At 34.3% G+C, this 71,696-nt stretch overlaps 7 protein-coding genes across 10 annotated transcripts in view; 2 read left to right on the plus strand and 5 right to left on the minus strand.

Annotated features, from left to right (window-relative positions):
* Positions 1–7,042: 7,042 nt before the first annotated feature.
* Positions 7,043–17,617, minus strand: LOC123884075. The gene is made up of 7 exons (XM_045933076.1): positions 17,394–17,617; positions 17,205–17,260; positions 13,526–13,992; positions 9,204–9,683; positions 8,645–8,803; positions 8,127–8,545; positions 7,043–7,770 (listed from the first exon to the last, which is right to left on the minus strand). The coding sequence occupies exons 3-7, from the start codon at positions 13,971–13,973 to the stop codon at positions 7,138–7,140; spliced, it is 2,139 nt and encodes a 712-aa protein (XP_045789032.1). The 5' UTR covers positions 13,974–13,992; positions 17,205–17,260; positions 17,394–17,617; the 3' UTR covers positions 7,043–7,137.
* Positions 17,618–25,894: 8,277 nt separating this feature from the next.
* On the minus strand, positions 25,895–39,645 carry LOC123884164. Of its 3 annotated transcripts, none has more exons than XM_045933188.1 (7): positions 39,484–39,645; positions 38,588–38,672; positions 36,279–36,376; positions 35,544–36,020; positions 34,645–34,794; positions 27,279–27,691; positions 25,895–26,588 (listed from the first exon to the last, which is right to left on the minus strand). In XM_045933188.1, the coding sequence occupies exons 2-7, from the start codon at positions 38,596–38,598 to the stop codon at positions 25,974–25,976; spliced, it is 1,764 nt and encodes a 587-aa protein (XP_045789144.1). In that variant the 5' UTR covers positions 38,599–38,672; positions 39,484–39,645; the 3' UTR covers positions 25,895–25,973. The 3 variants fall into 3 exon arrangements, with proteins under 3 accessions (XP_045789144.1, XP_045789145.1, XP_045789146.1); XM_045933189.1 differs by having other exon boundaries at positions 38,594–38,672; positions 39,484–39,611; XM_045933190.1 differs by lacking the exon at positions 38,588–38,672 and having other exon boundaries at positions 39,484–39,586.
* A 2,171-nt stretch (positions 39,646–41,816) lies between these two features.
* Positions 41,817–46,786, minus strand: LOC123885516 (mediator of RNA polymerase II transcription subunit 18). 2 transcript variants are annotated; one of them, XM_045934798.1, is made up of 6 exons: positions 46,532–46,786; positions 45,654–45,703; positions 44,022–44,121; positions 42,817–42,874; positions 42,372–42,728; positions 41,817–42,197 (listed from the first exon to the last, which is right to left on the minus strand). In XM_045934798.1, the coding sequence occupies exons 2-6, from the start codon at positions 45,687–45,689 to the stop codon at positions 42,095–42,097; spliced, it is 654 nt and encodes a 217-aa protein (XP_045790754.1). In that variant the 5' UTR covers positions 45,690–45,703; positions 46,532–46,786; the 3' UTR covers positions 41,817–42,094. The 2 variants fall into 2 exon arrangements, with proteins under 2 accessions (XP_045790754.1, XP_045790753.1); XM_045934797.1 differs by having other exon boundaries at positions 44,022–44,193; positions 46,532–46,779.
* Positions 46,787–47,244: 458 nt separating this feature from the next.
* Positions 47,245–49,924, minus strand: LOC123886023. The gene is made up of 5 exons (XM_045935359.1): positions 49,915–49,924; positions 49,776–49,850; positions 48,956–48,985; positions 47,542–47,960; positions 47,245–47,262 (listed from the first exon to the last, which is right to left on the minus strand). Exons 1-5 carry the CDS (start codon positions 49,922–49,924, stop codon positions 47,245–47,247), a joined length of 552 nt encoding a protein of 183 aa, XP_045791315.1.
* Positions 49,925–51,513: 1,589 nt separating this feature from the next.
* Positions 51,514–52,727, plus strand: LOC123885074 (chitinase 1-like). The gene has a single exon (XM_045934296.1). It carries the CDS (start codon positions 51,578–51,580, stop codon positions 52,454–52,456), a length of 879 nt encoding a protein of 292 aa, XP_045790252.1. The 5' UTR covers positions 51,514–51,577; the 3' UTR covers positions 52,457–52,727.
* Positions 52,728–55,277: 2,550 nt separating this feature from the next.
* Positions 55,278–58,267, minus strand: LOC123884832 (ankyrin repeat-containing protein At2g01680-like). The gene is made up of 3 exons (XM_045934065.1): positions 58,144–58,267; positions 56,756–57,174; positions 55,278–56,008 (listed from the first exon to the last, which is right to left on the minus strand). Exons 1-3 carry the CDS (start codon positions 58,232–58,234, stop codon positions 55,394–55,396), a joined length of 1,125 nt encoding a protein of 374 aa, XP_045790021.1. The 5' UTR covers positions 58,235–58,267; the 3' UTR covers positions 55,278–55,393.
* An 11,591-nt stretch (positions 58,268–69,858) lies between these two features.
* The window catches only part of LOC123884949 (chitinase 1-like), a 7,669-nt gene continuing 5,831 nt past the window's right edge, over positions 69,859–71,696 (plus strand). The window contains exon 1 of the mRNA XM_045934179.1: positions 69,859–70,625. Within this exon, the coding sequence (XP_045790135.1) occupies positions 69,923–70,625 (703 nt within the window). The 5' untranslated portion in view covers positions 69,859–69,922. The remainder of the gene's footprint in view (positions 70,626–71,696) is intronic.

Raw genomic sequence — 71,696 nt, forward strand, 5'->3', positions numbered from 1 at the left:
AGATTATGGCACACTAAGCATCAAGATTGGGAGTTGGAGGTGAAGACTAAGGATCAAGCTCTCGCGCGAATTCGTACTCAATTGTAATCGGTTTAGTGTATTCAATTCAGAACTTCTTATGTTTTTAATGCTTTTGTGTCTTGTAGCTGATTACACAAATGATTTGATCAATTGAAAGCATGTGAGAATATGGTTTAATTGTAGAATTGAGAATTCTGAGTAATCAATGTATGTTTAAGAGATTGAATGTTCTTGATTATGTTAATTGAATCCTGTATTTCAAATCATCAATGAATCACAATTCACTTAAGAGATTAAGGAATTGTGATTGATTGAGAGAAGTGGATTGCAAGAGATTGAATCCACTTACATTCGATTTATCATTGAATAGATTAACCGATTCTATTGTGTGTGATTCCGCGTATAGCTTGTGAATTAGTTCGATCCGAAAACTCTCAATCGTTCCAAAAACCTTGAAACTAAGAAATAGTAAATCCTTCTAAAAATTCACCCCCAATTATGTTTAAAAATTGTTTGTTCAAATACGATATCCATGCGAATTTAATGCAATCCCTGTGGATCGACAACTCTTTATATTACTAAGGGACGCATTCGTACACTTGCGAATAGGTCATCATTTACCTAAGGAGAAAGGTGGTTTAGGGGTAAAAAATCTCGAACTCTTTAATTTGGCTTTGCTTAGCAAGTGGAAGTGGCGTTTTTTGAATCACGATAATGCAATTTAGGCTGACTTGCTTCGTTACCGTTATGGTCACCTACCTTCTCTATTGTTGAGTGCAGAGGCGGAGGTACAGGGGAGGCAAAGGGTGGCTGTGGTCCCCCCCAGCTTTTTCAATTTTTTTTACTAGTACTAGTATTATATATACATATCTAATTATTGCTTCAAAAAAAAAAATCACTATTGGGCCTTGCCTCTTATGGTAAATTAAGCCTTTTAACAATATAAACCCTTATTTTGTCTTCTCTCCAATTGCAAAACCTAATTGTTCTCCACTTCTCCCAAACTCTCGCAAAACCAAAATCGTGTCTCTTCTTCTTGAAGCTTGGACCACTTATTTTGTTTTCTTCTCCAATTTCATTCATCTCCAATTTCTTGGTAAATGATAGATTTAAATTTAATACTATTTATAGCTCTCTTTTCTTTGATGAATATTGTAGTGTTGTCTTGGTTTTGAGATTAAATTGTTACTTTATTTTTCTATCTACATCTTTTATTTTAAGAATTGACTTTATTTTTCCATAAGATTGTGTTAGTCTTTGTTATGTTGGGACTTGTTTCTTTAAGTGTTTGAGTTTGTCTTATGCTTGTTTCTTTAAGGTTAGTTTTTATTTTATATTTGTATGACTATATTGGCTTTGAAGAATACTTATATGTTCTTAAATTTCTTATATATGTAGTAGTGCATTAGAAAATTTACTTTTTCTATATACTAAATTATACTTTTGAGACTCGGTCCCCCCTATGTTTAAATCCTGGCTCCGCCCCTGGTTGAGTGGTCTTGATATTACGCCTAGTGCGCACTCCTCTTTGTGATGGCATGATATTATTAGTCTGGGGCGCGAGATGAGTGATAGTTGGTTTAAATCCAATATTAGTTGTTGCGTTGGTAACGGTAATAACATTGAGTTTTGGCAATTTAAATGGTACGGAAACCAGGTTTTTTTTTATCTTTTTCCTGATTTGTATGCTAAAGAAGCGATCAAGAATGTTAAGGTTTCTGAACGTCTGCGAGGAAATGTTTTAGTGCCATTACGAAGCACAACAGCTTACTGAATTACAAGGTCTGTTCGATGGTTTTTCCCTTCACAATAATAATCACGATCAGTGGCGCTGGATTCCGGATTCGAATGGATTGATCACAATTAAATCCTGTTACACGTATTTATTAGACCTGCGGCAGGTAGAGCTTCAAGATGCTCATGTGCTCGAGGCCATTAGTGCCTTTGGAAGTCGGATGTTCCTTCGAAAGTAAATGTTTTCGGTTGGAGGTTATTATTAAACAGATTACCAACAAGAGCAGCTCTTCATCACCGTGGTATTTTGACTAATCATCATGAATTATCATGCGTCTTTTGTTTTCAACAAGCTGGGGACGAAAAACATCTTTTCTTTTCATGTCCTTTTAGTAAGGGAGTATGGAACAAAGTTTTATCTTGGTTAGGGACATCGTTACAAACCGGAGTCGAAGGTAGAGATCATTTTCTTTTATTTGGTGATTTGTTCAAAATGAAAGACAAAGGTCGTGTCCGTTACTTGGTATGGTTGGCAACCACTTGGAATATTTGGAATCTTCGCAATAAAGTAATTTATAAGGGCAATATACCGGATGTTTCGTCGTTATTGGAGACAATCAAACTTCATTCTTGGTTGTGGTTCACTAGTCGGTATGGGTTGTGGCGGATCCAGGACCCTGGGTCGGGGAGTGCAAATTTTTTGTACATAGACAAAATGACAAAACCATCATAAACTTACACACAAGTGCGAGAGATGGGGTTCTAACAATTTAGGGTTCTAACTAAACTTATGGATACTAATATTAAAGTATATGTGTGCGCGTGTTTTTTTTTTTTTTTTTTTTTTTTTTTGCTTGAGCTCTGATAAAATTTTAAAAGTATATATATTTGTATAAAAATAAAATTTAATCATAATTACTTGAAAATTGAAGGAAGAACATTATCAATATTATTAATCATCATAGTGATAATATCAAGCAGAGTATGTATATTTTCAAGCTTTACTAAGTGGCCTAGAGTTTTAGTCTTACAATTAACTCAGTGGATTTTGATTTAAAGCCCAACGAAAAGCGGATTGTTGGTATTAGTATTTAATGAAGCAAGTGAAAAGTTTTTGGGCCAGTGGTGCAAATTAAAGTATTCAGGGTGTGCAAAACAGCAATAACATAGAATAATTGGTGTAAATTTGAAAAGTTCAGGGTGGTCATTGTTATGAACAACTTTTTGGTTATTCATAACTTCAAGAGATAATTGCTAAAATTTACTAACAAACTACACTAAGCTACAATAACTAACTTCTTCATTCATTTTGCTTGATTATTACATGCACCCAATGTCAATATATATTACTAACAAACTAATCAATGACTCATCATTATTCTAGATCATTCTAAAACATGAATAATCACATACAATTGACTAATGCATTTTGGGCCTATTTAATCACTAAGCCCCATATCCATTCATTACATTCCATTGGTCTTCCAGAACCACCTTGTCCTCAAGGTGTAATCTAACAAAATCCACAATTTAGTGCAACCTAGAATTTAATCTAAACCTAAAGAAAATTCAAAATGTGTTGAGTGAACTTATTCCCAAATTCTTTCTCAAAACTCTAATTCTTCTTAGCTTCACTTGACCCCATTATGAAATGCAAGTAGTCCAATATGAAATGCAAGTAGTCCAACGTGTGTGCAGGCCCATTGCAAACATTCGTGAGTCCAAATTCATCTCCAAGGCCCAATCCTTTCTCCCTCTATCCCACGGCAACCACAACAGAGAAAGTAAGATGGCGTATGATTTCCATGGCGAAGACATTAAACGGTGGTCGTCATATAAACTCGAGCTCCATGGCACCCATGGCCAACCAGAAGTGGCTCCCCTCACCGGAAACGAAACAACTGTCGGTGTGAACGAAAATAAACAATTAAGGAAGACGTGTTTGACGGAGGAGAGGGATTTAGACACACCCAATTTTCCTCTATCCCATGGCGCTTGCAGAGGAGATTGTATACCATGATTGTTGATCAAATTCAACGCCGGAGAACCACAATTGCGCTCATTGCCGCCGGGGTCGAAAACACAAATGCCATTACCAAAAATCGCCAGAGAACGAACTCGTCGCTCATCATCGCCGGAATCAAAGATGAAGAGGTGTTGTGGGAGCGGTGCCGTCACGTCAAAAACACGTCGTTTCTGCTGCTTAACGGAATCAGACACAGGATTGAAATTTGCGATGAGATCTGGTGCAAACTTATTTTCTTCCTCAACGGCGTGAGAAATGGCGGCGGGGGTGAAATTATCTTCTGTTACCTCTTCACAGATCTCTAATTTCTCGTCATTTTCTGAGACGGTGAAAATGCTATCGCCGACGACATCGTCGAAATGTGTTGGTTCTGTGACGATGTCGTTATTGACGAGCTTCTTTTCTTCCATGGTGACGTGAGAGTTTGAATCCGCTGATGGGTAGAAAGTATTGCCATCAACAACAAGTTCAAGTTCGGTGTGACTCGATGGATGATTTGTGTGATGCAACGGATCCTGAGGTTTGGATGGATGAGTGGAGATTTTGAGTGGTGGTGGTGGTGGCGTGAATATGGTGGGTATGACTGTGTATGTGGAATTGTTGAGGGGTGGTTGGTGGTTGTTGAAAGAATTCTGCAAAACAGAGGTATTTTGTTGCGTGGGATGAATGTTATTATAGGTGAGGTCCTGAGGTGTGGAGGATGATGGAATGGTGGGAAAATAGTTGTAAGATGTTAGATCTGCATTGAGGGCAGAAAATGCATCGATACAATTGGACATGGTTTGAAGGCAAATTTGTTGAGAGTGTTTGAGTTGCTGGAGAATGGATTGAAGATTGTTATTGCGGTTTGGAGGGTTGATATGGGTAAGGTTAGGAGGTGTGAGTGATGATGTGAAGGTGGAGGGTGGATTGGAAATCCCGTATGGTTGTTGTTGGTAGAAGGGTGGGCATGATGCAAATGGTGAGGATCGAGTGTGAATGCAAGATGGTTGTTGATATTGTTGTGGTTTCAACAAGGTGTGAACATTGATGATGGTAGGATCGTGGTAGAGAAACGGGTTATGGTAGAGAGAAGTCATGGCAATGAAAAACTCTCAATGAGAGCACCAATTGTTATGAACAACTTTTTGGTTATTCATAACTTCAAGAGATAATTGCTAAAATTTACTAACAAACTACACTAAGCTACAATAACTAACTTCTTCATTCATTTTGCTTGATTATTACATGCACCCAATGTCAATATATATTACTAACAAACTAATCAATGACTCATCATTATTCTAGATCATTCTAAAACATGAATAATCACATACAATTGACTAATGCATTTTGGGCCTATTTAATCACTAAGGCCCATATCCATTCATTACAGTCATCTGCACTCCCTCACTGCTGAATAGATCCGCCCCTGGGTATGGGCGTAGGACTTGTATTCCTTTTCCTTTTTGGTGTTTAAATCCTATATATTCTGAGCACTTAGTTTAGTGCTCTTTGTTGTAAGAGTTTGAGTACTCCTTTGTACTCCCTTATAAATTGCTTGCTTGGTAATTTTTGCTACTCTTTTTGCTTTAAGTTGCTTGCTTGGTAATTTTTGCCATCATAAAAAAGGAGGAGAATGTAAATGCATGTGTTCACCTTGTGTTTTGAATGATGTCAAAAATAGGATCAAAGCATATTGATTTGAAGTAGGCAAAGTTAGCTAAAATGTTTTTGTAAAAAAGTTTTTTTGCAAAAGGCTCATCTATCTTGTTTTCAAAAAACTGGTTGTTGTACCGGTGCATGCAAGCAGGATGAACCAGTGCATGATTTGCAGAAATCATGAATCAGTGCATACAGGGCATGCATGAACCGGTGCATAAGAAATCTGGAATCTCCAAAGAGTATTTTGTACCGATACATAACCTGTTGAGCCGGTACAAGATTCCCTTGTGAAACTTGAACCGGTGCAAGCACTTGCATGAACAGGTGCATAAACCGAGCTCAGAAATCAGAGGGATTTTCCTACCGGTACATAACAACTTTGTACCGATATAAAACTGAGATCTGGGGTTCTGTGAACCGCAGGAAATTTTTGTTCTCTTTTTTGTTGCATGAAGCCATGAACCAATGCAGTATGCACTCTTTAAGTGTGAACCGGTTCGTACACGTTTTTCCTGATTCTTTTCCTACGTGTCACTTCATTATGACTTTGCCTATAAGCAGCACTTAGTAAAATTTTAGAGATTAACTTTTTAGAATCGTAAACTTTGTGAAAGTGTATTCTAAAGAGCTTAGTGTATCTTCTAAGAGTACGTTCTTGATTGTAATCTTGTGTGTTATTGAGGGAAGCACAACAAACCAAGGATCAATCACTTTTTTCAATGTTCATCAACATAAGGTTGATTAAAAGAGTTCAGGATAACGTCCAAGAGATCAAGAGTTCTTGATAATTGGGTTTGATCAAGGGTTTGAGGAATTCGTCAAGGGAGATATAAGCACGGAACTTCAATTGCGATTAAAGTATTTGATTCAATCAAGGTTCGAGGGAATGCTCCAAAATCAAGGGTTGGCGATAGATTCTTGGTGAAGAATTGGAACTCACAAATAGAGGATTGTTGGAGATTGAAGAACATGTCACGAATATCGAGGTCTAACTCATCCTTACAAAACCGACTTGTAAGATGAGGATTGCCTCCTCTTTATAAACTCTTCTCAAGAGTCCTATCTATCCGATGTGGGACTAAATCCCACCGAGTGTTGGCCGCTAACACACCCCCTCACGCTTCAGCCCGGCCCAATGGGCCTGAAGCGTGAACGATGTTGGAAGCCCAACGATAGACCCGATAGGCTCTGATACCATGTCACGAATATCGAGGTCTAACTCATCCTTACAAAACCGGCTTGTAAGGTGAGGATTGCCTCCTCTTTATAAAATCTTCTCAAGAGTCCTATCTATCCGATGTGGGACTAAATACCACCGAGTGTTGGCCGCTAACAGAACAAGGATTGAAGGCTTGATCTTGGTTAAGATCAATGGTGAAGTACCGGCTTATCACCCCCTCTAAGTCGTGGCCATATATAACGTCTAGTAGTGTGGTACGAAATTTTAGGTGGCTAGGAATTGTTGTTATGCTGCCAAATTTGTTTATTCTTTAACTTTAACAGAACTATTTTTAATTTTGTAATATCTGCTCTTTCATTTTAGATTGTATCATAGAACAACAGGATGAGTAGATTAAAGGTAAAAATAGATTAAACCACCCTTATAAGGAAGAACAATTATAAATAAAAGCTATATTATTCCATAATATTATCTAATTAACATCAATACCTTCTAGAATATGATTCTATATATATATTACAATAACAATTCTCTACTCTTCCTCTACTACATAAATCATATTTTTACCAGGCTTAGATAGAGTCCTCCAGTAGAAGGCTGAGGAGGAAATGATATCTGAAAATAATGAAAATTGCAAACCTATGTACAAAAGTATTGGGAGGAAGCAAAGTATTGAAATGCAAATAGGAACCCACTTCGAACCATGATAGTATATTATGAAGAAGGAACTACTAAATGCTACCATCATGCTTGTTATGGAGATGAATAGTGTGATCAATCCAAATATTAGCTTTAAAGGTAGTGATTTATAAAAGTCATACTCTCCATAACGCGAGACAAGTATAGCGAAGAAAATCAATATTGCGGTTGAAGATGAGATGAAGGCAAGTGCATCTGATATTGCAAACACCAGGAATGATGTTTTGTTCAAGTAGTTTGGTTTTCCGGTGTCATCGTTGGTACCTCCGGGTAAGCTAGCTGCAGCAGCAAACACTCCTGTAGCTATGACGGTTGAAATTAGCATACAAGACTCGGCAGTTTTTTTCATCCATGATTCTGCATTTTCCCTTAGTTTTTCGTGCTCATTTGAGAATAGTTCTTGTGCAGTCAAGCCCTTTGAGTTTCTCATCTTTATTTGTGCTGGCATCATTATCTTCTTTACTTTCTATCATATGAAAATGTATATATGTTAAGTAAAATATATTACTTAATGACCAATTGTGACTATCTGCTTCCCCACTGGGACTAGAATAGAGCGCATCGGTTCGAGCCAGGCTTGGTTAGGCGCCCAAATTTTAACAGATAATAACTATTTTAGTTTTCAAAAATTGCTTAAGAAATTCATTCTGGCCTAATAGACCAACCAGACTGAACCAAAATCGTCCGATTGTTTTTCGACCTAAAAGTATTAGAGCCGAACTCAGTCTAAAATACGGGCCCACTAATCCGAGTCAAAATTTCACTGCTCTATTACCTTATGAAAATCATAAAATGCAAAGTGATGAGATAAAACAGTTGTACCTCAAACCATAATAACTCAACAGACATTTGAAAAGCTGCTCCAGAAACCAAATCAAGTTGACTCCGTGGTGCTAAATTTGCAACCATGTGCAATATAGTGTTTTTTTCATCATCTTCATATGTCACCAAGATATCTTGTATATTCCCTATTTGATGTACGAGATTGAAGATACTAGCATGCCGATGCAAAACAGCTATGTGTAATATAGTTCGATTTTTGCTATCGATATCCCATATCAAGCTAGGATCAACACTAATAAGCTCTGATAAAAATCCAAAATTTCCAACTTTTGCAGCATCAAATATTAGTTGAGAAGGATGATTTTTTATTTCATTTAACTCATTTTTTCCATAATATTTCTTAAAAATTGTGGTCCAAAGAAATTTAACCAATTGAAAAGCCATGTGATTTTTCATTCCTGCAATTAATACAGACTTTGTTACTTAACATAAATGAAACAAATGTGGAAGAATAGTTATAGTAGTTAATAAAAAAAAAGGATAGTTTACTTATTTACCAGGATTGATCATGATGTGATTATGATCAAGGTCTGGACACTGACAACCAGAATCTAAAGGAGTTTGATTTTGAGCCAATACATGCAAAGCTGTCTCTTCATTCTCATCGCGTGCAAACGCTAGTACATTATTGTCCCCTACCATTTTCAAGGCTAAGTCTGCAATTGAAACAAATATTATGATCAATATTTTTCCAGTTGATATGGTGGGGATTGTTCTACGTGATCTATTACTGCTGAATTAGTCTCCGCCTTTTAATCGAAGTCTAGAATCCGTTTTCTTACTGCTGAAATTGTGTTCTGACTCCCGATTGGTGTTGATTCAACAAAACCGTTAGAAAATTAATACAAGTTGAATTTTAAGACATTAGTATTTGTTTAAGACACCAATTTGGTTACTGTCACATGTGCAATGACAATTAATATTGGTTGTTTTAGGAGTTTCAACCCATTTTTGAACATTGGTCCACCATATATCATATGAACTACAAATTTGCCAATTTAGTGACTGATTTTAAAACAACAAAAAAAATTTAGATGCAAGTGTAGTAATACTTACCATAGATGCCAGTTCTGATACAAGCAAAGAATAATAAATTCCGGTCTTCATCTGTAAAACAATGTTCGGTGTCGTCATATAGATGCCAAGTCATTTTGGATCTACCTTGCAATGCAGCAAACTGAATAGGAGTATATCCATTTCCACCTCTTTTTGTATGTAAATGTTCGATTCTTTTCCACATTAAGTCAACAATTTCCATGTTTCCAGCTGCAGCAGCAAAACAGAAAGCAGTGTTGCCCTTGATATCTTGCAATTCAATTTCATTGTCATCAAGTATTTTAAATAGCTCCTTCACAAAGTGAATGTGATTTGCACCTGCTGCTATATGTAACACTGTAGGCCACCCTCTTGCTATGGCTGCATGTTTTAGTCTTTCTTCTTTGTCTAAGATGAGTTTTGCTCCTGGCCAATTTCCTTTTAGAGCTAGCTTGTGGAGGGGAACACAAAGTTTGAGAAACCTTTTATTTGGATCATCACCTAAAAAAAGAGTAATTTTATTGTCCCAAAGGATTGGTATGAATTACTATAAATGCAAAGTGAAATATGTTGAATTTAGGAGTGATGAAAGTGGTATTAATTAAACGGTAGAACTAGATGGAAGAAGCCTATTTCCCGAGAGATCACTTGGTTGAGAATTTATTCTCCAACCTAGAGGAACTCGGTTCGAGACCTGGCACTGAGAGAATTAGATAGAAGAAAAAATTAAGGTGGTATTAAAAAGGTAAATTATTTGAGGACAATGATTTTCAAAAAGGTCAATTAATTATTTTGGAACTGGTAGTGTAATATCAACATAATATCCAGATTTAAGTATAAGTTCAGTTTGATAACTCAATTCATATTCTTTTACCAGAGAACCAGGGTGGATTAGGAGTAACAAATTTTGAATTTTTCAATACGACATTGCTTAGCAAATGAAAATGGAGATTAATTAATGAAAGACCGGGGGTATGGGCTGATTTGTTGCAGTTTAGATATGGGCATCTACCTATTAAAAGTTTGACTGGAACAGCACCTCGGGTTGGGGCTAACGACTCTATTTGGTGGAGGGATATTTTGAGCATCGGCAGGACGGCTGATGAGGAATGGTTCAAATCGAATGTGGGTTGTTGCGTTGGTGATGGTAATGATATCGGCTTTTGGAAATTCAAGTGGTTTGGAAATAACAGTTTTGGTGACTTATATCCTAATCTGTATGCAAAAGAAGCTTTTAAGGATGTTTTGATCTCAGATAAGTTGAGTCGTAATGGAACAGATACCGAGTGGCATTGGTAGTGGTGTGAAGAACTTTCTGACAATGACGCACATCATCTTCGAGCTCTTAAGCAACTTTTACTTGATTGTCCTTTTGATCAAGCGAGGTCGGATAGATGGCGGTGGGTGCCGGATTCGGTTGGCCTCTTTACGGTTAAATCGTGTTATAGTTTGTTGTTTTGGAGTCAAATGTTTTGGATGCTATCCAAAATTAAAGCTTTGAAAAAACGATGTTCCATGTAAAGTTAATATTTTTGGTTGGAGATTGCTTCTAGAGAAGCTACCTACGCGGGCAGCCTTCACCATAGAGGTATATTGAATAATCCGCATGATATTTCTTGTATTTTTTGTTATATGCATATGGAAGACTGTTCCCATCTATTCTTCAATTGCTCTTTTGTTAAAGGTGTGTGGGAAACTATATATAGATGGTTAGGACAGAGTTTACCGGCAGACTTGGAAGGTTGGAATCACTTTTTATCCTTTGATTCTTTGGTTAAATCAAAAAAAGGTAATCGGATTCGTCATTTGATTTGGCTGGCCACTACATGGTGCTTATGGAAGCTTAGAAATAATGTTGTTTTTAATGGAGCCTTACCGGATGCTTCCAAACTTGTAGATGATATTAAAACTTTTTCTTGGTTTTGGTTTAGGGGTCGTTTTGGCCGTAAGTCCTCTTTCTCTTTTTCTGAATGGTGTTTAGATCTTATTGTATGTCTTCAAAGCATACTATAATTTGCTTTATATTGTGAGGGATTGAGTACCCCTTTGTACTCCTTTATAATATATTGTTTGCTTATGAAAATAAAAAAAAAAAGTATATATTAAGATTTTGTCCAAAAAAAATAACTAAGTATTAAGATGGATCGTAAACCAAAATAACTATTAAGATAGATTAATAATGAATTGGTCCAAGCAATAAGAGTTTTAGATGTCTTTGTTAGCAAATGTTCAGTAGTTCGATCTCTAATAAGAGTTTTAGAAAATCAATCTTTGTACCAATAATATGGTAATTCAAAAAAAAAAAACTTTATACCAATAATATGTCATATATATATATATATATATATATATATATATATATTCGGTTTTGGTCCAATAAAATTTTAAATATCTTTTGTAATTTCTATAAAACTTTTCTTCGACTTTTGATCCCATAAATATTTTTCATCAACACTTTGGATTCTAAAATTTCTCAAATTTCATAGTAGTATGGTTGGATCATTTCCAAAAATTATCATATAAAGTTTTAAAAGAGTATCTCAAAAAAGGTGGGGATGGGTCTGATACCTTGTTCTAGATTGATCCTTGGTTGGGCGGGAGTCCGTTGTGTGAGAGGTTTAGGCGTTTGTTTGACTTGTCGGAGAACAAATCAGGGTCGGTAGTTGAGATGGCTTCTTTAGGGTGGGAGACAGGAGGGGGCGTGGGTGTGGCGGAGGCAGTTTTGGGTTGGGAGGAGGAGATGTTGGGGGAGTGTCGGGCCTTACTTCTTGATGTCTCTTTGTAGGCCCAGCTTCCAGATAGGTGGCTTTGGTTGCATGATCCTTACGACAATTACTGTGTTAGCGGCGCTTATCAGCTTTTGACTTCTCAGGACTCGGTTATTTTGGATGCTAGTTATGATTTTATTTGGCACAAACAGGTACCCATGAAGGTTTCTATTTTAGCATGGCGTTTACTGCGGGATCAGCTGCACACTAAAGTCAACCTGGTTACCCGAGGCATCTTATCGTCTACAGCTATCTCTTGTGTTTCTGGATGTGGAGGGGTTGAGTCGGCTTATCACCAGTTCCTCTCTTGTAGTACTTCTGGTTCTCTTTAGGCATTGGTTCGATCGTGGATTGACGTTCATATGGTGGACTACATTAGTTTGTGTGATCATTTTGTCCAGTTCATTTCTTCAGCCGGCGGTTCTTGCGCACGACGGTCTTTTATGCAGCTTATTTGGCTTGTTTGTGTTTGGGTTATTTGGACGGAAAGAAATCATAGATTATTCAGCGGTTCAACAAGTATTTCTCATCAATTGTTGGATAAGATCAAGTTGTTGTCCTATAGGTGGTTGAAGACGACGAGTGTGACTTTAGTCTCAAACTACCATTGTTGGTGGTCTGATCTTTTACTTTGTTCGGGCTTTCTATGATTTGTTTTATGGTTTTTTTCCTAGACTCCTTGTAAATATTTTTAGTCGTTCTCAGTACACCTTGTACTGGGGAGACTGTTTATTACTCTCTCCGTCCCAAATCTTTAGGCTTTTTAATTTTTTAATTTTATCCCAAAACTTTAGTCTTTTTAAGAAATCAATGCACATTTAGTGATACTTTACCATTTGGACTCTTACAAAAGTTAAAGCATTAATTTAATAGATTTTCTCTTTCTTAATAAAGTAAGTGTAAAAATGATTTTACTTATGATTTCTTAATCTCCGTGCAAAACTCCAAAAAGACTAAAGTTTTGTGACGGATGAAGTAATATATATCTCATTTTGGGGGCCACTTCTATCATGAACAAGTTCATCAAGTGGTGCATGGTACACCACTTCTCAATAACTCTACGACGAATATAAATTTTATAAAATTCACTGTTAGATTGAAAGTTTATATCACATAGATCATCCATAAAAAATTTTAGAAAAATTGAGAATAATTTGATATGTTATTGAGACCCGTCAAAATTAACGGTATTTAATAAAAACTCATGAGCCGTTAATTTTGATGGGTCTCAATAACATATATATCAAATGATTTTCAATTTTTCTAAAAATTTATATGGATGATCTATGTGATATAAACTTTCAATCCAACGGTGGATTTTGTAAAATTTGTATTCGTCGTAAAATTATTGGCAAGTGGTGCTCCATACACCACTTGATCAACTTGTTCATATTAGCCTAAGCCCATTTTGGGTTGTTAAAAAAAAATTTAAAGAGATTTGTACTTGGGTGTACAAATTTAAATAGAGAAACCGTTGCAGGAACCGCGATTCGAACTTCGAACACTCCATTTATTTATCTTTAAAGTGAATTTTCTAACCACTGGTTGACAAAATAAATAATAGAGAAATCGTACCTGTTTCCTCTAAAAAGTCAGTGGTAGGGCATCTGTAGTTGGACGTCTGTCCTCGTGATGCTTGAGGTGTAGAATTGATATCCGATGTTCTCACTACACTGTCAAAGTCGATACATAGCTTCTCCCACATTTCTTTGGCCGTCTGGCAACTTGAAATTCTTTTAAGAGCATCTGGATTTAAGGCACAACATAAAATATTTTGAGCTTTTGCTTCTAGTACCATGATCTTCGTATCTTCTTCATTGAATTCATCTTCAGATTTCTCCAACTCTACACCATTTATTATTTTTGTTGGAATTTTTGATCCATTCTTAGTCACAAGCCAAATTTTGAAGTCAACGGATTTCATGAATATCTTCATACGTTCCTTCCATTCATCAAAATTTGTTTTACCATCCCAATATGGTGGCTTTGAAATGGATCTTCCTTCAATGATTGTTGTGTCCATACCTTTTTAATTGTATTATCTGCAAAGGAATGTTTACTCATTAGGCTCATAATTTTGTTATTTTTTCTCATTATATTATATATTTTTACCTTAAAAATTATTTCTCGTTGACCCATAAATATGATTTTTAATGAGGTAAATTCCCTCACCCTTACATGGGACTCATCATTTCAATTCCAATTTTCCAAATAGCAAAAGTAGTGATAAAAGTTTCCTCCAAAAACTACTAATAAATTCTCTAATATATCCTAGACCAAAAATGTAAATGAGTTTCCTCAAAAAAAAAAAAATTTAAAAAAAAAATTGTGAATGAATTTGAATTGACAATTTAACTTTGGCAAAATTACTCAGGAGTGAGGACCACATACATATGATTACTTATGAGTGGATATCCCACATTAACTTGTCTTAATACTTTCATCATGTCTTTCTCCCGTACAAAGATAAAATGTCGGCCAATATTTGTACGACTATTATTATATTTTACTGGAGGCCGACACGATTGGAAATTATATTTATTTGTTGAAAATGTCTCAATGAAGGCTGGATCAAGTTTAGTTACGATGGAGCTCATAAAAAATTTGTGGATCTTGCTTAGGGACGGAATCAGAAAAAAGTGGGGTGTAAAATTATTGGTTGATAGTGTAAAATTATTTTACATTGTCAGTGCATATCAATTAAATCCTTTTCCTAATGTTTGCATTTTTACTTAATAGTTTTTTACATTTAATTTAATGTTGTGACTTAATTTTTTGTTTTCCATAAGTCAATTATTCATTAAAAAAACGATAATATTAAAAATTTAGAATAATCTTCAACATAAATTTATATAGTAGAAAGTATGGATCATACAGACAGGCGCGGAACGCATCCTGTCTGACCGCTAGTATATAATAATATAAATAAAGAAAAACATAACTAAGAAGTTTTATGCTTCATTAATGCTGATAATAGTATAATAGTATACTTTCTAGTTAAGGTGAACTAGCCCAATTGATCTATAAATAAACATTAGGGAGTAATTTATTGTTTGTAGTGATAAAACTTGTGATTGTGATCAACTTTCTCTTTTAATTAACAGGGGCGAACATATTTTAATTGACAAAGGCGAGCATAGAAATGTAACATTACTTTAATCTACTTAAGTGTGGCGACCGCCTCCTTTTATTAGTGCCTAGTTTCGTCCCTGATCTTGCTGGATGTGGTGGCTTACTGCGGGATTCTGATGGTCGGTGGATACATGGATACACTCAGAAGATTGGTACTTGTGACTCTTTACATGCCGAAATGTGGGGCATGTATACAGGAATGGAGTTTGCTAGACAAAAAGGGGTTACTCACCTCATTGTGGAAAGTGACTCAAAACTACTAATTGATATGGTTACAAGGAGATGCAATCTTAATGGGATCACCCTCATTCTGATTTGGCGCATTCAAGAGCTTATCAACATGGATTGGCTAGTTAATCATATTCATAAGTGATTTATTGTGAAACAATATTTAAAATTTTTTAAATTTTATTGATGATATTTCCAGTAGTTTAAAAGTATAAGTTAATAGTTATATTCAATTTTATGAATTGAATAATAATTTAATTGATATAAGTTCGATTAAAACAACGAAAAATAAATATTTTACTATATTGAATTGAGTGGAATCAATCATATCATTGTATGCATGGGCGGAGCCAAGTCTAAGCAAACATTGATAGTTGTTCGAGTTCTGATTAAAATTTTTTGATATTTTTAAGGTTAGTTTTGGACAAAATTAAAATTTTTAGAGGTTAATTTAGGATAAAATTGAATTTTTTATTAGATTATTTATACATTAAATAGTAGATGACGAAAACATGAATTTTCTTCTAATTTTCTCGTTTGAACTTCATGATCACTTATAAATCTTAGAGCTAGACGACAATTTTTTTAGTCAACTTTCAAATATACTAGTATTTCTTTTAATCAAAAGATTCAACTTTTTAAAAAGTGTAAAAGTATTTCCAGGAACTCTTGAAAAGAAAGCTAAGGACATGTTTGCGTTTAACTTGTTTTTTACTGTTTTAATTAATAATAACATCAACTTATTTTCATTTTTTTCTAATTTTTTTTTTTTTAAATTCTATAGAAGATTTGTTTTTGTAAGTAAAATTCTATAGAAGATATGCCAACATATTTATTTTGACTAAAAAAATATGCCATTAAAAAAATGAGGAAGAAATAAAATTCCAAAAGTAAAACAATTTCAAGGTTAAAAAGTAAAAAAATATGACATAGAAATTATTTCTTCTTTAAGGTTTAGGGTGAGAAAATGATACCTAATCTAAACCAGAAAAAATTTTAGAGTTCAAACTCTTTGAGCATCTTCAACAAGTGTTTTATTATTGAGTTTCACACACTATGCAATGCAACCGTGATTTTAGTTTCCATTGGAATATATCTAATCTATGGGTCCAATAATATGAGTTTCATAAAAAGTTGTAGAGTATAGTATTTAAGATATTGTTTCATACGAATAAATAATTAACTATGCTTGTAATCAACTTACAATTAAAAGAATTAATTATGCTATAAGATCTTATAAGTTGTTTAAATATACACTATTGGAGTATAAATTCTGTGGCCGAATTATATAAATGTGATGTAACACACTGGAGTCCACTAAATAAAAACTATCCAAAATAAATTACATTAATTATATTTACTAGAGATGCTTTTACAAATCGGATGAACGTGTTTTAAAGTTTGTCCTTATTTTCTTAATTTTAAATTTGCGTTTTAAAGTTTTACTTAATTGTTAAAAAAAATGATATCCTGTTATTGATAATAAGTTAAAATAAAAGTAAAAAAATATCTTCAAACAATTTTTATTTAGGAATATTTATTGATCCAAATATAAAAGGTACTCAAAATCCATTACAATATTTTGAAATCATACACTTTATAAGCACAATAATAAGCCATTCCACCAAGCTAAGGACAATCACCTTAATTATATCTTCAAAAATTAAAATATATTAAATTTTGGTTAGTAAAAAAGTCTCATTTTATAATTTTTAAACTAAAATTATAAAAAAACTTATGTAAAATTAATATTATTTCAACACATATTAAATCAATTTGTTTTACACTAAATTATACATTTGGTTCTTTAAGTTTATTTTAAATTTCACTTTGATTCCTTAAATTTACGGCTGAGAATTCAACCCGACAAAGAAAATGTTAAGGTAAACCATACCTGGGAATACGTAAAGAATATTTTAATTTTTCTTCTACTACACTTGCCTCAGTTGCCTGCAGAAATATGACAAATAATATATTCAGCATGTAGTTTTGATTGAATTTTGAGAAATATTATAAAAATAGGAAAATATAATAATAAATAAATGTACAGAGCAATCACTCATATTTTTATAGTAATTAATACTTAGTATAATGGTCGGATTCTTGTTCAAATTGAAATCATAAATGAAAGGGATATTAAGGGAAGAGTGAGGAGAAAATATTGAGCTTGAAGAAATATATATTGTTCCTGGTTGAAATTATATAGACAACAAAAGGGAATAAATATGAAGGTACATAGAGAAAAAGCAAAAGAAAATAGTGACAAATGAAGGAGAGAGGAAGGAGACATGTGGAAAAAAATAGTTCATTGCCATGTAGGCTCGGCCCCACATATATATAGTATGCGCCCAACGCGCAACGAAATCAAACTTAAATTTGATGTCTAACAATAGTTATCGATCTTTATAAGATAAGATATGACATGCATATCAATATATTAGCGGTAAAAAGAAAAAGGCTTAATTAATTAGTAAAATGGTTGCTTAAAGATATTTTTGATTTCACATTGTTCCGTTAAAAAAAAAAAGTCTGAATAGGTCCTTAAAGAAAAAAATGTCTGAATAGGTCCCTTAAAGACATATCCGTTAATCAGTTTGGTCTTATTCGGACCTTGTTTTAAGGACCAAACTGATTAACATATCCGTTAATCAGTTTGGTCTTATTCGGACCTTGTTTTAAGGAACAAACTGATTAACAGATGTGTCTTTAAGGGAACTATTCAGACTTTTTTTTTAAGGGACTTATTTGTACTTTTTTTCTTTAAGGGACCAATCTAAAACCAAAAATATCTTTAAGGGACCATTTTAATAATTAAGCCAAAGAAAAACAAAGTCAAGTAATATAGTCAATTACAGACCATTATTATTATATATATATATATAGTGTCTTGTTAACAAATGCCTAAAATTAGAAATATTTTTTAAAATTTTGTATAATTAGTTTGTGATCAAGTTTAAAAAATAAATTAGATAGATGAATTATGAAAGAAAAAAAAAATTTAATCACTAACATATCTTCTTAGGACACATTTTACCTTTTTCCTTTTAGTTATTTAGAGTTTTTTTTTTGTTAAATAGTTAGTTACTAAATTTTTATCTTTAAAGTGAATAAATCACTTTAAAGTCGCACTATTTTATTATGGATTATATATATAGTATAGTTGTAAGAGTATCTCTAATAGTGATATCACTTTGGGTATTATATATTACTAATAAGTGGTCCCTACGATGTTATGTAATACTTACGCAACTCATACATATTTTGCTTTAATGGTGATACCACTTTGGGTATCATATATTATTAACAAGTGGTTTCTTCTATATTTATTTTTATAACTTAAAATTGATGATACGATACCTTATTTTTATTTTTTCCACCCATTGATTTCTAGGGGAAGAAGGCCCTAGTAGTCCAGAGTTCGGGAAAGTTATTTTAAAAAAAATGCTGAAATACCAAAGATAAAGATTCCTGGTGCTATTTTGCCTAAACAAAATTTCTTGTCATAAGTTAGTGCAAGCATAAGCATGTGCTATCGTTCCAAATTGTTCTTTATGTCATATCGTCATTGTCGTATCACATGCTCTTTATTTCATTTCATAACGTGAAAGGTTGTATGTTCAATCCTTCCAAGCTATAGTAACTTTTAGCATTTTGTTCTGTTTTATTTTTATAAAAAATCATAAAATGCAAAGTATAGATACAAGCAAAGAATAATAAATTCCAGTCTTCATCTTTAAAACAATGTTTGATTTTGTCATATAGATGCCAAGTCATTTTTGGATCTACCTTGCAATGCAGCAAACTGAATAGGAGTGTATATCCATTAAGTCAACAATTTCCATGTTTCCAGCTACAGCAGCAAAACAGAAAGCAGTGTTGCCCTTGATATCTTGCAATTCAATTGCATTTTCATCAAGTATTTTCAATAGCTCCTTCACAAAGTGAATGTGATTTGCACCTGCTGCTATATGCAACACTGTGGGCCACCCTATTGTTATGGCTGCATATTTTAGTCTTTCTTCTTTGTCTAAGATGCGTTTTGCTCTTGGCCAATTTCCTTTTATTTGAGAAACCTTTTATTTGGATCATCACCTAAAAAAAGAGTAATTTTATTGTCTCAATAATTAAAAGATAGTAAAAAAATACTCCTTTTGTCCAAAAGGATTGGTATATTTAGAATTTACTATAAATGCAAAGTGAAATATGTTGAATTTAGGAGTGATGAAAGTGATATTAATTAAATGGTAGAATTAGATGGAAGAAGCCTATTTTCCGAGAGATCACTTGGTTAAGAATTTATTCTCCAACCTAGAGCAACTCGGTTCGAGACCTGCCACCGAGAGAATTAGATGGAAGAAAAAATTAGGTTTTTTTTAATTAACCCTCACATAAATTTGTTGGCGCAGCAGAAGCAAGGATTGTTTGGTTCAGAGGATGCAAAGTTCAGAGGTTATGTTGCCTCTGACTCTGAAGTGCTTCAGAGGACGGATTGCAGGCACAGGCACGCAGGCAAGCTCATAGGCGCGCAGGCTTGAGCTTGAGCACACACAGTTTTGCAAAAACTGTGTTATACAAAATGAAAACCTTTCTTGATGATTTTGATTAAGAACTGAATATGAAACTTAGGGAAAATATAGAATTTTATTCTTCCTTATTGGGCCACAAAAGATTTTATTACAAATGAATGCACTAATTGCATTTATAGGGAAGCTTGTGTAACAAGCAAGCTTAACCCAAGGCATAACCAATTCCCTAACTAACCTAGTTAGTTACTAACAAACTTTTAACTAATAAGTTGGTTGTAACTAACTCTTATTCAAACATCTAACAAACTAATATTCAAGATGAATTATCAAATCTTAACACTCCTCCTTAATTCATGCTTGAATTACACACAACCAGACCTAAGCTCCTCCTTAAGAACTCAAATCTGTCAAGTTTCACAGCTTTTGTAAAACCATCTGCAAGTTGTACCTCAGTTGGACAGTACTGCACTTCAATCATTCCATTTGTCACTTGTTCTCTAATGAAATGAAATCTGGTAGCAATGTGCTTGCTCCTTCCATGTGAGATTGGATTTTTAGCAAGGCTTATAGCAGACTTGTTATCAATCCTTAGGATTAGAGGCTTCACTGGTTCACACTTGATTTCTATCATCACTGAATTCAACCAAATTGCTTGACATGCTGCAAATGTGCCTGCTATATATTCAGCTTCACAAGATGAGAGAGCAGTCACAGCTTGTTTCTTTGTACACCAAGAGATTGCAGCATTATTGAACTTGAAAACATACCCTGATGTGCTCCTCCTATCAGTTATGTCTCCACACCAATCACTATCAGAATACCCTATCAAAGTACTCCCTGCACTGTTTGTACCAATAGGGAATAGCAAGCCAACTTCCAAAGTACCTTTAAGATATCTGAGGATTCTCTTAGCAGCTATCATGTGTGACTTCCTTGGATCATGCATAAACCTGCTGATAACACTCACAGCATAGCATATATCAGGCCTACTGTTGCACACATACCTCAATGAGCCAACTATTTGTCTAAACACAGTTGGATCAACCTTCTCTTCATCTGAGCACTCATCAATTTTTGTGTTTGTCTCTGATGGATTTGACAATGGATTGCAGCTTTTCATTTCAAATTTTTCAAGTAATTCACCAATGTACTTCTGCTGGTGCATCACTATACCATCTTCTCTTCTCATAAATTCCATTCCTAGAAAGAATGAAAGTTCACCAAGATCAGACATTTCAAATTCACTTTTGAGCTTATCTTTCACTTTTGCAATTTCTGCAATTCTACTTCCAGTTATGAGCAAATCATCAACATACAAGCAGATTATGACAATATCTTCATCTTTAGGGCAATGTACATATACACCAAACTCAGCAACACATTTTTTAAACCCTATATGAATCAGAAAGTCATCAATCCTTTTGTTCCATGCTCTAGGAGCCTGTTTCAAGCCATATAGTGCCTTATACAGCTTATACACCATTGATTCCTTCCCTTTTATTTCAAAACCTGGAGGCTGTGACACATACACCTCCTCATCAAGTGGACCATTCAGAAATGCTGATTTCACATCCAGATGGTACAGGCTCCATTTGTTCTTACAGGCCAATGCTACAACCAACCTCACAGTTTCAATTCTAGCAACTGGCGCAAACACTTCATTGTAGTCAATTCCATGTTTCTGTAAGAATCCTCTAGCAACTAACCTTACTTTATGCTTTGAAATTGTGCCATCAGGGTTCAATTTCACTTTAAACACCCATTTCACATCAATTTTCTTTTTCTTGTCTGGCAAGTCAACTAGCTTCCAAGTCTGATTTTTCTCAATTGACTTCAGCTCTTCTTCCATTGCCTTCTTCCACACATTACTTTTCAAAGCATCTCTGTAATTCAATGGTTCAGCTAGTAATGCAAAGTGAATGAGATCACCCTCATCATTCAATGCATTGTCTTGAGTAACTTCACAGTCATTCAATCTAGCTGGTACACGTTTGGTTCTCTGAGTTCTTGCAATCATATGAATTCTATCATCATCATCACTTGATAAATTCATATTACCATCACTATCTGTACCTTGATTCTGAATATTTTCAGCAGCTGGCTCACCTTCATCACCTCCATCAGATTCATCACTTGAACTTGGATAGATGAAGGTTGACTGCAATTCACTGTTGTACACTGGTTCTTTCTCCCATTTCCACTTCTCTTCTTCATTCACAATTACATCTCTGCTAATGTGAACCTTCTGAGTAACTGGATTGTATAGCTTGTAGGCACCAGTTGGATGATATCCTATGAGTATCATTATTTCACTTTTATCTTCAAGTTTGGTTCTTCCAGCATCTGGTACATGCTTATAGCATAATGAACCAAAAATCTTGAGGTGCTTCACACTTGGCTTCCTCCCACACCAAGCTTCCTCTGGCACAACTTTCAGCTTCTTTGTAGGACATTTGTTCAGAATGTAGGCTGCAGTAAGTACTGCTTCACCCCAGAACTTGTGTGGCAAATTCTTCTGCTTAATCATGCTCCTTGCCATATCTAACAATGTTCTATTTCTTCTTTCAGCTAGTCCATTGTGTTGTGGTGTGTATGGAGCAGTAACTTCATGTGTAATGCCTTGATTAGTACAGAAGTTCTCAAATTCTCTTGAGGTATACTCTCCACCACCATCTGTTCTTAAGATCTTAATTGATTTCTCACTTTCTTTTTCAATTAAGACTTTAAACTTCTTGAACACTTCTAAAGCTTCACTCTTTAACTTCAAAGTGTATAACCAGATCATTCTGCTATATTCATCAACAAATGTAATGAAATACTTGCTTCCCCCTAATGAAGCAACTTCAAATGGACCACAGATGTCACTATGAATAACTTGCAATACAGCACTAGCTCTCTTAGGCATTTCAGCTACAAAGGGCTTTCTACTATGCTTACTCTTCACACATATTTCACATATGGACTTCTTTGTCTTGAACTTAGGCAAACCATACACCAATTCCTTAGAATTTAAATCACTGAGACTTCTATAGTTCAAGTGTCCATACCTTTTGTGCCAAAGTGCTTCAATCTCATCAATCACTGTGGTAGACATGCACATCATATCTACACTTGAGATTTTACACCTGTAGGTTCTATTGTTTGACAAGCTGCACATCAAAACCAAGTTCTTCATTTTGTCAAACAGCTTCAGTGCATTGTCCTCCATGCTCATAGAGAACCCTCTTTGCACCATTTGACCTAAATTGAGTATATTGCAATTCATACCAGGGACATATAACACTTCAGAGATGATCACTTTGCCTCCCTTCTTGCTTTTGATCACTATGTTACCAATACCTTCAGCAGCAAGTTTTCTACAATCTGCTAGCTTTATACTAGACCTTTTGCTTGCATCAAAATTGGTTAACCATTTTCTATGTGGTGTCATGATTTGAACACCCTGAATCAAGAAACCATTCTTCATTCTTCTCACATTCATCTCCTATAGTAGCCATCATCAAGACTGACTTGACATCACTTTCTTCTGCTACATTAGCCTCTTGTTGATCTTTCTTGTACCAACACTCATCTGCAAAGTGGCCAAGCTTCTCACAATTGTAGCATTTCACCTTGCTTTTATCAAAGTTCTTCTTTTTGTTTTTACCTTTGGCAAAACCTCCTCCTTTAGAGGATTCAGCTTTGTCATCAGTTTTTGAACTCTGATCTTTAAGCCACTTTGGTTTATCTTTGCCTTTCTTTTTGTAATTCTTGCCATTATCTTCTTTCTTGTTGGTTTGAGCTTGCAAGGCTTGTTGATCTTCTTTTCTGAACCTCTGCTGAGGACTTTAATCTCATGTGCTTCCAAAGCACTTTGTAATTCCTCAATTTTCATAGTAGCTGTATCTTTCACATACTCTATAGCTATTACTACATTATCAAAGTTTGGAGTTAAGGATCTGAGCACTTTCTCTACTACCATTTCATCAGTGACAGTCTCTCCACAATTTTGCATTTGATGAACAAGTACAAGAAGTTTTGAGAAGAAATCACTTACTTTTTGATCCTCTTCCATCACCATAGACTCATATTGCCTCCTAAAGGCCTGCAATTTCACCTTCATGACCTTGGTTCCACCATCATGGTAACCTTCAAGTATATCCCAAGCTTCTTTGGACTTAGTTGATTTTGAAGTCTTTTCAAAATGCTGTGCATCACAATTCTGCTGGATATAGAATAAAGCCTTGCAGTCTTTTTTCTTGTTTTCTTTGTATGTGTTTCTCTGATCATTAGTTGGATTTGCTCCCAACTCATCGTATCCATTCACCACTACCTCAAGACACTCTTGTGCTCCAAATAAGGACTTCATCACTGCACTCCATCTATCCCAATTCTTTCCATCAAGAATCAGAATGTTTGTACCAAAACCTTGGGTGTTCATCTTGAATCTTCAAGAAATCAATCTACACAGCTCACTTTGTGTTTCTCCACTTGATTCCTTCACAATTCACTCTTGTTCCTGTGATTGAACCAGGCTCTTGATGCCAATTGTTGGCGCAGCAGAAGCAAGGATTGCTTGGTTCAGAGGATGCAAATTTCAGAGGTTATGTTGCCTCTTACTCTGAAGTGCTTCAGAGGACGGATTGCAGGCACAGGCACGCAGGCAAGCTCATAGGCGCGCAGGCTTGAGCTTGAGCACACACACAGTTTTGCAAAAACTGTGTTATACAAGATGAAAACCTTTCTTGATGATTTTGATTAAGAACTGAATATGAAACTTAGGGAAAATAGAGAATTTTATTCTTTCTTATTGGGCCACAAAAGATTTTATTACAAATGAATGCACTAATTGCATTTATAGGGAAGCTTGTGTAACAAGCAAGCTTAACCCAAGGCCTAACCAATTCCCTAACTAATCTAGTTTTTTTTTTTTTGAAAACCAATTCCCTAACTAATCTAGTTAGTTACTAACAAACTTTTAACTAACAAGTTGGTTGTAACTAACTCTTATTCAAACATCTAACAAACTAATATTCAAGATGAATTATCAAATCTTAACAAAATTGAGGGTAGGTGCCCTATGCTGACATGACACCAATTAAATTTAGTCATATGTGTCCAAGTCAAACATAAATAATATTTTACCAAAAAATAATTTTGACTACTTTAATTTTCAAATAATTATATTTTAGGTTACTACTTTTCATTAATTATAATATTTTAGGTTACACATATTCTTATCATTTACTAAAAAAACATTTTTCACAAATCCTATTATCTTTTCTTACGGATTCATCTTTTCTTTCTCCGTAAGATCAAATTTTTTCGCCGCCGCGTCGCTTGTCGTCGTCGTTGCTTCACTTGTGATCCTTGAAGATCGCCGCTTCCTTAGGCTCCGGAATCACTTCATCATCGGCCTCTTCACAATTGTCTTTTAGAATAAAAAATAAAATCAATGTTACCTAGAAGAACCGATTCTGAAACAAACGTAGCCGAAACAAAATTCTGAAAGACAATTGTGAAGAGGTCGATGATGGAGAAGTGATTCCGGAGTCTAAGGAGGTGGTGATCTTCAAGGATTACAGGTGAAGCAGCGGCGACAAGTGAAGCGGTGGCGAATTTTTTTGATCTTATGGAGAAAGAAAAGATGAATCCGAAAGAAAAGATGAATAGGAGTTGTGAAAAGTATTTTTTAGTAAATGATAAGAATATGTGTAACCTAAAATATAATTAATGAAATTTAGTAACCTAAAATATAATTTTTTGAAAATTAAAGTGGTCCAAATTACTTTTTGGTAAAAAATTATTTATGTTTGACTTGGACACATATATGGCTGAATTTGATTGACGCCATATCAGCATAGGGCATATACCCTCAATTTATGTGAGGGTAGAGAAGTAGACACCAATAATTATTTATGTTTGACTTGAACACATATGACTGAATTAAATTGTTGTCATGTACCCTCAATTTATGTGAGGGTTAATCAGAAAAAACGAAAAAACAATACTACGATTTCATATTGTTGTGTCTCTTGACAAAAAATAGCTGTCAAAAGAATAGACAACACCTTGGATCTAAAAACAAATATTTTGCACAATACATTAATCATGCATAACATCATTAAAATTCATTGTGTACCACAAACTTGATTATTCTAAACAATCATACGTTTACTTGGCTTAAATAAAAATCTACAAATATAAGCAGAGTACACTATATCAGACCATAAAGAAAACTGCAGATATATAAACAATGGTATTGGTAAAAATGCAAGAGCAGAAATGAAGTTAGGAACCCATTTCAAACCATGATAATATGTTATGAAAAATGCACTACTAAATGCTACCATCATGCTGATTATTGAGACAAACAATGCTACTAATCCAGAGATCAACTTCAATGGCAATGACTTGAGAAAATCTTGTTCAGCATATCGCGAGATAAGGATAGAAAGAAAAATTAGGATCGAAGTTGAAGATGAGATGAGTGCCATGGAATCTGATAAAGCAAATATGAGAAATGATCGTTTGTTCAAATAATTGGGAGATTCTGTGTTATCATTGTTGCCACCTGGTAAGCTGAATGCGGCTGAAAATACTCCTGTTGCTATCAGAGTTGAAACAATCATACAAGAATTTGCTGTTTGTTTCATCCATGATTCACCTTTTTTAAGTAATTCTTCATGTTCTTTTGTAAATAGTTCACGAGGTGTTAAGCCTTCAGAATTTTTTGCTTCTATTAATGATGATGGTATTACCTTTTTCACCTCCTGCAAAATTAATATAAATTTATTAAACCTACTATTATTTGCAAACTATGCTTAAGCATGGACCAGGTTCTGTGCAGTCAGTAACTGCATGCGGGTTGTGCAGTCACGACCATCTGATCGAAATCAAATAGTTAAAAACGCATGACTACATGACTGCATGCAGTCACCGACTGCACAAGTTCCGGGTCCATTAATTAAGCATAGTAAGACATTGCGTTGGAGAGAAAGGCTCATCAGTGTAGTTAGTTGGTAACTACTAGTGATATTATATTGGAGGGGTCGGGGTTCGAACTCCAAATTCTCCACTTCTCTACACTTATAGCTAGTGTGAGTTTAGCCACTAGGCTACTAGAAACAAAAAATACATGGTGTCGGAGAGGGATCAAGATATGACCTGTCCAAATTTAAAGACATTATTTTGATGCAGTTACGCATTCAGGACATTGAAAGCCATTGAGGTCATCCATTACCATCCGATTTTAAATATGAACTGTTCGATCATGATCAAAACATTGGTAGCTATTTGATCAATATCAGATGCTAACGGATGACCTGAATGAGTGAAAATGTTGTCAATAGGCAACCCGATTTCGGGGCATTCAAGAAGACTAGAAAAACAAAAAAAAATATGTAAAGTATACTATATGAATTAGGGGAATAAATTATAGAAACTATAGGTATTATATATACCTCAAACCATGACAACTCGAGCATCATTTGAAGAGCAGCTCCAGAAACTATATTGAGTCGATCCGGGGGTGCTAATTTTGCAACAGAATGCAAGAAATTATTGTTGTTAATATCCACAAAAGAAGTTATGAAATCTTTGAATGCGCCAATTTCATGTATCAAATTGAAGATATTAGCATGTCTGTGCAAAATAGCAATGTAGATTATGCTTTGACCCTCGTTATTAAGTTCCCATATCAAATCAGGATAAGTACTCGTAACCAAGGATAGAAACTCAAAATTTCCAACTTCAGCTGCAATAAATGTTACTTGATCTGGTTCGCTCATGATTTTCTTCATATCTATGTCATCTAGGAAAAGATACTTATCCCACATTTTTCTAATAAGCTTAAGAATTGGAGCATCCCTCGTACCTAAATGTTGAAATACAATATATATATATATATATATTATAATCGAATTTGAGATCAATATAACTAAATAATCTCTTTAAGAATATGGTATATCAATTATCTAAATATATTACTATCTCCCGTCATTTTTGTAATAAACCGTATACATTTTTATTGGCAGTATGCAGCAGTTATGATACTTGTTGTACAGAAAAGGAAACGCAATACTGCAGCAAATTGAAATTAGTCAACTAACCAGTATTTTTATCTCCACAAATAAAGGAAACTTTTCTATTTTTTAGGATTCATCAAGCTGTAATTGTGCAGAGCTGTTGCAAATTGCTCTCTATATATTTTTCTCTTTTCCAACTCTTGTAATCGGTGTTCACAATTCTAATAAAAACAAAGCACTTTCTCTCAATTTTATTTTATTTTATGTTCATTGAATAATTGATGGACCTGATATATATATATATATATATATATATATATATATATATATATATATATATATATATATATATATATATAGGGACGGACTGGAGGGGGGGCGAGCAGGGGCTCCAACCCCTCCCTAAATATGTATACTATGTTATGTATATATGTATATTATAATCTATAAGTTGTTAAGTTGGGCATATGTATGTATAGTTGTTGTCTTTTTGTGTACTACTGGTTTAAATAGATGATCATTTAATGTTTATGGGTTGCTAATGACACATCCTATTTCTTAGCTACTTCTTTTTATACAATATCTAATCTAATATTATATGTTTGTCTATTCTATTTTAGAGTTTTGCTAATAATAATGAATTTAAAGATAGAAATTTTGTATTGATAAGAGCTTTTTTTTAAAATTTTAAGAAATTGATTACACGATTTTTTAGTCAAAATTACCATATCCGACTTTTAACTATCAATCATAATTAGTATTTAATTATTATCATTATTATTTTGGATTTGTATAAAGTCTATAGAGTCAATCACCTCAGTTGTTGGAGATATTTGTTCCTTAATTTACTCCAATTAGGTTACTATACTTGTGTATATATACACCTCTTGTAAACTCTCAAAAGAAATGCAATATACAACTTTATTCATTCCTTTATATGGTATCAGTTGGTAACGTTCCAGCCCTACCCTGTGAAAACCAGAAAACGCCGTTTTTTCTCTGTTTGCCGTAACCCTTTGCCTCCCATGACTTCCGATGGCTCTCGCTCCATAGCTAACCCCTATGAACCCTCCAAACCCTTTGCGTGTATCACCCTCAGCGGTGTCACCAAGCTTCTCCCTACCAATTACCTCAATTGGAAACTTCAGGTAAAAGCCTTCCTTGATGGTTTTGATCTACTCAAATACACTGATGGATCGTTCCCTGCGCCGACAGCAACGATCACCACCACCGCAACGCCTCCGGTAACATCACCAAACCCTGCTTTTCAAACATGGCGTCGCCAGGATCGTCTCATCTATGGTGCCATCCTCACCACTCTTTCGACGAGGTGGCCTCCTTGGTGTCCCAGACGAAGACCTCGCACGACCTCTGGGAGCTTCTCCAGAACACCTATGCCAAAGCCTCCCGTAGTCACCTTAAACAACTCAAGGAACGTCTTCGGATGGCCTCGAAAGGTACTCAATCCATCACGACCTACATGCACTCTCTGAAGCAAACTGCTGATCTCCTCGCCTCTCTCGGATCTGCTGTCTCCGTCGAGGACATGACCGACCATGTTTTGCGCGGCCTTGATGACGGTTACCGAGCAGTCATTGATGGGGTCAACGCAAGGGACACTCCAATCACCTTTGATGATCTCCTCGAAAAGCTCCTCATCCAGGAACTCTCTCTTGCTGCTGCTCAACGCCAATCACCTACTCCTGTTACTGCGCTGCACGCTCAAGCACGGTCGACCAACAACAAGCCTCGACCAAGTCAAGCACCTGCACCGACCAACCAACGCCTAGGTGATCGCAAACCATTCCTTGGTCGATGTCAATGGTGCAACACCAAGGGACACGTCCTCGCTAACTGCCAACTCTTTCGGACCCAACACCCCAGTGTCCCCGCACCTCCTCGTTCTTCTCCGAGCACCACTGGCCAGGCCCAGGCCCACACCGCTACTGCTGGCACATCCTCGCCTGGTTTTCTGCTCGACAGTGGAGCAACACATCATGTGACCAACGACCTTACAAATTTGGCACTTCACCATCCATACACTGGCCCCGACTCCCTCTTCATGGGGAATGGTTCAGGTTTAAACATCTCTCACTCTGGAACACTTTTAATTAATGATTTATCCTTGTCTAATGCTCTTTATGTTCCCTCCATGAAACAACAAATCATTTCTGTCTCTCAACTCACCAAACAAACTAACTCTGCCGTTGTTTTCTTACCAAACTCTTTTTATATCATGGACTTGCAGACACGCCAAACAACCCATAAAGGCTCATGTGTGAATGGACTTTATCTGTTGCCCACGACCTCACCTTCCGCCCACACCGTCCAAGTGGAATCCTCTGCTTCCTGGCATCACAAGCTTGGACACCCTTCAACTTCCATCTTTAAGTTTATTCAGCAGCATTTTTCTTTAGGTTCAAATAAATTTCCGCAATTAGATTGTAATTCATGCCAAATTAATAAAAGTCATAAACTTCCTTTTCATGAATCTACTCTTACATCTACTTATCCATTAGAAATAATTTTTTCTGATGTATGGACTTCCCCTGTTTTATCTATTGATGGTCTTCGTTACTATTGTTTGTTTGTTGATCATTATACTCGCTATATATGGCTATATCCCATGAAACTAAAATCTGATGTGCAATCTATTTTTCCCAAATTTAAAACACTAGTTGAAAACTTCTACCAACACAAAATAAAAGTCCTATACACTGACAATGGTGGCGAATACATTGGTCTTCGTTCCTTTCTAAGTACTCATGGCATAAGTCACCACACCACTCCCCCTCATACACCCGAACACAATGGCATCTCTGAACGGCGGAATCGGCACATTGCCGAAACCGGTCTCTCCCTTCTTCACCACGCTGGCCTTCCTCTCACCTACTGGCCTCACGCCATGACCACTGCAGCCTACCTCATTAACCGTCTCCCTACCCCAATCCTCGGGCACCAATCACCTTACTCTCAACTCCTCCGCATTAGTCCGGATTATCATAAATTAAAATGTTTTGGATGTCTGTGTTTTCCCTGGATTAAACCTTATGCTAACCATAAACTTGCTCCAAAGTCTACTATGTGTGTTTTTGTAGGTTACTCAGCTGATCAACATGCATATCTATGCCTCGATCCTTCAACTGGACGGATTTACACCTCTCGCCATGTTAAGTTCGTCGAAACTGAATTCCCTTTCCGTTCACTGGTGGCCCAACCGACCACGTCCACGACCTCACAGACTGGTCCACTCCAACTGCCCGTCTTGCCGACCATCGCTCCACCTACTGCGAGCACCAACCCCACATCCCCGGATACCTCACTTGTTGAGCCTCCCTTCCCGTCTGGCATTTCCTCCCCGACCACATCCCAATCCTCGTCCTCAAATACAACGAGCAATGAAATGACCAGTAATGACCCCCCTTCCTCCATACAGCCAACATTGCTCCCACAACCACAAACGACCTCTCCCCCCACAACGACCACTGAACCTCATGGCGGTGGGATCATCACCCGGTCCAAAAACAACATCGTCAAACCCATCCACAAACTCAACCTCCATGTCCGTCCCTCATCCCCGATGGAACCTGGTACTATTACCCAAGCCCTTCGTGATCCGGACTGGCGTTCCGCCATGTTGGCTGAATTTGATGCCCTACATCGCAACAACACCTGGGAACTCGTTGGTCGTTCCTCTGCTCAGAATTTGGTTGGTTGTAAGTGGGTCTTTCGCATCAAGAGAAATCCATATGGGTCCATTGATAGGTACAAGGCTCGATTGGTCGCTAAAGGTTTCCATCAACGCCCTGGTTGTGACTACACAGAAACATTTAGCCCCGTCGTCAAACCAGTGACAATTCGGATCATCCTCGCCTTGGCAGTTCGACAAGGATGGTCCGTCTGCCAGCTTGATGTTAACAATGCCTTTCTTCAAGGGACGCTCAACGAGGAGGTCTACATGGCTCAACCACCTGGCTTTGTTAACAAAAGCTTTCCTGATCATGTTTGTCGCCTAAAGAAGGCGCTCTACGGGTTAAAGCAAGCTCCTCGCGCTTGGTATATGGAACTTCGTGTATTCCTGCTCTCCATTGGCTTCGTCAACTCCACCGCTGATGCTTCTTTGTTCATTCAGCGGACACCACGCGCGACACTATACTTGCTCGTCTATGTCGACGACATCATTGTTACGGGGAGCTCCTCGACAGAATTGTCTCGTCTCATTGCTACACTTGCTGCCCGTTTCTCATTGAAAGATCTTGGCTATCTCAATTATTTCCTGGGTGTTGAAGTCATTCCTTCCGCTGCGGGCATGTTTCTTTCACAACGGAAATACATCACTGATCTCCTTCAAAAGTCGGGCATGACAGAAGCTAAACCAGCATCCACTCCAATAACTGCAACTCCTCCGCTGCTCAAAAACTCTGGTGATCCCTTGCCCTCCCCGACTGAATACCGAGCACTAGTTGGAAGTCTCCAATACTTGAGTCTTACTCGACCAGACATTGCCTTCGCGACCAACAAACTTGCTCAGTTCATGCAAAACCCGAGCACCATGCACTGGTTGGCTCTCAAGCGCCTACTTCGCTATCTGGCCGGCTCTTGCGACAAAGGCATTTTCATCTCCGCGACTGCTCCCCTGACCTTTCATGCATACTCAGATGCGGACTGGGCGGGTGACAAAGATGATTATATCTCTACCACTGGTTACCTGCTCTATCTTGGCGACACCCCCATCTCTTGGAGTTCCCGCAAGCAACGCTCGGTTGCTCGATCATCCACTGAAGCTGAGTATAAAGCCTTGGCCGACACGGCCAGTGAACTCCTTTGGGTACTCTCTTTGTTCACTGAACTTGGTCACACTCCTACAGCTGGTCCTGTCATCTACTGCGACAATCTTGGTGCTACACATCTGAGTGCTAATCCTGTCTTCCACTCCAGAATGAAGCACATAGCCTTAGCTTATCACTTTGTCCGTGAAAACGTTCAACGTGGCCGTTTTCGTGTTTCCTTCGTCTCTACCAACGACCAGCTTGCTGACATTCTCACCAAGCCTCTGCTTCGCCCTCGGTTCGAGTTTCTACTATCCAAGTTGCATCTTTCTTCCAGGTCGCCCAACTTGCGGGAGGATATCAATCATAATTAGTATTTAATTATTATCATTATTATTTTGGATTTGTATAAAGTCTATAGAGTCAATCACCTCAGTTGTTGGAGATATTTGTTCCTTAATTTACTCCAATTAGGTTACTATACTTGTGTATATATACACCTCTTGTAAACTCTCAAAAGAAATGCAATATACAACTTTATTCATTCCTTTATATTAACATGTTAGCATTTTCCTTTATTTTATCACAAAATTTTATTTTGTTTTAGGTGCTACAATGTTTGTAAGAAAAACTATAGTGATTTTATTTTATATGTATTGTTTGTTATTAAAAAAAAAAACGGTCTATTCGGCCCCCCGTCTCATTGATTTCTAGATCTGTCCCTGTATATATATATATGGGTAAATGATCATTTACCCCCCTGCAAAATAAGCAAATTTTCGTTTACCCCCTGTGCATATTTTTTTTCTGTTTACCCCCTGCAAAAAATAAATTCTCTCATTTTGCCCCCTGGCTGTACAGCAGGTCATGTGACTGTGCAAATCTGCTGACGTGGCTTGTACACATGGAAAAAATCATTTATATTTTTTAAAAAAATTCCACGTCAGATATTTTTTTTTTATAAAAAAGTTAAAAAAAATTTCCTACAAAATAAAAAAACCAATTTTCTTATTTTCTTTTCCCAAAATTAAAAAAAAATTCCTACAAATAATTTTTTTCCTACAAACGAATTTTAAAAAAAAAATCCTCCCAAAATAAAAAAAAAACGAATTTTCTTATTTTACTCCCAAAATAAAGATTTACTCCGAAATAAAGTTTATTTCCAAATTAAATATTTTAAAGATTTATTTTCAAATCTCTTTGAATTAAAAAAAAAAAATCTTTAATTTTTAAAAACAAAACTTTATTTTTTTTGTTAATCTCTTTGAATTAAAAAAAAAAAAAGAAGAAGTTTTATTTGTGTTTTCCTCTTCTACCAAAATTATATGTGATATTAAATTATGCAGCAAAAAAAATAAAGCAAAATTATGTTTCAATTCTTATGTGATATTAAATTGTGCAGCAACCTTAGCTTGCACTATATCTGCAACACTAAATTATGCAAACAAAAATAAAGATTCTATTTTTTTTAATTAAAAGATATTTGAAAATAAATCATTAAATTCTTTATTTTGAGGACAAAATAAGAAAATTTAATTTTTTATTTAGGCAAAAAAAGTTATTTTTGTACGAAATCTTTTTTTTTATTTTGTAGAAAAAAAATTATTTGTAGGAAATTTTATTTTTAATTTAGGGAAAAAAATTCGTTTTTTTTTTTTGTAGGAATTTTTTTAAAAAAATAATATATATTATGTGACAGGGAATTTAAAAAATAAATATAAATGATTTTTTCCACGTGTACAAGCCACGTCAGCAGATTTGCACAGTCACATGTCCTGCTGTACACCCAGGGGGCAAAATGAGGGAATCTATTTTTTGCAGGGGGGTAAACAGAAAAAAAATCTGCATAGGGGGGTAAACAAAAATTTGCTTATTTTGCAGGGGGTAAATGATCATTTACCCTATATATATATATATATATATTATAGACAAGATACTCAGTTGTTTAATAAATCTAAAAAGTGAACCATTTCTTATAAAAAGGACGAAGGGAGTAAAACTGAATTGAAAATAGTGAGTATATATGTACTTACATAAGTGTAAGAGGTTTTTGCGATGTCCAAGACTTTGACAATCACATGCTAAATATTTTCGAGCCAAAAGGTGTAAGCCCGTCTCATTGGAATCTCCACCACGAGTGAAAGCTAGTGTTTCTTTCTCATTTAACATTTCTAGGGCTAAATCTGCAACATACAAACAAATTAATTTTTTAAGGTTGAGTTAGACCTAATTCAAAATACTAAAATCCATGTTATACCATTTCCTACCTTCAAGATTTACCAAATAGATAAAAAAAAAAAAAAAAAAAAAAACCTAATGAACATAAAATTGAAAATGCTCATCCATATTAGTCATTTTTGGTCATTAAATTTGGTATACAAAAAGTGCACAAATTTTATATTTTCAAGAATTAAAATTGAAATTTTGTCAACTGACAACATCAATATTATTAGGTTGTACATACTCATAGGAGTGGGCATGGTTCGGTTTTTCTTAAAAACCGAACCAAACTGAACCAAACTGTTTTCAAAATTCATAATAACCGTACCGAACTGAACCGTTTGTCTTTTAAACCGAACCGAACTGTTAAAATGGTTTGGTTTTATGGTTCTGAACCAAACAATAACTAACTTTTGACTAAAAAAATTGAACCATTAAGAGAACCGAACCGAACCAAACTGATAATCATGAACCGAACCAAACTGTTTCATTTTAGTTTTAAAACTGTTAGTTATAGTTCAGTTTTTTTTTGTTTGGTTCGGCTTAGTTCTGCAGTTCGGTTTAGTTTTTTTTTTTTTTTTGCCCACCCCTACATACTCACCCTAGTTTGAACCTGGGAACTTGCAATTGTGCGTATATGTCAGTTTTAAGTGGTATATTTCAGTTTGTCTATAAATAAAAAAAGAAAGGAAGAAGAGTGATATACACTTACCATAGAGTCCTGAGTTTATACAAATGAGAAAAACCATACTCCAATCATTTTCCTCAAGTATTTCTCTAGATTTAGTAAACAAATACAATGCCATTTCACTTTTTCCTTGTAATGCAGCCAAGTAAAGAGGAGTGACACCTACTCCACCTCTAATTGATGGCAATAATGCATTCTTTTCGTACATTATTTCAGCAATTTGAACATTTCCACCTGCTGCAGCAAAGCAAAAAGCCGTGTTTCCCTTGTTATCTTGCAATTCCAAAGCATCACCGTCCATTAGTTTTACCAACTCATCCACAAAGTGAACATGATTTGATCCTGCTGCAATATGGAGTACTGTTCCCCACCCAGATGTTATGGCAGAGTACAACAATTCTGGATCTTGTTCTATTATTTTTCTACCTTCTTTCCAATCACCTTTTAGTGCTGCTTTGTGAAGGGGCACACATTGAGTTAGGTATCTCTTTTTGTGTTCTTCTGCAACAAAAAATTGATTGAGGGAATTCACTTTAGTATTTATACAATTGAAGCATTTCATATAAATTCTCAAGATGTCATTCTTAGAATTGGGAGTTGGGCCTAACTCAACCCTACAAAACCGACTTGTATAGTGAGGATTGCCCTCAGTTATAAACACATTTAGGTCATCTCGCATCCGATGTAGGAATTCTCTTAACTGTCAAGAAAACCTCTTACATAGATCTTTTGGATATTGAGATAGGGAAAAAAGCTTACTAGTGGAAACTAAATGGAGGAGAGGCCTTCTAAACTGAGCTGAAGCAACTCTATGCAATTGTTGTTGGCTAGAGTTGGGGACTTCTATAGTCATTTCTCTGCAAAAGAAACAAATAATATATATCAAGAAAATGACAACCACCTAGACCAGGCAATAGTAGCAGAGCCAAAAAAATTAGAGTCTTAGATAAAATTTCATATGTGAGCTAAACTAACTCCTAAAAATCTCAGTTTTGAAAAAAAAAAATCTCAATTTTGCACTAAATTATCCCTTAAAATTACCAAAAATTTTTGCTAGAGCTCGGGCAACTGTCCAGGCTTGTTGGGCCTTGGCTCTACCAACGATTAGAAGAACCCTTGCATTCTCTGTAGATTTGAATTATCTGTTGTTCTATTCCCTCATGTTCTCTGCTATCTTTTTATGTATGTATTTATAAAAACTCTCATCATATTTTCAGTCACATCATCAGTTCTTTATGTTTTACTCCCTCCGTTCTTTTTTAAGTGTCAAATCATCACTTCTTTATGTTTTACTCCCTCAGTTAAACCAAGCTAGTGGATTATTGTATTATTTTTCCAATTCTACCCTTATTTAATCTATCATTTACTTTCCCATTCCAAATAAATTTAGCATACACCCTTCTTCTCTACATTAAATTTATGGAAAATGTGAAGTGGAGTTATTGAAAAAATAAGGTTATAATTGACAAGTTGTACTTTAAAGTATCAAAACGACACTTAAATATGAACAAAATAGTTCTACTTAAAAAATAACCGAGGGAGTAATATATAGTTACAGTGTTGTAGCCGGAGTTGATCCAAGTCCTGTTGGTGTAAACGCACAATATGGTGTATTGTATGCTAGTAATAGTAATAGCATGTTCGCGCGGGGGGGGGGGGGGGGGGGGGGGGGGGGGGTTGGTTCCCTTCACAAGTTAGTAGCGTGTTGGGTAATGGCAATTCAATTACTTTTTGGAAGGAGAAATGGTTCGGATAAGGGATTTATTTCCTAATTTATTCGAGATAGCTGCCCAAAAAAATAGTGCGGTTTCAGACTTAATTCAGCCGGGCAGTTATGAATTGAATTGGAGCAGAGAGTGGTTGTCTTCTTTGTCGCACGCTGAGTTAGTAGAAAAGGCAGATTTAGAGCAACTTTTATTTGGATTGGCACTACACTCGGATATCGAAGATCGTTGGCGATGGAATTCAGATATGACAGGTTTGTTCACCGTAAAGTCTGTTTACATTTTTCTACAATCCCGCCTAGAGTCAAATTTTATCGAACCAGATTTATTGGCTGCATTACACAAACTGTGGAAGAACGATATTCCATCTAAGGTGGGAGTGTTTTGATGGCGTCTGTTTCTTGAGAAATTGCCAACTAGAATGGTCTTAGCATCTAAAGGTATTTTGTCTAATCCACATGATTTACCATGTGTATTTTGTTTCCAAGATGTGGAGGATTGTAATCATCTTTTCTTTTGTTGTTACAAAGTTATGGAAGTTTGGAGGCAAGTTTATTTGTGGTTGGGTTTTGAATTAACACTTCAGGAAGAGGGTTGAAAACATTTTCTGCACTTAATTATATTATTATAATTATTATTTGTCGATAAAATATCTCTATGATTAGGTTTGTTTATTCTTAGCCCTATAATTAAGGGATTTAGTTTAGATTTAAATACATTCATTTGATTACAAAAACCAAGGTAGTCATACTATTTTATTATGTAAATAATATAATTAGGTCATTGACATAATTATCAATAATATTTTATTATTCTTATTATTTTCTCCTATTATTTCACCTAAATACCCAACAATTTCAATAGATACCCAAATTTCTATCGATTATAAAAGTAAAAAGAAACATTGAGGAAAATATTTGGATAAAATAAGATAAAAGTAGTTAAAAGAAGTAGAATATTCATCAGTGATGTATCCTTAATTATAAACACTCTTTTAAAGAAAAAATTTGTTCTTAAATATAAGCTCCTTTTCAATTTTTTAGACACATTTATTATTAACTTTCCAAACATAACCCTACTTTATATTGAAATACGTAAGGTTAACTACAAGTACATCTTTTTACAAAGCACAATATAATAATTGTAATATTCAAAAAATATACATTTATTACACTACAAACTTTTGGTAATAAGCGTAAAAAGTTACAAAGGGGACTTATATTAAATGGCGGACGAGTAAAAGATTAAAATGACTTAAAAGTTAATTCTAAGTAGTAGTAGTCAAAAAAAAAAAAAAGTAGTAGTACTATATTAGGTAATTTTTATATTTGGATATATACTTACACAGACATCATTTTAAATCTCCACTGCCTCGAGTATCGGCCGAAATTTGTCCACTCCAGTCCTTTGATTATTAATTATTTATGACCTTCATTTGTAATAAAAAAATATTAGTTCACCAAAAGCTATGCTATGACTCAATTATCCTCATGGAATATTCTGACTCAGACCAACTAGAGCCATATAAATATTCCATCACATACTTTTGAAAAATAGATACATTAAAAAAGTATCTTGTGATGACTTGGACCAATATTTTCACACATCTATGAAATGAAATATAGATTTTATTAGGTAAGAAAGAACCACACAATTGATTGTCTGAAAAAATATTTATTATTTTCTTATTTCACTTTTAATTAAAATAAAAATTTTCAATACTGATATTTTCAATTTTCAAATGTAAAAATATATCTTATAAAAAAAATTAATATAACATTTTCTTTACTGCTTGGCATTACTATAATTAAAAGTAAAATAAAATAAAATAAATAGAAACATGTAATCAACCAATCATAACACAAGTTCCAACAGATGTTAAAAAAAAAGAAAAACACAAGTTCCTACTAAATAGGGATAAAATCAGCATGATGTGGTTGCAGTGTTTTAAGAAGTTTCTTTTTTTTCCTCTGCTTTCAAGATCCAATTTTTTTTTATCCTACTATATTTGGAAATCATTTTGTCTATAGATTTTTAATCTATAATTCAAGATATATGAATACATAACAAGAAAACCATATAATCAGACATTATAAACATCTTTTAACAGCAAAACGAAACTATAAATTAGAAAGAAGACTTGGAAAAAAAAAAGTTTGTAATTAAATAAAAGAAGGGACCAATTAAGACAAAGAAGAAAAGAAGTAAGAGTACATTAAAGAAGCTATAAATTTGATTACCAGAAATTTTCCAAGCTGCAAGGTAATATTGAGTGTGCTCAAAAATTGCCAAATTTATTCTGCAGTGAAGTCTTTGTTTTTTCAAGATAAGTCCAAGTTAAATATACAGTAAAGAGAAGACCTTATAATTAACTTGGGCTTTTAGTCAAGTCAATGATGAATATTTGAATAATTGTACGTCCTTGTCTATGAAATAATTACAAAAGAAAAATGTAACTTTTGTAAATTAGTATTTTGATCTCAAAATTGTATGAATTTGCAAAATGTTATGTAGTAAAATAATAATTTGACCTTGAAATGTGTAAATGACATTCATTTTGAAACATTTTTTTAGGAAAGTGATATTATTATTATTTTTTTTTTTATAAGCAAAGTGATATTCATTTTGAAATGGAGGGAATACTACTCTATTTATAGGTTTATTGAGAAAAAAAAAATTTAAAGAAAAAAAATTTCACCTCAATATTTGTTTGACCACCTTCTATCAAGTTACTGTTATCGAACCATTGAAGTTATGCTCTAGATGTTCAGTCTTGTATGTAACTGGTGCGGAACATATTACATATGGTGTTAAAAATCTCACATTGAATGAGTTATGGATGGAACATGTGTTTAGGTGTGTAAGCGGATCAAACAAAATCGATTAAACTAAAAACCCATCCTGAAAAAACCTATTTGTTCTTGTTCGGTCAAAGCTCCTTAGATTGTTTACTGATTAAGTACTACAAACTTAGGAATCAAAATGTAGATTTGTTTTCATAGTTACCTACTATTTAAAAAAATCAGAAAAACTTTACCAAAAAATAAAAAAATAAAAAAATCAGAAAAAATAAAATAATAGCAGCCGCCTTTGAGGACCAACACTACCACCACAAGAAATTATTCTCTTGGATATGTCCCTTTTCCTTTTTTATTTCTATATTTCCAAGATTACATTAGACTCATACTGATTCAGTTTCTTCAACTGATCACATAAAACTTGAATTTCACTTGTGAAAAGTAGGTGGTTAGATCTTGTTTCAATTATTCAAGTTATTCTAATCTAACTAAATATTTGAGTTAACTTGTTAATAACAAAGTTGGTATGTAACTCGATTTTTATGTTTTTTTACAATATTATTAACTTAATGTGATCAATAAGAGAATATAAAAGGATGTTTGAAGCTGTTGTTAAACATGGTCAAGGATTTAGGACACCATCCTTTCATAAGCTAGAGTGAAATATTTGAGTTTTTACGTGGACAAGATCAACTGGATTGGATGAACACATAGTTTTTTGGAAGCATTATTATTTAACAAATCAATTCTTGTTTGTGTTTATAATTACGTGTATATGTGTCTATGGTAGTTTTTTGCCCTAGACCTTCAATTCTTTTAACCCTTAACCCAACTAGTTCACTCAGTTGAGTTATCCATCTCACTCACTGTCTATGGTTATTGTGTATATGGATTTTATTTGTGCTTCAGTTGTTCTAATTATTGGGAATTAGTGTGGGAGAGATTAGATTAAGTAAAAACTAATTAGAATGGAAAAGTAACCAAGTATGGTACCCATTGCATATGCGAGGAGGATAGCTCGCTTGTGCGAACCAAGTTAGAATGCGGAATTAAATTTTGAATCGCATCACATATACCACGGTAGATTCTCAAGCCAAAATTGGTAAAGTTTTCTAAGTTAAGTGTGGTGTCGCCGAAAGATGACTGCAACTCACAAGTGTGGGAGCTCAAATATGTTATAACATGCAGACAGAACCAGTATTTAAGCTATATTCATCACATTTCGTGGGTTTTAGTAAACCAGTTTGACTGCATTTTTTTATTGTCTTCTTTTATCAGAGTTCTATCCCTCAATTTACGTTATGTGAATCTCATTCTCCATTTGGACAAATCCATTTTGAAAATAACAAGTATCGACTCATACTTTTTTAATGGAAAACAATTTTTCAAGAGAAAAGATAAAAGGGCTCACATTTCTCATATCTTGAAATGATCCTCCCAACTCAAATCAATGGTACATTCAATGGTACATTATTTAAAGATTATTTAGTGAAGATGTTTTCTCTTTAGGCTCCTCAAGTATCTTTTATACCCCTAAATATTTCAATTTTGCCCTTGATAAAAACTTAGGTTCGCAGAAACCGAAGTTTTTTCTAGTTCAAATTCAGGAAAAATTCGGTTAACAGAAACCGGATTTTTATTTCAAGGCAAAAATATTCGATTCGTAAAAACCGAAGTTTTTATTGAAGGGCAAAAAAGTAAAATCCATAGGGGAAAAAAAGAACCATGGGCCCTAAAGAGAAAACATCTTTAGTGAAAGTGTAATGTAAACCGACTTATCTCAAATTAAACCGAACCTATTTTATACATAACAATATCCACAAATTCAGTCATTGAATCATAAACTTGATGGATCCCCCTAACCACATTCAAAATTACTCATTCCCTACCAACTCATTGACTATTGAGCATGAAAACATCTTTCTATCATTTTAGTCTTTCACATAACCTTGTCCACTACAAGTTCCTATTTCCAAAGACAAAATAGTAGGGCCATGAAATTTTAACATACATCAAGTTATGCTTATGTGCATACATTAACATTACTGGACAACTACAAAGGTGTACCCCCACCATCAGACATTAGAGATGCAGCAGCAGCTGCAGCGGTAGGAACCACACCAGTTGAAACGCCTGGTTTGGACAGATGCAGAAGCCTGAGAAATTAAAACCAAAAAGTTGCATGTGTCAATGATCAAATTCAAAATGAAAGAACAAACAAAAACATGATATGCTATGCCTTCTACAGCATTAAAAATAAAAAGTGTAGTCGCGAATCTACAGCAAGGATGGAGATATATACAATTGAGAAGAGAGTAGAAGTTTCTTACGGGGCAAGGTATTCACAAAAGGATTGAACAGCAGCAGCAACTTCAGTATAGTTTTCAGCAGAAGCAGGGGCTGTTACTTCAACCATCTGTATGCCAGGTGTTACTGGCACAGCCTCGTCAGTGGCATGCAGCTTCAGCATTTTATTGACTGACGAAACCGTTACAGTGATTTGTGCCCCCCTATTGAACTGGAAGGAAAACCCCACCCTCAACAGCTCATGGTCTAACCTATAGCCCAGTACATAGAACATGCGAAGCACATTCTTGCTCACTTTGCTTTCTACCATTGTCCTAACCAGAACTGAAATTTGGTCAGCACCAGCACCCCTCATTGCACCACCAACATGTCTAACAGTCCTGAACAGGTCATCAAGCACACGTTAAATGTATATATGGATATGGAAAAAGTCCCAACAAGTGATAGACCTGAAATTGAATTATTTACCATGAGGGTTCAGTTTGCTCTAAATCACATAAAAGTCGAACCTCAGAGGATCCCGTGCCTATAAGAAAAGGAAAAAGATTATGATCAATTTGACAAAAGGCTGGAATATGAAATATTCATGAAAATTAGATATACGCCTTGCTGAAGTAAACTAGTAAAAAATATTGGGAATTATTGAAGATTTCAGAACTTTTCAACTCTAACTACGAAATATGCTATAACGATTAAACCTACAACTTCAACAACCATATACTTCTTCCATGTCACAGAACAGAAAGAGTAACACAAGTAACCCTGACATGTAAAACTGTGAAAGTAATCAAATCAGTTCCTCTGTAAGAAAGCCAATACCAAAGTACACCTCAGGTAAAAACTGGTCATGCCATTTAGATGCTAATTGACTGACCAAGAAAATGCCTAAATTAATATATTAATGCATACTATGAGGGAAAACAATTAATATAGATTATACATTATATGCATACAACATTCACAAAATGTTAACCAGTTTTGTCTTGCAGTGGTTGATCATATCTTGTCTGGTTATCTGTAAAACTCTTTCTGGGGATTCCAACGAATCATGGGTATTTCCTCATAATACTCCCTCTAGTTCTAATTATAGATAACTTTTACGTTTTAGGTTCATTGAAATGCTAATGTATCTAAAATATAATATAGTCCAAATACATTAGTTTTCCAATGAACCTAAAAAGTAAAAAATTCTCTTATAATTAGGACCGGAGGGAGTATGAAGTAATTTTCAATATTGGGCAAGTTTATAGGAAGAAGTGCTCTGTTACTGCTTTGATGGGGTTGGGTGTGAAACTATTATGAATATAATTGTTTTCACTATTTTCAATATTGTTCTTCTCACAAACACTCTCGGGGCTTGCTTTCTCTTAGAATTTGGGTTGTGAGTTGTAACTAACTCTACTCTTACAAAACCGGTTTGTAAGACGACCAATCACTTATATAATTACATTTTCAGACTAAAACACAATTCACATCCAATTTGACAACTTTCTTAGACATGGAGTGCAACTGAAGCCGTTATTTTGTAGCGACATCTGTTTCTCTGCTTCCGATTAAGTTATTTTAATTTATTGTTCCCAGAAAAATGATCCTATTTCCTTTTAAATCACATTACTTCCGCAACAACAAAATATTGTTGGCCACAGATTAACATATTGGAAGAAAACACTAACCCAAGTTAGGATTATTCTTGAGGAACAATTCATGGATTCTTAATCGTTCTCTCTGAACACCACATAGTCCTTGAAGAAGAATCTCAAGAGCCTCGACATGCTGCAAAAGAAACAATATCAAATGTCGAAGTTGTCTTGAATACAGTCCTTCATGGGGTATTTCCTCGACATGCTAAAAAAATGTAATAGTAATACTTTTTGATAATCTTAAAGCACAACTCATGCATATATCCCGCAATAAAAAGATTAATTTATTCTTTATGTTCAATGAAGAGCATAATATTGTGTCTTCCATGAAATAATATCACAGTTCTAATGAGTGCAGAGGTAAATTAGATGTAATTGTGAGCAATACTGGCCATGAGAAAGAAAGCGTCTTTCATGCAGAGATTCCAGATCCAAACAAAATCATAGGATACTATACCATCATATTCATGTATACTGAGGCTACTTTACACAAAAGTAAGTGTTGAAAAGAAATAAATACTGTTACATTAGAGAGGATCAAGTTATTTTACAAAAAAATACTCAAATCTATAGTGTAAGGATCTTTAATTATTAAGAGAAATATATTGATAAGAGAAGTTTAAAATGTGAGACTTGCGATGGACCTTTAATTATTAATAGAAATCTATAGTGTAAGGATAAGGATACAAGAAAAAGTTTGTGCATCTGCATCTACACATTTTCCTGATGTTTTAAAACATCCAAAAGTGAGTTAGTGCTACCACTAGCCTTTTGAATGAATTACACATAGCACATTGCAGAAGTACACACACGTCATTACTGAATATCTAAATAAATCAAACTTAGCCACACACTGGACTTTCATATTTCATAGCTAGGTGCTAACTATTTATAGAAACATGGATCAAGAGATGGGCCTTGACACTAGGCCCAAACCAAGAGAAGAGCATAGAGAATGATGACGTGGCCAATTGAGGCATGGTGTGCATGGGATTATAGCTATATAAGTGGTGTTAGTGATAGAGAATAATCATCTGAGAATTCTGTTATTTGTATGGGATCACTTGTTAGTGATTTGGGGCACTTAGTGCTTTGGGGCTAGTAGAATCTCTCTACTAGTTTGTTACTTTCTTACCTTTATTTTGTTATTTCACCATTGCTACACATTGTAATTGTTTCCCTGTTTCATTAATACAATTGCTATTTCCCTTTTCATATCCATTTTCTCTACTTTTGTGATGTGAACCCTATCAACTAACCAACATTAAAAGGAAATATAATAGATTGAACAGGGCAATGTTGCAGCTACCAACAAGATCAACAGGCTGTGAATACAATGTTGTTGAATGTGGGGATTTTAGACACAAAGATGAGAGAAATAATAAGAGTTTGAATATTATTCATAATAGCTTGATAGTAACTTGATACAAAAGACTAAACAATAATCCCTATTTAATAGACTCAATCTTGTTTCTTCAAAAAATAGACTCAATATTAATCAAATAGAGAAATTAGGAAACAAATCATCAAAACAATAAAAGTAATATAAAAATTAACCTTATAATGTATAAAAGATATTTTCTAATATTCTAACAAAATGTTTATGGGATGCCTAACATATACTAATAATAATTGAAATTTTAAAGAAGATACAAACTCACTGACCTGTGTCTCTATAATTCCCTGAACCACGCATTCCATGTCTGCTTCTTCCCCTTCATTGGACAATAGATATTTTGGAATTAACTAAATTATATAATTTAACATATGCAATTACAAGAAAACAAACTAATATTTATACAACCAAAACGGACATGAGGCTACTTAGTTCTTACTCCAATTTTCACCACTATTAATATTACTATAGTTTCACCTGTATTAATATTAACACCTTTTCTCTCTCAATTCTCAAATATAATGTAGAAGACGGGTTTTCAGTTTAAAAAAAAAAAGATGCAACCAAATCGAACCAAACTGAAAATACAGTTCGGCCATAGCAAAGTGATTGCATCTGACATCAACTAGTGTTGTCAAATAGCGGCGCTATAGCATGGGCGGAATTTGAACAAATCGCTATTCTTTTACAATACAATATGAAAAACATGCAGTCAAAAGATCCCCATATTGACTTTAGACCATGAGAAAGAATAATTTAGTTCTTCGGTTAAACCGATCATTCGTTATTGACAGAAAAATCATGGTAGGCACTTTCGTGTATTAGCTAAAGGTAGTGGTTATTAAGAAACTATAGCATTGTTGCATAGCAGAATTTGAACAAATTGCTATTTTTCGCAATCAGCAACTGATAACACTAACATCAACTGAATTGCCGCGGGTCCAATAACCTCTGAATATATGGTTGAGTTTCAAAATTCAAATGCTGACATAACCCTAAAATCAGTACAAGAAGTTATGACTAGGGAAGGAATAAGTAAAAATAGCACATTGAACCCCAAACTTAAACCCTAAAATCACAAGCTCTATCAATAAAAAACATTAGACAACAAAACACAAATTGAATCGCTTAATATTTAGAGCATTACCTCAAATTGAATCTTTACAAAATGCGATTTTGAACAAATTTCAGATGAGAAAGATGAACGATTCCGATTGAGTTGGAATAACGAACAATGAACTGCGACTTCGAACGATTTGAGAGTGAACTTTGAGGAACGATTTGTGTTGAAATTTTTGGGGAACGATCGAGAGCGATTTGAGAATGAGAGTGAGAGTGATCTAGAGTGAGAGCGATACGAGACGTAACGAGACTGATCGAAACTCAGTTTAGATAACTCTGTATTTTTTTTAATTTTTTTTGTAATAATAATAATAATAATAATAATAATAATAATAATAATAATAATAATAATAATAATAATAATAGAGTCAGGATCCGTTGACACCAACTAGTTTGACACCAAATGTTACACCTCTCAATAACGTTTTAACCGATATAAATTTTATATAAATTTGGTTTGATTCCCAAAAAGTAAGTACATACTTGACAAAATAGTACTAGACAAACTTAATGCATTGGATAAATTTTGTCTCCCATGATATTTGGTGGACAAAAAATTATTTTAGTACTTTAGACAACTTGTATGGAAGAAAAAATGTTGTCTTGGCAGTCTTGTGGTTTAGTGAAGCACAAAATTTTTACTTAGTCCATTGATTTCCAATTTATCCAGTAATTTTAGGAACAATTGTAAAATCAAAAACTGTATTGTACTGTCTAATCTCTTAATTTTTTAGCCAATTAAACATACCCATAGATCTGAAATTCAAAGAAGCAAAATAAAAAATAAATATATACATAAAAATATTTGACTATACGTTGAAATTTTAGATCGAAGGCATGTCCGATGTTTTGACACATTGTAGTGTCCACCATCAAACATGTTACTACTTTCAATTATTTCTATTAATATCTTAAATTATTACTAGTGTCTACATGTCATTATCAGTCAGTATTGTGTTTGATGTTCGTATATTTTTCAGCGCTTCAAAAGATATTATAAGACATATGTATGGTATAAAGTTGTAGGAAATGTACCTCAAACCATAGTATTTCATGAGTCATTTGAAGAGCTGCTCCTGAAATTAATTTAAGCTGACAATGAGGTGCTAATTTAGCAGCATAATGTAATATATTATTTTCTTCATCATCCTCAAGTGCTACAATTGAATCTTTGAAAGAGCCTAATTCATGTATTAGACTAAATATGCTTGAATGACAATGTTGAACAGCAATGTGAAATATGCTTCTTTTTTTGTCATCAACTTCTCTTATTAAATCAGGCTCAGACCTCAAAAGCTCAGCCACAAAGTGAAAATTTCCAATTTCTGTAGCATCAAATGTTATTTTTGATGGTTGATTTATAATTGTCCTATGTGTTTCTGTACATCCATGATTGAGAAGTATGTTCCAAAGACAACCAACAAGTTGGAGAAATAATGGACTTATCTCCATGCCTACACAAAGATATTCTACGTTAATTAGATATGTAAAGATTAAAAGATATTGTACTTGGTATCAAATAATAATTAAATTTTATTTATTTCGTACCTCGCACAATATCAACTTTTAAAAAGGAATACGAAAGAAAATATCTTATTAGATCAAACATATTTAACCCCTTAGAAGAATTCAAATTGGTCAATGGTTAGAGTAGAAATGCGGCTGATTTCGACTATTTGAAGGTTCTGTTTGAATATTAAAAATGGACCCTAATAAAAAAATAAAAAATACATAAAAAATAATTATCATTATATATAACGTCAAAAAGGGACGTTCTAATATAAGATTAAATTTGATGCAATTTTTTTTTTTAATGCCAAATCGTTACGTTAATATATTACAATATTATATTAGTTTTTCTCCTTGTGATGACTTGAATACCTCTAACTCCTTAATTTTTAATACAACTAGTTTAACCAGTTGAGCTACCCATCCGACCCCAATTTGATGCAAAAATTAAAATGGGCTAGAACTATATTTATGTGTATCGATAACTAATCTATTGATACTCATATGATATTTTATGAACATTAATAATATATAACTATTAATATAAGGAAAAACAATATACAACAATTATTTTAGGGCATTAAAATTAATCTATTAATATAATATGATATTTTATGCGTATAAATAATATATAACTAATATTATAGGACCTCAAAATTTTGAGGCCCGAAGCCGTCACACACATTGCACATGTGTGTAGGTCGGACCTGAGTAGGAAGTAAACAAAAGAACATGAATATGATTTATAAGACCTTCTTTTATCGCCTTATTTGCTTCTCGCGCACCCTACATGTTTCCGTTTTTATCCATCCCGTTTCACTATTTAAGTAGCAAATAAAAATTTATCGTCCTCTAGCTGACGTTATAAAAATAATTGGATGGCCAATAAAATTCTCATGATTTATTTGTTTTCTGGAAAAGAGTGATTGTAAAGACTTACCAAGACCAAAAGGCTTTCTAGCCAAGACATGTAAGTAGGGGCGGAGCCAGGAATTAAAACTTGGGGGGACCAAGTCCAACAAGTTTAATTTCGAAGAGGAAAAATAAATTTTAAGTGTTCAATATATACAAATAATTTTAGAATTTATAAGTAAATGAAATAAGTGAATTATTTTTTACCTAACCATCTTTAACCTTAATTTTTTCAATTACATTTAGAATATAGCAGTGCGAAGAAATATATCATGTGAAAAGACAAAAAAAACACTTAAAAAGAGATTATAAAAATTATAGTAAAAAAAATTCATTTTGATACAATATTTTTCCAGTAAACGTATCTCTTTTAGAAAGATATTATTAACGATGAGTATTTTTTTAATAAGATGAATACTTTGGTACTTCGGAATTTAGTTGAATACTCTCATAGATAAAATTGAATGTCATGTCATATTTTATATTAATTATATTAAAATGTCATTTTAAATGCATTTTGTCTATGAGATATTGATACCTAACTAAATATCACGGTAAAAAAAAATCATATTTTAATAATTCAACATTTATGATTAATGTTGGTGTAAGAATTATTTTATCTATTCATAAATACAAATTAAATCTATGATAAAATGGGAGTAGTAATCTTTCATATATGTCTATTTTAATATTCTTTTATGTGATCAAGGATATGGCTTTTTATCAGGCAAATAAAAAATGTACATAAGCCTAATTTAATAGTATATCAATATAGTGTAAAAAAAAGTTGGAAATATTGGGGGGGACTGTGGCCACCCCTTGCCCCTACTGTGGCTCCGCCACTGCATGTAAGCCTGCTTCACTGTTGTTATTTCGAATCAATGCCAATGTTGACTTTTTCCATACCATTTGCAAAGCTAAATCTGCAAAATTTTCAGGAGTGTAATTGTAGGTATTAATATATGTATCAAACATATTACTACGTACCTCTGTTCATTTTACTAGAAACAGTCAACTCTTTAGGCTTATTGAATAATGGCTTAATTAGTAAAATGGTCACTTAAAGACATTTTTGATTTTAGATTGGTCCCTGAAAAAAAGGTCCAAATAGGTCCCTTAAAGAAAAAAAAGTCCGAATAGGTCCCTTAAAGACATCTCCGTTAATCAGTTTGGTCCCTAAAAAGAGGTCTAAAATAAAATTTCTAGCCACTAAAATAAAATTTATTTTAAGGGATGAATTTCTATCAATCGAGAATTTTATAAATTCAAGTAATATAATTAAAATCTTTTTAATAAAGGTTGCAAAATAACTATTAATGTTATTTTATCTACTCAACAACAATTTTGAATTCAATTTAACCAATAGTATATATAGATTTATGTACCCAAAAATAAAGTACATATAGATTTAATTTATATAAAGTCATTGTAGGTGTAAGTAAATTAAGTTGGATGACATCAATAATGAATCAATCCTAGTGGTAAAAGTCTTGGTCCCTTAAGTATGTAGTCTGAAGTTTGATTACTAGCATGCGTATGAAAAAAATTCGATAGGGAGGAAAAAACCTATCTTGTGTGCTCCACAGATTCCCAGACGAAAATTAGTCATCGCTAATGACCGTGTAAACTTCATACCAATATTATATATGTTCACACTATGGTTGTTAGGAAATAATACCTCTAATTATATATGTTCACACTATGGTTGTTAGGAAATAATACCACAGAGTTGAGGCATACTAACTATTCTCCTATATATATATATATAGATGTATTATTATAAACTAGAATTGAAATATGATGACATATATAGTCAAAATATGACTTTTTATTATAAGATTTAAATTTCTCACATGATGTGAGTTGTTGCGGTTAACGTCTCACGCTAAAACACTTTCGCACTCTTTCTTGCTTAAAAAAATACACATTGCATTCATTCTCCTTCATGCTTAACGATAAAGAAATTAATAATTTTAACTTTTATTTTTATTTTTTAAAATGATCATATTTATAGTAAAGCAACAATAGTTTGAGTTTTTGTTCCACTAATCACTTTTTAATAAACTAAGTAAATTGATCGTTGTGTCAATTAATTATAACACAATTTAAATCAACTAATTCTTGACTTATGAAGTTATGACTAATGACTGGTTTAAATAAAGGAACATGTTAATAACGGGTCTAAATTAGTAGGAAAATAGAGATTTTAGTAGTGAAATCAACGTCAAATTTATGAGTACACTGATTTAATGACCGATCCAATTCAGATTAATATTGAGAATTTTTAGTAGTGAAACCTCAAATTTATGAGTACACTGGGACTACTCCAATTATAATTACCATGATAATATTGAGAATTTTTAGTAGTGAAACCTCAAATTTATGTTCACACTATGGTTGTTAGGAAATAATAGCACTGATCAGTTGAAGCATAGTACTTGTCCTATTGAACGAATTAATTCAATACGGTTGTGACAAGAAGTGGATATTTTTTTTTGAATGGCGACAAAAATCATATTGATTTGCATTATCTAATAGGAGCTGCGTAGTATTATAAAAGGGCAACAAGAGTTGGTCATTAGATCAAACCACAACCAATCTAAAAAGCCAATTATATAATCTCCTTCTCTAATTCAGTCAAATTATCAAAATGTCTATCTTTCGTGAATACATTGGTGTGAAGCCATCCTCAAAAGTTTTACGTAATTTTCCAACTGAAATCATCAACTCCGATATCAATGAATTTCACTTCATTTTGGGCTTTGCCAGTGAGGAGTATGACAACAGTAATAAAGGAACCGGAGTTTTCAAGGAAAGTTGGAATGTTGATTACTTCGGTCCAGATGATGTGAGAACAATGAAGGAAAAATATGCGAATGTTAAGGTGGTAATAAGCATTGGAGGTCGTGACTCTAAAACTCCATTCGATCCTCTTACGGGCCTTGAAGAATGGAGTAAGAAGGCTGTAGAATCACTCAAAAGGATCATTGGAAAATACAAGAGTTCAAGCGGCGACAACACAATTGATGGCATTGACATTAATTATCAGTATATCCACGGTTCTGAATCTGACCGTCGTTTTGCCAACTACCTCGGAAGGGTCATAACAGAGCTCAAATATAATACTGATCTACGTATCAATGTGGTGTCCATTGCCCCATCACCTAACAATGATACCCACTACCTCAATTTGTATTCGGCAAATAAAGATGACATTAATTGGGTTGACTACAAATTCTACAACAACCCTTACGTTATATCCTCATCTGATGAATTTGTAAACCTCTACAATGAGGCAGAAAAGGCTTATTGTCCTGAAAAAGTCCTTCCAGGACTTAGCACTGACCCTGCAGATGATAAGATGTCGTGGGAGATCTTCATTGGTGGCTGCAAATTGCTCAAGAAGAAATCAAAACTCCCTGGTATTTTTATTTGGAATGCTAACGACTCTGCAATTCCTGTCCCTGGTGAGAACAAAGGTTTCCTCCTGGAGATCTTATTGCAACGCCTCCTTGTACAAACTAATTAGTTGCTAGCTATATCTATATATAGCCGGTAACTAATATTTGATTTTATGGGTCAAGTATTGCAGACAATAATATGGAGCTATATCATACGTTTGAATTAGCTCTATATGCTTTAGTCTTTTAATAAGTTAAATAAGACCCTAGTTTGGTTTTCTGTGTTCTATTTCATGTGTGTTTTGCTATTATGTTGTGAGTGTCGAGATTTATTTCTCTTGTATCAATATATGTACGTTTCTTATAAAAGTTAATAATAAGATGTGTTTGCTTTTAATATATTGACAACCCTAATTATATTATTTATCTTGAACTAACACTTTGCTAATGAGGTGTATGATGACAAAAGTAAAAAAGGCAAAAGAGTTTTCAAGGAAACTTGGAATGTTGAATATCTTTCAAAAGAAATGAGAACATTCACTTAAACAAAAAGCGGAAATCTGGATCTTGGCATATGACCTCAAAAATATGGGGCCTCAAATTAATTTATCATTATATATAATCTTTTATTAACAAATTCGCAATAACATAATCCATGATTTTTTTATTTTTTTTTTTTGACATAAATTTGCTTAATAAACACAGACAAGCGCGAAATGCGCACTGTCTGGCCGCTAGTAATAATAATAATAATAAACTTATTGAATTAGGATGATATTATTTGTTAGAGATTTGTTTGTTTGTTTGATGAGGATAAAGAGGATGTTACTGTTGTTTGGGAAATTATGTGAGAAAATATAGCGATATGAATTACCTTCTTGAAAATTTAGTTGAGAAATATAACATAGATTTAGTTGCATCTTTTTTTTTTTATTAGTCGGACTGGCCTATGTAAGCCTTTTCTTATCGGGTCGGACTAGGAAATTTACCGAGCTTGACTGGACCGACCCTTTATATGACCTGGCCCCCGGGTCGGCTCCTTTAACAGCTCTAATAGTTACATACCATATTCAAATAACCAAAGCGACCCAATTATTTGTTAAATGACAAAACACGCATGAGGTGAGTTCAACCTTCATAATTATAAGGGCAATAAAATTAGGAGACTGTAGTAGTAAAAATTGCTCTCTCTTGTGAAATCTGGACCACACCTATTATTTTAATACAAGAAATTTTAATTTTAAAATATAAATGAGCGGCATAGATTGCACAAGACCCTCTCAATTACCGGAGAGGATCTTTTCTCGTAAAAATTAACTCATAAAAAGTCAAAATCATAAAAGTGATGTCTATTTATTACTGATTTGTTTTAAAACTTAATTTTCTAAAAGATTGTTTCTAAAAAATTAGAATATATCTTTCCAAAATATGTTCCAAAACATATCTTAACAACTTTGTTTCTAAAAATATACTCTTTAAAAAGAAAAGATGCTTTTTTATTTTTCTTGATTCTACAATTTACTTAGTTAATTAATTATTGTTAAACCGAATAATTAAAATTAACTAAATTCCAATAAAATAAATAGTCTTTAATGCATGAAAACTTTTTGCAATTTAAATTTGCATCGCATGCGGGTTTTTGGATTGTATCTATGGTGCTTGTTAGATTTCTTGTTGGATCTTTACTTTTTAGTTTTATTAACATTTTCCAGTGTATTTTATTTTTAATGGATAAGATTTATATCAGCACTAATATTTTGTATTTTATTTATTTATTTATTTCAATCGATCTTACAAATAAAAAGTTGAAGAATAATTAGTTGTCAGATGAAAAGCTGAAAAATAATGTTTGTTAGGGATTGTTAGATGAGATACATATTTGATTTTTTTTAATTTAAAAGTCTTTTAAAACCCGTTAAAATCCTAATCAATCTGTTAATATGAGAATAATTTTTTAAAAAATAATTAAAATTTATATTATTCAAAATATAAATGATTATATAAGACGAACTGGCCGGTTGTTCATAAATGATTGTCTTAGGTGATGATGATTCAGCTAGTAGGAGTTATGGAAGATGATGATGAGAAGATTTCTTGGTCTTTATGGAGGAAAAGGTACCTGCAAAAATGTTAACACTCCTATGTTAACACTCCTACGCTCAAGTCAGTATTTGAAAGAGGTAAAAAAGATTATAACATAAAAGTAATGGCTATCTATTACTAATTTGTTTCAAAACTTAATTTCCTAAAAGACCTACTATTTTATAATAATAATAATAGTAATAATAATAATAATAATAAGGGTTAAATATACAAAAGGTTCCTGCACTTACGAGTCATTTGAGTTTTAATCCCTGCATTTTAAAAATATTTCATTTTGCCACTACACTTTCATTTTACTTCAACAAAAAAAAAATGGGTTCAAGGACCATTTTTAAAGTAAAATGAAAGTGTAGTGGCAAAATGAAAGCATTTTAAAATACAGGGACTAAAACTCAAATGATCTGTAAGTACATGAACCTTTTGCATATTTAAGCCTAATAATAATAGTAATTTACACTAATAATAATAATAATTCTATATCATAATATTTTTCCAACAGAGCATACCCAATCCAAGAGTTCAAGTTTTATACCTCTCGTTTCCTCGCAATTTTAAATAAAATTTCATAATCCAAATGGTGGCGCAGATCTATTCATAACTGTCTAGGTTTAACAAAACATTATTTTGTAACAGTTGCAAACACAACCATTACATAAAAGCAAAAGCGATTAAAGTTCTAAAGTGTGACGGATGATATATTTTAGTGTGAGGTAAACTTTTTCTCTAATGTGTGAGCTACAACACAAAGACCCGGTTAATTTTGTAGTTCGCTGTTGATATTTTAAGTGTGACTTGAGTCTCAAATTCGATAGAAAAATAGATATGTTAAACATTTTATAATTGAGAGATCCATAAATTTAATGTCTTAATGAATATGGAAAAATCTATACAATATAAAACTACATGTAGCTAGCTAGGATATATTAAACATATCTATAATTTACATTTCTATCTTTTTCCTACTAGTTAAGAATTCCTCTTCTTGGCTGAAATAGGGACATACAAAAATAAGAAGAACTTATAATATCCAACCAAAGTGGATATACAAGAAATTTGAACAAAACTATAGGAAGTAATGCAAAAACAGAAATAAAATATGGAACCCAAATCAAACCATGACAATATGTTATAAAAAATGAAACACTAAAAGCTATCATCATGCTTGTAATGGAGATGATTTGTGCAATCAATCCACATAGCAACTTTGAAGGAAGTGATTTGAAATAAGCATACTCTGCATAACTTGAGATGATAATAGATAAGAAAATTAGTATCGAAATTGCGGATGATATCATTGCAGTTGCATTCGATACCGCAAATATAAGAAATGCTTGTTTTTGTAAATAATTTGGTGTTCCTGTATTTTTGTTGTAGCCACCAGGTATGTTAAATGTTGATGTAAATACTCCAGTTGAAATGAGTGTTGAAATAAGAATGCAATAATTTGTTGTGCTTTCAATCCAAGACTCTGCTTTTGTTAATAGCTCTTTATGCTCCTCAGTAAATATATCATCTGGAGTTTTGCCATTGCAATTTTTCTTCTTTGTTTCTAATGGTGACATTAACTTTTTCACTTCCTGTACTTTTTTTATTTTTGACGTAAATCGGGTATACTCTGCGAGCAACTACAAAGACTAATCCCTAATATACTTAGATATTGCGACCAAAGAAATCATAACCACAACAAAATTTAAAATTTTAATTTAGATAAAATAAATGATCGAACAAACACATATAAATTCCGTTTGATTTCCAAAAAATAAGTACATACTTGACAAAATAGTACTAGACAAACTTAATGCATTAGATAAATTTTGTCTCCCATAATGTTTGGTGGAAAAAAAATTATTTTAGTATTTTAGACAACTTTTATGGAAGAAAAAATGTTGTCTTGGCAGTGTTGTGGTTTAGTGAAGCACAAAATTTTTACTTAGTCCATTGATTTCCAATTTATCCGGTAATTTGAGGAACAATTTTAAAATCAAACACTGTATTGTCCTGTCTAATCCCTTAATTTTTTTAGCGGATCAAACATACCCATAGATCTGAAATTCAAAGAAGCAAAATAAAAAATAAATATATACATAAAAATATTTGACTATACGTTGAAATTTTAGATCGAAGGCATGTCCGATGTTTTGACACATTGCAGTGTCCACCATCAAACATGTTACTACTTTCAATTATTTCTATTAATATCTTAAATTATTACTAGTGTCTACATGTCATTATCAGTCAGTATTGTGTTTGATGTTCGTATATTTTTCAGCGCTTCAAAAGATATTATAAGACATATGTATGGTATAAAGTTGTAGGAAATGTACCTCAAACCATAGTATTTCATGTGTCATTTGAAGAGCTGCTCCTGAAATTAATTTAAGCTGACAATGAGGTGCTAATTTAGCAGCATAATGTAATATATTATTTTCTTCATCATCCTCAAGTGCTACAATTGAATCTTTGAAGGAACCTAATTCATGTATTAGACTAAATATGCTTGAATGACAATGTTGAACAGCAATGTGAAATATGCTTCTTTTTTTGTCATCAACTTCTCTTATTAAATCAGGCTCAGACCTCAAAAGCTCAGCCACAAAGTGAAAATTTCCAATTTCTGTAGCATCAAATGTTATTTTTGATGGTTGATTTATAATTGTCCTATGTGTTTCTGTACATCCATGATTGAGAAGTATGTTCCAAAGACAACCAACAAGTTGGAGAAATAATGGACTTATCTCCATGCCTACACAAAGATATTGTACGTTAATTAGATATATAAAGATTAAAAGATATTGTATTAAATTTTATTTATTTCGTACCTCGCACAATATCAACTTTTAAAAAGGAATACGAAAGAAAATATCTTATTAGATCAAACATATTTAACCCCTTAGAAGAATTCAAATTGGTCAATGGTTAGAGTGGCTGATTTCGACTATTTGAAGGTCCTGTTTGAAAATAAAAAATGGACCCTAATAAAAAAATAAAAAATACATAAAAAATAATTATCATTATATATAACGTCAAAAAGGGACGTTCTAATCTAAGATTAAATTTGATGCAATTTTTTTTTTTAATGCCAAATCGTTACGTTAATATATTACAATATTATATTAGTTTTTCTCCTTGTGATGACTTGAATACCTCTAACTCCTTAATTTTTAATACAACTAGTTTAACCAGTTGAGCTACCCATCCGACCCCAATTTGATGCAAAAATTAAAATGGGCTAGAACTATATTTATGTGTATCGATAACTAATCTATTGATACTCATATGATATTTTATGAACATTAATAATATATAACTATTAATATAAGGAAAAACAATATACAACAATTATTTTAGGGCATTAAAATTAATCTATTAATATAATATGATATTTTATGCGTATAAATAATATATAACTAATATTATAGGACCTCAAAATTTTGAGGCCCGAGGCCGTCACACACATTGCACATGTGTGTAGGTCGGACCTGAGTTGGAAGTAAACAAAAGAACATGAATATGATTTATAAGACCTTCTTTTATCGCCTTATTTGCTTCTCGCGCACCCTACATGTTTCCGTTTTTATCCATCCCGTTTCACTATTTAAGTAGCAAATAAAAATTTATCGTCCTCTAGCTGACGTTATAAAAATAATTGGATGGCCAATAAAATTCTCATGATTTATTTGTTTTCTGGAAAAGAGTGATTGTAAAGACTTACCAAGACCAAAAGGCTTTCTAGCCAAGACATGTAAGCCTGTTTCACTGTTGTTATTTCGAATCAATGCCAATGTTGACTTTTTCCATACCATTTGCAAAGCTAAATCTGCAAAATTTTCAGGAGTGTAATTGTAGGTATTAATATATGTATCAAACATATTACTACGTACCTCTGTTCATTTTACTAGAAACAGTCAACTCTTTAGGCTTATTGAATAATGGCTTAATTAGTAAAATGTCACTTAAAGACATTTTTGATTTTAGATTGGTCCCTGAAAAAAAGGTTCAAATAGGTCCCTTAAAGAAAAAAAAGTCCGAATAGGTCCCTTAAAGACATCTCCGTTAATCAGTTTGGTCCCTAAAAAGAGGTCTAAAATAAAATTTCTAGCCACTAAAATAAAATTTATTTTAAGGGATGAATTTCTATCAATCGAGAATTTTATAAATTCAAGTAATATGTTGGATATTTGAATTGGCTTAATTTTGCTAAAACAAATATACTAACAAGATGTTGGAAAACATGTTACAACATCATATTTATTCAAGGAAATCTCGCGCATTTATGAGAGCATCTGCTATATATGGAAATCCACTTTAAAAGCACGCGTAATGGAGATCTGATCTGATCAGGAGTTTTTAAGGATAAGACAGACTTAATGGTACAACGGTATGATCACAATTATCCTATAAAGTCCTTAAACACTTTTGGAAAGTTTATATACAATCTTGATGAAGATCAAAAGAGAATCAGATCACCTTTTATGAGTTACAAGGAGCGTCCTACGAGTAATGAAGAAAGAGGAGCGTGCTAGATCATTATATATACGAAGACCAAGCTCAAGACTGATATCTCATTTGAAAAATATTAGTTTCACATATTGAGTCTTTGTTGAGTCTTTTATTGTTTGATTGTAATTCTTGCTTGTGGATTCTATAACACGAGTTAAGAAGTAAGTTTATTATTTTAAGGTGACTCCTAAGCTTTGAAGTACGGAGTTTACCGTGTGTGATTCACTTGAAGCTTTTAAGCAAAAGTGAAGTGTTGTCTTGGCAAGTTGTCGCCACATCTTTCCCAACATTGTATAATCAACACAGGTTGTGTTGTGTGAGTGGAAGTGAGATGGGATCTCATGTCTAGGAGTTCCTAGGCAGAAGTTGCATGAGTAGTGTCGAGGTTATAAGGCGTAAACCAAGGGTTTGCTGGAGGTCTTAGTTTAAGGCGTAAATCCTAGGGTTTGCTGGAGGTCTTAGTAACTAGAGCTATTAGTGGATTTCCTTCCTGGATTGGTATCCCCCAGAGTAGGCAGTTGGCTGAACTGGGTTAACAATTACTTGTGCCATTTATTTATTTTCTGTCAGTTTTTATATGTTATATAAGATGTGCCAACAATAGAAAACAACATTATCCACAAAGTAGTTGTTGGGACATCTTAGGCAACATCATTCTAGTGATACCAGAATTTCAATTGGCATCAGAGCAGGCACCCTGTTCTGTTGTTTTGGGTGAGCTCCAGGGAGAGTACTTTCTGGTACAATGGATAAAGAAGGAGGGTCAGTGTCTAAACCCCCCTTACTGACAGGTCCTGAGAACTATGATTATTGGAAATCTAAAATGGAGGCTTTCATAAAATCAATTGACAGCAGGACATGGAAGGCTGTGTTACGTGGATGGGAACCACCAATGGTTCTTGACAAAGATGGCAATAAAACTGATGTCAAGAAGCCAAATGATGAATGGACTAAAGATGAGGATGATCTGGCACTTGGCAACTCCAAAGCCTTGTATGCAATTTTTAATGGTGTGGATGCAAACATGTTCAGGCTTGTTAAGAGATGTATTACTGCTAAGCATGCCTGGGAAATTCTGAGAAAAGCTCATGAAGGAACATCAAAAGTTAAGCTATCTAAACTTCAGATGCTCAAAACCAATTTTGAGAATCTCAGAATGAAGGAGGAAGAAACCATTCATGACTTTCAGATGAATGTGCTTGACTTTGCAAATTCGTTTGATGCACTTGGAAAACCTATCTCAGATGAGGAGCTAGTTGGAAAAATACTCAGATCTTTGCCTAAAAGATTTGATATGAAGGTGACAGCTATTGAGGAGGCTCATGATCTTTCAAGTCTAAATTTAGATGAACTCATAGGATCACTTCAGACCTATGAAATTGGCCTAAACAGGAGAAATGAAAAGAAAGATAAGAATCTGGCCTTTGCTTCAAAAAGTGCTGCTGATGATTTACAAGTTGAATCTGAAAGTGAAGAAAGCTTAGCTGAGTCCATGGCTATGCTTGGGAGACAATTCAACAAGTTGATGAAGAAAGTAGATCAAAGGGCCAAGCCAAATGGTCGATTCAACAACAACAAACAGTCCAGCTCTCAGAAGAAGACAAATGAAGATGAAAGAGGAGTGAGGTGCCATGAATGTGAAGGTTTTGGCCATATCAGACCTGAATGTCCAACCTTTCTAAAAAGGCAAAAGAAAAGTCTTGTGGTTTCATGGTCTGATACAGATTCAGAGGAGGAAGAATCTGCCAAATTTGTTAATGCTTTAACAGGAGTTTGTGTATCTGACTCAGAATCATGTGATGAGGAGGTAACTTATGAGGAACTAGCTGCTACTTATAAAGATCTTCACAATAGAAGTATAGAAGTTTGCAAAGCATTGGAGAAACAAAAGAAGATCAATGGCAAACTGCAAGCTGAGAGAAATGACTTACTCATGAACATTAATAATCTCAACATTAAGGTTGAAGATCAGAGTAGTCAAATTCAACAGTTAGAAATGGAGAAGTCTAACCTCCTATGTAAAGTTGCTGAACAAGGTGAAGAAGTGACCAAGTTAAATGCTGACTTGGATCAAGTCACAAAAGTGGCTAAAATGATGACCAAAGGTACTGATGCTTTTGAAGAAATGTTACAAAGACAAAACTACGGGAAACCTAAGCCCATTGGTTTTGAACATGAAAGAGTAAAGCAACAGATGAAGTTCAACAATGCCACTATACATACTCCAATCAACAACACGTTTGTGTCAGGAGGATTGTCGCAACATCTTATGGAACATCCTGTGCCCAGGTACTATAACTGGACATGTCATCATTGTGGAAGGAAAGGACATATTAGGCCTTTCTGCTATAGGCTGCACGGATATCCAAGGAGAGTTCATCAAGAATTCTACACTCCTGTCTTTCCTAATGTTACAACAAGACAGGAATGGAGAGAAAAGAAGAAGATCACAGGTCTAATAGCTCATACATCCTTGAGAGCTTCTTCAAGAGAAACATGGTACTTTGATAGTGGTTGTTCTAGACACATGACAAGTGTTGAACACTATCTTGAAGACTTGAAGTCATATGCTACCAGTTTTGTTACCTTTGGAGATGGAGCCAAAGGAGAGATCAAGGGAGTTGGTAAACTTGCAAACTATGGCCTACCAAAGCTAGATAATGTGCTGCTTGTAAAAGGGCTTAAAGCTAATCTAATCAGCATAAGCCAACTTTGTGATCAAGGCATGAAAGTTAACTTCACAAAAGCTGAATGCCTAGTTACAAACGAGCAAGGAGAGCTGTTGATGAAAGGAGTAAGGTCAAGAGACAACTGCTATCTCTGGATTCCTAAAGAAGAAGATGTATCAACATGTCTCATTAGTAAAGAAGATGAGGTAAAATTGTGGCACCAAAAACTTGGCCACCTGCATCTCAAAGGCATGAAGAAGGCAATAGCTAAAGAGGCAATCAGAGGTCTTCCAAAACTCAAAATTGAGGAAGGAAGTATATGTGGAGAATGTCAAGTAGGGAAGCAGACAAAGATGTCGCATCCAAAGTTGCAACATCTTACCACAACAAGGGTTCTAGAGTTACTGCACATAGACCTGATGGGGCCAATGCAAGTGGAGAGCCTTGGAGGAAAAAGGTACGCGTTTGTCATGGTAGATGACTTTTCAAGGTTCACATGGATTGAATTTCTAAAAGACAAATCTGAAAGTTTTGATGCATTCAAAGAACTTTGTCTTCAACTCCAAAGAGAAAAGAACTCTGCTATTGTTAGGATACGAAGTGATCATGGTAAAGAGTTTGAGAATGCAAGCTTTCTTGAATTCTGCATCTCTGAAGGAATCAAGCATGAATTCTCAGCTCCAATCACACCTCAACAAAATGGTGTTGTTGAGAGGAAAAACAGGACAATACAAGAGTCAGCCAGAGTGATGTTGCATGCAAAACATCTTCCATATCAATTCTGGGCTGAGGCTATGCATACTGCTTGTTATATTCACAATCGTGTCACACTCAGAACTGGAACTTCTACTACACTATATGAACTGTGGAAAGGCAGAAAACCAACTGTCAAACACTTTCATGTGTTTGGAAGTAAGTGCTATATCCTATCTGATAGAGAGCACAGAAGAAAAATGGATCCTAAAAGTGAAGAAGGGTTGTTTCTTGGATATTCAACAAACAGCAGGGCCTATAGAGTTTACAACCAGAGAACCAAGGTAATAGTAGAATCTATCAATGTTGTGATAGATGATTTGACATCTACTAAAACATCTGACACAGAAGATGATGTTGCAACAACTTTGCCAACATCTGAAGAAGCTGTAGCAGAAAAGGAATCAGATTCAGATGATGAATCAACCATTCCTACACCTCGTCCTGTAAGTAAAGTTCCTTCAATAAGAATCCAGAAGAACCATCCCAAGGATCTCATCATAGGAAATCCTAACCAAGGAATTGCTACAAGAAGGACTAATGAAGTGGTTACTAATTCATGTTTTGTTTCAAAAGTTGAGCCTAAAAATGTAAAAGAGGCTCTCACTGATGAGTTTTGGATAGAAGCCATGCAAGATGAATTAACTCAGTTTAGAAGAAGTGATGTGTGGGATCTTGTTCCTAGACCCAATGGTGTTAATGTCATAGGCACAAAATGGGTGTTCAAGAACAAGTCAGATGAAAATGGTGTTGTAACAAGAAACAAGGCAAGGTTAGTGGCTCAAGGGTACACTCAGGTTGAAGGACTTGATTTTGATGAAACATTTGCGCCAGTTGCAAGACTGGAATCTATTAGGCTACTTCTTGGTATAGCATGCATCTTCAAATTTAAGCTGTACCAAATGGATGTCAAGAGTGCCTTTCTTAATGGGTACCTACATGAAGAAGTTTATGTGGAGCAGCCTAAAGGTTTTGTAGATCCTGCTAATCCTGATCATGTGTACAAGTTAAAGAAAGCTCTTTATGGACTGAAACAGGCTCCAAGGGCTTGGTACGAAAGGCTGACAAATTTTCTTGTTAGTCAAGGATACAGAAAAGGAGGCCATGACAAAACCTTGTTTGTTAAAGAACAAGAAGAGAAGCTGATGATCGCCCAGATTTATGTTGATGACATAGTATTTGGTGGAATGTCTGAAAAGATGGTGCAACATTTTGTACAACAAATGCAATCAGAGTTTGAAATAAGTTTGGTAGGTGAGCTGACATATTTCCTTGGTCTGCAAGTTAAACAAATGGAAGACACCATATTTGTTTCTCAAAGCAAGTATGCGAAAAATATGATCAAGAAGTTTGGAATGGACATTGCAGCACACAAGAGAACTCCAGCTGCTACTCATCTGAAGCTAACCAAAGATGAGAATGGCATTGATGTTGACCAAAGCCTATACAGGAGCATGATTGGAAGTCTCTTGTATCTTACAGCTAGTAGACCAGACATCACTTTTGCTGTTGGTGTTTGTGCAAGATATCAAGCCAAGCCAAAGATGAGCCATCTTGTGCAAGTCAAAAGGATTCTGAAGTATATAAAGGGCACCAGTGATTATGGGATTCTGTATTCCCAGACCAAGAACTCAACTCTGATAGGGTATTGTGATGCAGATTGGGCTGGAAGTGCTGATGATAGAAAGAGCACTTCAGGAGGATGCTTCTTTTTGGGTGATAATTTAATCTCATGGTTCAGCAAGAAGCAGAATTGTGTGTCTCTATCCACTGCAGAGGCTGAATACATAGCTGCAGGTAGCAGTTGTTCACAGTTGATGTGGATGAAACAGATGCTGAAAGAATATAATGTCGACCAAGATGTCATGACATTATACTGTGACAACTTGAGTGCAATCAATATATCAAAGAATCCAGTTCAACACTCAAGAACCAAACACATAGACATCAGGCATCATTTCATCAAAGACCTTGTTGAAGAAAATTGTGTGGAACTCAAGCACATTGGTACAAGTGAACAGCTAGCTGACATTTTTACAAAGGCGCTTGATGCTAATCAGTTTGAATTTTTAAGGGGCAAATTGGGAATTTGCCTGCATGAAGAAGCATAGCAGTTACTGCAGTTGAGGCGTGCAAAAGGAAACCGTTTTCTCTCCCATCATTCAATGCACGCTAATTTAGGGAAATCATTACAAACTTCCCTTAAATATGTCTGTACACGCAATTAATACACTTTCTCCCAAATCCTAATTTTTGATCGTGAACCCTATTCAACTGCTTCTCACTACAACCTCCATCTATTCAACTTCTCAAACTTTAAAAACCTTGATCCAAACATGTCTGAATCATCACAAACTACAAAGTCCGGCCGTTCTACTCGATCAAAGGCAAAGATCGATTCCTCGAAGATCATCAAGGACGCTGTTCCTGTTACAACTGTTCGTGCTTCCAAACCCAAAGCTCAAACAAATGTTGCTGAGAAGAAAGGGAAAGGAAAATCTGTAGAGAAAAAGGAAACTCCAAAAGTAAGTGATGATATCTCTCTTTCTACTGTTAAATCTAGTAAAGAAAGTTCTAAAAAGAAGAGAAGAGATTACAAGTCTAGGATTCCTCTGAATATGTCTGATTTGGTTTTTGAATCGAATGTTAACACATCCGAGAAAACAACTGAAGTAGCGTCTCAGAACCCTAAACCTGTGTCTGAAGTTGTTGAGACACTTATTTCAATTGCTGGTAACCCTAATCAAGATAATTTGGGATCTGATGCTGAGAAGAGAGATCTGAATAATATGCCTGTTGATACTGAGATGGAAGACACTCCTACAGAGGTTGAAAAAGAAACTGCTAATAAATCTCCAACAATTGCTGAAATGGTGGCTGAAAAATCAACCCCTGTTGTTACTGAAGAAGTTGTCATGGAGGATGTTGAAACATCCTTGAATGTGAATGAAGAAGTTGAAACTGCAACCGCTGAGGAAGAACCTGTGAAGGAAACTGTTGCTGAAAAAGATGTTGAGACAACTATCACAACATCTGAGTCCACAGATGAAGAAACTAGAACTGCTGATGAGGGTACTTCTGATGATGAAGGAGACACTCAGTCTGAAGAAAGCAACCAGTCTATCCCCACAGAGGAGCAAGAGGTTGAAGCTGACAAGCCTGCAGAAGTTGAGAAAGAGAAAGATGTTGTTGATGTTGATGATTATGTCACCACCAAGACTGCTGAAAAATCAACTGGTGGTATAACAAAGAGATTGAGAAGCTGTACAGGGAAGGCTGTGGCCACTGTAAGCAAGACTCCTACACCAAGAGTGAAAACAAAAGGTGTTGGACCAGTCAAAGGTTGGAGTAAGGTTATCTCCCCTTCCAGCAAGAAGAAGGAAACCCTGAAGAGAAAGAAGGAGTCATCTAGTGACTCAGACTATGATGTTGCTGAAGATGTTGCTAACATCTCATCTGCCAACCCTAAGAAAGCTACTGCAAAGAAGGTTCCTCAAGGTATTGAAGAAGCCCCCTGTGATAACATCTCCTTTCATCGTGCTGCCTTTGCACTGAGATGGGACTACATTTACCAAAGGAGATTGGCCGTTGAAAGGGAACTGACCAAAGATGCTCTCAAATGTCAAGACATCTTTGACTACATCAAGGAAGCTGGTCTGATGAAGACAGTTTGTGACTTCAGTCCCTGTTATGAGCTGCTTGTGAAAGAATTTCTGGTGAACATCCCTGAAGAATGTGATAATCCACTGAGCAAGGACTGCCACAAAGTTTTTGTTAGAGGTAAATGTATCAATTTTTCCCCTGTTGTGATTAATAATTACTTAGGAAGATCTATAGAACCTAAGGCTGAATTAGAAGTTGCTAATGATGTTGTGAGTGCTGAGATAACTGGTGGTAAGGTTAAGGTCTGGCCTACAAAGAAGCTGATACCCACAAGTAAATTGAATGTCAAATATGCCATCCTCAATAGGATAGGGTCAACCAATTGGGTACCAACCAAGCATGCAACCAATGTTGCAACCAACCTGGGTAGATTTATATATGCTGTAGGAACCAAGTTTGACTATGACTATGGGACCTTTATTTTTGATCAAACCATTAAGCATATTAGATCAACAGCTGTGAAGATGCCAATAGCATTTCCCTCGTTGTTATGTGGAATCATCTTGGCCCAATATCCAGACATTAAGGCTGTGACTGACACTCCCAAGAAAAGGGAATCTGGTTTTACTTTTCATCATAAGCTCTTTGGTAATCACAATGTTACTGATCATGTTGGGACATCTGCTGCTGGAGCTGGTGTTATGACCAAAAGGGAGATTATTGCTGGTTTGAAGGTTCAATGTCAGGACATTGATAAACAGCAGGCTGAGCTTGAGGAAAGGAAGAATGTGTTCTTGAAGATGATTGAAGGATTGGAAGCTGATGAGGTACCTGTGAAAGCTAGTGCAAATGTGGCTGCTACAGGTGATCAAAACAATGCAGATGAGGATGAAGGTTATGCTACTGCTACAGATGAGGATGAAGCCTCTGACAGTAGTGATGATGAATGATTTTGTAATCTATTTAATATTTTACTGAACTTTGTTATTTGTTTTGTGGGTGTTTGTGCCCTGGAGTTTAGCACCTTCTGAGTGCATGGTCTGTACTTTTAAATACTGCACTTTGGATACTTAACTTTCCTGTTTTGGCACATTTTGTGGCTAAAAAGGGGGAGTAGTACTTTGTTTTGTTTCTGCTACATGTTGTTGTGTCTTTTGTTATGACATGTTTTTAAGTAGCAGTAAGCAAGTATTCAGGGGGAGTAAAAATTTTACCCTGAGATGATGCACAAGCTGATGAAGTCAGGGGGAGTTTGCTGCTGAATGGATACTGCCCTGATTGGACGAACATGTGCTAGAAGATGTGCTCCTATATGTCACAACACCTTTGATGTCATATGACATATGATATATGTTTTGCTCTGATACCACGTTTTATTTTGCTCGAGGCTATTTAATGATAACTCCGCTGCTGCTGCCTCTGATGCATATATTTTTCACCTATGTGAAATTTTGTTTAAATGATGCTCTAACATTCCTTCTTTTGTGTGATCATGGTGATTTGAAGGATTGCGCTTTTTAATCTCTCAAGGGTAATGGCCTGAAATTGTTTTAGCCAAAAATTGCCAAAGGGGGAGATTGTTGGATATTTGAATTGGCTTAATTTTGCTAAAACAAATATACTAACAAGATGTTGGAAAACATGTTACAACATCATATTTATTCAAGGAAATCTCGCGCATTTATGAGAGCATCTGCTATATATGGAAATCCACTTTAAAAGCACGCGTAATGGAGATCTGATCTGATCAGGAGTTTTTAAGGATAAGACAGACTTAATGGTACAACGGTATGATCACAATTATCCTATAAAGTCCTTAAACACTTTTGGAAAGTTTATATACAATCTTGATGAAGATCAAAAGAGAATCAGATCACCTTTTATGAGTTACAAGGAGCGTCCTACGAGTAATGAAGAAAGAGGAGCGTGCTAGATCATTATATATACGAAGACCAAGCTCAAGACTGATATCTCATTTGAAAAATATTAGTTTCACATATTGAGTCTTTGTTGAGTCTTTTATTGTTTGATTGTAATTCTTGCTTGTGGATTCTATAACACGAGTTAAGAAGTAAGTTTATTATTTTAAGGTGACTCCTAAGCTTTGAAGTACGGAGTTTACCGTGTGTGATTCACTTGAAGCTTTTAAGCAAAAGTGAAGTGTTGTCTTGGCAAGTTGTCGCCACATCTTTCCCAACATTGTATAATCAACACAGGTTGTGTTGTGTGAGTGGAAGTGAGATGGGATCTCATGTCTAGGAGTTCCTAGGCAGAAGTTGCATGAGTAGTGTCGAGGTTATAAGGCGTAAACCAAGGGTTTGCTGGAGGTCTTAGTTTAAGGCGTAAATCCTAGGGTTTGCTGGAGGTCTTAGTAACTAGAGCTATTAGTGGATTTCCTTCCTGGATTGGTATCCCCCAGAGTAGGCAGTTGGCTGAACTGGGTTAACAATTACTTGTGCCATTTATTTATTTTCTGTCAGTTTTTATATGTTATATAAGATGTGCCAACAATAGAAAACAACATTATCCACAAAGTAGTTGTTGGGACATCTTAGGCAACATCATTCTAGTGATACCAGAATTTCATAATATAATTAAAATCTTTTTAATAAAGGTTGCAAAATAACTATTAATGTTATTTTATCTACTCAACAACAATTTTGAATTCAATTTAACCAATAGTATATATAGATTTATGTACCCAAAAATAAAGTACATATAGATTTAATTTATATAAAGTCATTGTAGGTGTAAGTAAATTAAGTTGGATGACATCAATAATGAATCAATCCTAGTGGTAAAAGTCTTGGTCCCTTAAGTATGTAGTCTGAAGTTTGATTACTAGCATGCGTATGAAAAAAATTCGATAGGGAGGAAAAAACCTATCTTGTGTGCTCCACAGATTCCCAGACGAAAATTAGTCATCGCTAATGACCGTGTAAACTTCATACCAATATTATATATGTTCACACTATGGTTGTTAGGAAATAATACCTCTAATTATATATGTTCACACTATGGTTGTTAGGAAATAATACCACAGAGTTGAGGCATACTAACTATTCTCCTATATATATATATATAGATGTATTATTATAAACTAGAATTGAAATATGATGACATATATAGTCAAAATATGACTTTTTATTATAAGATTTAAATTTCTCACATGATGTGAGTTGTTGCGGTTAACGTCTCACGCTAAAACACTTTCGCACTCTTTCTTGCTTAAAAAAATACACATTGCATTCATTCTCCTTCATGCTTAACGATAAAGAAATTAATAATTTTAACTTTTATTTTTATTTTTTAAAATGATCATATTTATAGTAAAGCAACAATAGTTTGAGTTTTTGTTCCACTAATCACTTTTTAATAAACTAAGTAAATTGATCGTTGTGTCAATTAATTATAACACAATTTAAATCAACTAATTCTTGACTTATGAAGTTATGACTAATGACTGGTTTAAATAAAGGAACATGTTAATAACGGGTCTAAATTAGTAGGAAAATAGAGATTTTAGTAGTGAAATCAACGTCAAATTTATGAGTACACTGATTTAATGACCGATCCAATTCAGATTAATATTGAGAATTTTTAGTAGTGAAACCTCAAATTTATGAGTACACTGGGACTACTCCAATTATAATTACCATGATAATATTGAGAATTTTTAGTAGTGAAACCTCAAATTTATGTTCACACTATGGTTGTTAGGAAATAATAGCACTGATCAGTTGAAGCATAGTACTTGTCCTATTGAACGAATTAATTCAATACGGTTGTGACAAGAAGTGGATATTTTTTTTTGAATGGCGACAAAAATCATATTGATTTGCATTATCTAATAGGAGCTGCGTAGTATTATAAAAGGGCAACAAGAGTTGGTCATTAGATCAAACCACAACCAATCTAAAAAGCCAATTATATAATCTCCTTCTCTAATTCAGTCAAATTATCAAAATGTCTATCTTTCGTGAATACATTGGTGTGAAGCCATCCTCAAAAGTTTTACGTAATTTTCCAACTGAAATCATCAACTCCGATATCAATGAATTTCACTTCATTTTGGGCTTTGCCAGTGAGGAGTATGACAACAGTAATAAAGGAACCGGAGTTTTCAAGGAAAGTTGGAATGTTGATTACTTCGGTCCAGATGATGTGAGAACAATGAAGGAAAAATATGCGAATGTTAAGGTGGTAATAAGCATTGGAGGTCGTGACTCTAAAACTCCATTCGATCCTCTTACGGGCCTTGAAGAATGGAGTAAGAAGGCTGTAGAATCACTCAAAAGGATCATTGGAAAATACAAGAGTTCAAGCGGCGACAACACAATTGATGGCATTGACATTAATTATCAGTACATCCACGGTTCTGAATCTGACCGTCGTTTTGCCAACTACCTCGGAAGGGTCATAACAGAGCTCAAATATAATACTGATCTACGTATCAATGTGGTGTCCATTGCCCCATCACCTAACAATGATACCCACTACCTCAATTTGTATTCGGCAAATAAAGATGACATTAATTGGGTTGACTACAAATTCTACAACAACCCTTACGTTATATCCTCATCTGATGAATTTGTAAACCTCTACAATGAGGCAGAAAAGGCTTATTGTCCTGAAAAAGTCCTTCCAGGACTTAGCACTGACCCTGCAGATGATAAGATGTCGTGGGAGATCTTCATTGGTGGCTGCAAATTGCTCAAGAAGAAATCAAAACTCCCTGGTATTTTTATTTGGAATGCTAACGACTCTGCAATTCCTGTCCCTGGTGAGAACAAAGGTTTCCTCCTGGAGATCTTATTGCAACGCCTCCTTGTACAAACTAATTAGTTGCTAGCTATATCTATATATAGCCGGTAACTAATATTTGATTTTATGGGTCAAGTATTGCAGACAATAATATGGAGCTATATCATACGTTTGAATTAGCTCTATATGCTTTAGTCTTTTAATAAGTTAAATAAGACCCTAGTTTGGTTTTCTGTGTTCTATTTCATGTGTGTTTTGCTATTATGTTGTGAGTGTCGAGATTTATTTCTCTTGTATCAATATATGTACGTTTCTTATAAAAGTTAATAATAAGATGTGTTTGCTTTTAATATATTGACAACCCTAATTATATTATTTATCTTGAACTAACACTTTGCTAATGAGGTGTATGATGACAAAAGTAAAAAAGGCAAAAGAGTTTTCAAGGAAACTTGGAATGTTGAATATCTTTCAAAAGAAATGAGAACATTCACTTAAACAAAAAGCGGAAATCTGGATCTTGGCATATGACCTCAAAAATATGGGGCCTCAAATTAATTTATCATTATATATAATCTTTTATTAACAAATTCGCAATAACATAATCCATGATTTTTTTATTTTTTTTTTTTGACATAAATTTGCTTAATAAACACAGACAAGCGCGAAATGCGCACTGTCTGGCCGCTAGTAATAATAATAATAATAAACTTATTGAATTAGGATGATATTATTTGTTAGAGATTTGTTTGTTTGTTTGATGAGGATAAAGAGGATGTTACTGTTGTTTGGGAAATTATGTGAGAAAATATAGCGATATGAATTACCTTCTTGAAAATTTAGTTGAGAAATATAACATAGATTTAGTTGCATCTTTTTTTTTTTATTAGTCGGACTGGCCTATGTAAGCCTTTTCTTATCGGGTCGGACTAGGAAATTTACCGAGCTTGACTGGACCGACCCTTTATATGACCTG

This window comes from Trifolium pratense, linkage group LG5 (genome assembly GCF_020283565.1).
Source record: "Trifolium pratense cultivar HEN17-A07 linkage group LG5, ARS_RC_1.1, whole genome shotgun sequence".
Taxonomy (NCBI): Eukaryota; Viridiplantae; Streptophyta; class Magnoliopsida; order Fabales; family Fabaceae; genus Trifolium; species Trifolium pratense.

Bases quoted from the DNA above. Each gene is read 5' to 3' on its own strand.
- LOC123884164 (XM_045933188.1), bottom strand. The intron at 34,795-35,543 runs GTAAGTGTATAT...TGTATGTTGCAG, and splicing joins TATAAACTCAGGACTCTATG to ATTTAGCCCTAGAAATGTTA. The intron at 26,589-27,278 runs GTATATATAATA...TTAATTTTGCAG, and splicing joins TCGAGTTGTCATGGTTTGAG to GAGGTGAAAAAGGTAATACC.
- LOC123884075 (XM_045933076.1), bottom strand. From the start codon at position 13,973: ATGGACACAACAATCATTGAAGGAAGATCCATTTCAAAGCCACCATAT. The intron at 9,684-13,525 runs GTACGATTTCTC...CTCTTTTTTTAG, and splicing joins TGACTTTTTAGAGGAAACAG to GTGATGATCCAAATAAAAGG. The intron at 8,804-9,203 runs GTAAGTATTACT...TTTCAATTGCAG, and splicing joins TATCAGAACTGGCATCTATG to ACTTAGCCTTGAAAATGGTA.
- LOC123886023 (XM_045935359.1), bottom strand. The intron at 48,986-49,775 runs ATGCAGTGGCGG...GCCCCTACTTAC, and splicing joins CAACAGTGAAGCAGGCTTAC to ATGTCTTGGCTAGAAAGCCT. The intron at 47,961-48,955 runs GTAAGTCTTTAC...ATCTTTGTGTAG, and splicing joins TAGAAAGCCTTTTGGTCTTG to GCATGGAGATAAGTCCATTA.
- LOC123885074 (XM_045934296.1), top strand. From the start codon at position 51,578: ATGTCTATCTTTCGTGAATACATTGGTGTGAAGCCATCCTCAAAAGTT.
- LOC123885516 (XM_045934797.1), bottom strand. From the start codon at position 45,689: ATGGAATGCGTGGTTCAGGGAATTATAGAGACACAG. The intron at 42,875-44,021 runs GTTAGTGTTTTC...CTTTTCTTATAG, and splicing joins CAAGAATAATCCTAACTTGG to GCACGGGATCCTCTGAGGTT. The intron at 42,729-42,816 runs GTAAATAATTCA...TGACCTGTTCAG, and splicing joins GAGCAAACTGAACCCTCATG to GACTGTTAGACATGTTGGTG.
- LOC123884832 (XM_045934065.1), bottom strand. From the start codon at position 58,234: ATGGTATGGAAAAAGTCAACATTGGCATTGATTCGAAATAACAACAGT. The intron at 57,175-58,143 runs GTAAGTCTTTAC...ATCTTTGTGTAG, and splicing joins TAGAAAGCCTTTTGGTCTTG to GCATGGAGATAAGTCCATTA. The intron at 56,009-56,755 runs GTACATTTCCTA...AAAAAAGTACAG, and splicing joins ATGAAATACTATGGTTTGAG to GAAGTGAAAAAGTTAATGTC.